At 38.6% G+C, this 61,495-nt stretch overlaps 1 protein-coding gene across 1 annotated transcript; it reads left to right on the plus strand.

Annotated features, from left to right (window-relative positions):
* Positions 1-7,236: 7,236 nt before the first annotated feature.
* Positions 7,237-50,796, plus strand: LOC132183284 (rRNA (cytosine-C(5))-methyltransferase NOP2C; the record flags this gene model as incomplete). The annotated part of the gene is given in 9 exon segments (XM_059596687.1): positions 7,237-7,374; positions 15,970-16,032; positions 25,129-25,250; positions 34,675-34,912; positions 43,043-43,260; positions 48,626-48,726; positions 49,887-49,968; positions 50,326-50,387; positions 50,469-50,796. Coding segments are annotated over 9 exon segments (1,139 nt in total), but the record flags the coding sequence as incomplete, so codon positions are not given.
* Positions 50,797-61,495: the final 10,699 nt, after the last annotated feature.

Consider the following 61,495-nt stretch of genomic DNA (forward strand, 5'->3'; position numbering starts at 1 on the left):
CCTTCTAGCAATTTTCTCCACCATATCATCCCAAACAGCCAACTGCTTGAAGGAAGCCCCTAGCGGAAGACCCAAATACTTCAAGGGAAGCGAGCTAGTGCCACAACCCAAGACGCTGGCCAACTCGTCCGTCTCAACTGAATCTCCGACTGGGACCAAAACAGACTTGGCCCGATTAATCTTTAGCCCGGAAACCGCCTCGAAACCTATACTGAGGGCTTTAATAAATCTAACATGTTCCGGTTCTGCCCCACAAAACACCAACGTATCATCAGCAAAAAGAAGATGGGAGATCGAAACCCGCTCATGCTCCCTGGCACCCACATAGAACCCATTGATGAAGCCCCTACTGATGGAGGCATTAATCATCCTACTAAAAGCCTCCATGACCAAGATGAACAAAAAAGGCGATAGAGGGTCACCTTGTCTAACCCCACGCGAGCTCACAAAGAAACCGGAGGGCGAACCATTGATCAACACCGAGAACCGCACGGACGAGATACAATGCTCAATCCAAGAGCACCATTTGTCGCCGAATCCACACCTTTTTAATAAATAGAGTAGAAACTTCCAGTTCATGTGATCATAAGCCTTCTCCATATCCAACTTGCACAAGAGACCGGGGTCCCCGGATCTAAGACGGCTGTCCAGGCATTCATTGGCAATAAGCACCGAATCCAAAATATGTTTAGCTTTGACAAAAGCGTTTTGCGGATTGGATATGACCCGGTTCATGACTCCCCTCATTCTGTTGGCTAAGACCTTCGCAATGATCTTATAAATCCCTCCCACAAGACTAATAGGACGGAAGTCCTTCAGATCGGAAGCCCCATGTGACTTCGGAATGAGAGCAATGAATGTAGCATTGAGACTTTTTTTCGAATTTACCTCGATCATAGAACTCCCCAAAAACAGCCATGACATCCTTTTTGATCACCCCCCAACAATCCTGAAAGAAAGCCATAGAAAAACCATCCGGGCCTGGAGCCTTGTCCCTATCCATTTTTTTGACCACCTCCCACACCTCCCTTTCCTCAAAAGAAACTTCTAGGCTAAAAGACTCTTCCTCCTCCAACATATCGAATTGAAGATTGTCCAACCTCGGTCTCCAACTAAGGGTCTCTGTGAATAGAGACTCATAAAAGCAAGTAATATGATTACTAATAGCCTCTTGATTAGAGGTAGTAGTACCATGAATGTTCAAAGACTCAATATAGTTCTGTCTACGGTTGGCATTAGCAATCCGATGGAAGAATTTAGTACACTTGTCACCCTCTTTCAACCAACGGATTCTTGATTTTTGCCTCCAACTAATTTCTTCTTGAAGGAGAGAGATTTCTAACTCCCTAGCGAGCACTCTTTTCTTCTCGATCTCTTCCATGGATAACCCTCTTTCTTCCTCCACCCTATCCAAAGCTTTGAGATCTTCCATACGATCCTTAATCCGAACCCCCACATTGCCAAAATCTTGAGCATTCCATCTCCTTAAATCCCACTTTAGAGCTTGCAACTTCTTGGAAAGGATGAAACTCGGAGTACCCTGAAAATGATACGAGTCCCACCAGCTGCACACTTTGTCCACAAAACCCTCCACTTTAAGCCACATATTCTCAAACTTGAAAGGCCTTTTACCTCCCTCATGAGAGCTACAATCCAAAATAATAGGAGCATGATCGGAACAAACCCGAAGCAACCTCTTTTGGCGCAAGTCCGGGTGGCGGGCTTCCCAATCCGGGGTAACAAGAAACCGGTCAAGCCTAGACCAAGAATTATTGTTTGACCAAGTAGAAGTTCCCCCCACTAAGGGAAGGTCCATGAGGCCCTGATCCGAAATGAACTCACCAAAATTCCTCATTGCTGACCGAGAATGAGCTCCCCTAGACCTTTCACTAGAATAGAGAGTGACATTGAAGTCCCCACCAATACACCACGGGACGTCCCAGCAACTCATGATCCCTGCCAATTCCTCCCAAAGAAAACGCCTAGCAATAGCTCTGTTAGGACCATAAACCCCCGCAAACGCCCACTCGAAACCATCCTCAATATTCTTGAAAGAACAAGCCGCCACATAACTTCCCAACGCTATATCTACCTTCTCCACAGCTCTCTTGTCCCACATGAGCAATATACCCCCCGAAGCCCCAATGGAAGGAACAAAACACCACTCCACATACGGGCATCCCCATAAGCTCCTCACTAAATTATACGAAATGAAATCCATCTTAGTCTCTTGGAAACAAACAACATCAGCCTTCCAACTTCTAAGCAAATTTCTAACCCTCAACCTTTTATCCCTCTCATTCAAACCTCTCACATTCCATGAAAGAATTTTCAGCTTCATGATTTAACTCGACTGACCCTCCCCTTATTTCTTTCCCTTGATGAATGCTCCAGAAAATTAACAGAGGACTGCAAATTAATAAGCTCCCTCTTACCTTTTTTGACAATAGGAGTGCACACTGCCCTCTCCACTTCTTTACTATGGGATTAAAATTAACATGTAAAATTGCCAAAAAAACCATACCATTCTCACACCCATGAGGCTCTCACGATCTCCATCTCTCAAAGTGACTCTCTCAGTCCAAACTGCAACAATCTCTCTTCTCTGCGCAATGTATCTCTCCCCCTCTCTTGTCTTCGACCTCTCTTTTCTTGGTTATTTCGTTCTCTTTTTGCTTCTTGGATTTTTTTTCTTCTCTCATTTTTTTTTTTTTTTTTTTGTTCGTTCTCTCACAATTTTTTTTTTGTTCTCTACTCTCTTAGTTTTTTTTTAGTTCTCTCAGTTTTTTTTTTCTTCGTTCTCTCAGTTTTTTTTTCTTTTTAATTTTTTAATTTTTTTAATTTTTTATTCTGTTTTTTTGATTTCTTTTGATTCTCTGCAACGTTTCTTTGATTCTGTTTCTCCGTCTCTCTTTTATTTATTTAGATTTTTTGTACGGTTTTTTTTTCTTGATTGAGTTTGATTGACATTGGAATTCAAGATTGAGTTTGATTCTGTTTGCTCCAACTATATTTTTTTTGTTCGAGAAAAACTAAATGGGTATTGTTAGATTTTATCTTTTAGTAAAGCTTGGACCTAGATTTGATATGATGATTGTGATTTTTTTATATAAATAATTTTGTAGCATAATTGCAAAAAAAAAAAAAAAAAAAAGGCCACATACATGACAGAGTTAAAAAAAAAAAAATTTTATAGTATAGTTGTTTATGTTTCAAAAAAAAAAAAGGTCCATAATAATATAAATTGTATTTGTATTATAAGGGTATTTTAGGAAATAAGATCACAATACAATTCCATTCACCAACATATTGCATTGTACCAAACAAAGGAATAGGATTAGCTAGTCTATTCTAGCATTACAACCAAACAAAGGAATAGGAATAGCTAATCTATTCCACACTCTTCTATTCCCAGTGGTAGCTAATCCTTTTCCAATGGACTAGATAATCCGCGAACCAAACGAGGCCTTAGACTACAAACAGTAGCTTGGGACAGGTCTTTGTGGTTAGGAGGATAATGAAAGGTAGATCCTGTTAGGGTTTAAGGGTGAGAAATCAATGCCAGATTTCAAGTTGCTGGAAGTTCAAGAGAAAAAGGAAAGAAGAAGATAACCCAGGTATTGTACCTTGTTTTTCCTAAGCATGGCCCTTGGGGTTTCATTGTCCAATAAATTCCACTATTTTGTGACTTTTGTGGATGATATTTCCCATATGACATGATTATTTTTAATGAAAAATCGTTCCGAGTTATTTTTTATTTTCCAAATTTTCCGCAATATTATTAAGACTCAATTTGCTCAAAAAATCCGTATCTTGCGTTCTGATAATGCTAAAGAATATACATCTCGTTCTTTTGCCTCTTATTTGTTTGATAAAGACATTATCTATCAAACCTCATGTGCTCACACTCCACAACAAAATGGTGTGGCTGAACGCAAGAATCGTCATTTATTGGATGTTGCATGTTGTCTCTTGTTTCATATGCATGTTCCCCAACAATTTTGGAGTGATACTGTTCTCACTGCTTGTTATTTCGTTAATAGGATGCCCTCCTTGGTCTTAGAAGGTGCCTCTTCTCATTCTCTTTTATATCCTTTTTCATCCCGGTTCTCCTTGCCACTGAAGGTTTTTGGGTGTCTGCTATGTTCATAATTTGGGTCCTGGGTTTGATAAGCTTGACCCTTGTGCTACTAAATGCGTCTTTCTTGGGTTTTTCACAACCCAGAAGGGATATTGTTGCTATAGTCCGGTTTTTCGACGCTACTTCACTAGCGCCGATGTCACATTTGTTGAGTCTCTCCCCTATTTTCCTACTTCTACCTCTTTAGATGACTCTTCCATTGAGCCTGATGGTGAGTCTCTTCCGCTGCCTATTCCTCTTCTCTTTGAGCCTAACTCTCTTGCTCTTCCAGTCTTGTTGCCTCATAGGGTGCCTGCTCCATTCTAGGTTTATTAGTGCTGACCTCGACCATCAACTCTTGCATCACCATCATCATCCTTATCGTCCCCAGATCCGGTGCCTCCACCATCATCCGACCACTTGCCTATTGCCCTACGGAAAGGTAAACGTTCTTGCACTACCCAACATCCTATCAGTTAGTTCGTCTCCACTAGTTCTGTCATTACGTCTGAGACAAAAAATGGAGACAACTCCTAGAAAATTGGAAGAAGTTGGCATACAGTTAGGGCTTGTTTTAACAAAGAAAACTTTACTTTTTTTGAAAACAATTAAGCTGGACAGATTCTGCTAGGTTTTAGACTCAACAATTATTGATCTTTTTGTCCTTTATAAGTCATTTTCAGCCCTCTAACATACCCCCCTATTAATTAAGCAAACAACTACGACTCTGCTCACCAAATTTAGTTGTGTAATTTTCCTATCTTCTATTTCAAGGTTGGAATTTTTTTGCCAAAGGTATTCATTATGAGGTGGGGGTGGGTTCAAAAGTTCGTTTTTGGCATGATATCTGGTGTGGGGACTCCTCTTTGAAGCATGCTTTCCCGTCTTTGTACAGCATAGCCAGACATAAAGAAGCGTGGGTGAAGGATAACTTTATTTGGAGGAATGGGGTTGTCGAATGGAATGTCATTTTTGTGAGGTCGGTTCAGGATTGGGAGATGGATTTGATTTCCTCCTTTTTTGACCGGTTGTATTCGTACAAGATATCCTTAGGTTCTATGGATTGTATTCGATGGTCTTCGTCTAAGAAAGGCAATTTTGAGGTTAAGTCCCTCTTCAAGGCCTTGTCCAAATGTGATCATGAATTGTTTCCTTGGAAGAGCATTTGGCGGACAAAGGTGCCATTGCGAGTGGCTTTTTTCGGGTGGACCGCGGCCTTAGGCAAAATTTTGACTCACGACACCCTGCGGAAGAGGAACATAGTGGTAGTGGAATGGTGTTGTATGTGCAAGAAGAATGGAGAGTCGGTTGATCATCTTCTTCTCCATTGCGAGATTGCAAGTGTTCTTTGGCATACTATTTTTGATCGGTTTGGGCTGTTTTGGGTCATGCCTTGCAAGGTGAGGGGCTTGTTCGATTGTTGGTGGTCGGGAGGAAGTTCTCGAAGCGCGGTAGTGTGGAAGATGATCCCTTTGTGTCTTATGTGGTGTATTTGGAATGAAAGGAATGCTAGATGCTTTGAAAACTCCACTAGGACTATAGAGGATTTGACTCATTTTTTCTTCTTTACTTTGTATTCCTGGACGGCCGCTTGGCTAGCTCCTATAGGAATTAGCTTCTCTGATTTTCTTGTTCATTTTTCTCCCTCTTAGGCGCTCTCTTGTATACTTCCCGTGTATATGGGTTGCGCCCCTCTGCGCTCTTTTATATCATATTTACTTATAAAAAAAAAAAAAACTACGACACAACAAATTAAAAAATATAGAACAGCAACAACATCATAAAATAACCCTAGGGGGTCTAGGGTGCTACAAATGGCTCTTTGCGTTGCATTTTTTTTATTTATTTTTTTGATAAGTAGTAAGTATATTATCAAGCGCGCAGAGGGGCGCAACCTATGTATACAAGAAGTATATAGGGAAACCCCTACTGATTAGGAAAAGATTTACAAAGTTCTAAGAAATCAGAAAAAGTGGACTCATGCGAGCTCAACCAAGTCCCGCTCCAATAGAAGCACATAATTTTTTGGTAGGATAATTGTAGGTGGACCTATTTTTTTTTTCCCCCCAAAAGGACTGGAAAAATTAGATGGAATGGCTCTCTGCCTCACTTGCATTTTATGATACACATCATTTATTATAACTGGTCTAAGATATTATGCCATAATATAAAAAATTAAGATATCTAGATTTTGATGGGGAACGTGATTGTTATTTCTGGGCAGAGATTAGATAACATCATTACGAGCAGCAGATTTTTTTATCGCATGTTAACACCCTCTTCCTGTAGGAAAGTGATATTATGCATCACTTGAACTAGAAACATAGGGATAAAAGAATTCCATGAACTGAAAGTCATAGCAAACTAAACGTCTCATAACAATTAAAACTGCAACCATCGTATCACTGTTTTTACAACTCATCCCATTAAAACTTAATAGCTAAGCCTTACTATTAATATAAGAAAGTGTACTAAAACAAAACAAACTAATGTGCTATATGCACTTATTTAATCCTCTTCTAGGTGAAGGCTTGTGGCTCTAGTTTTCCTGGATTGTGACAGCATGTACATGTATTCATATTATAGTTGCATAATTTGCATAGAAGTTATGTGTTTGCTATTTTCTCATTATTTATGTTATGGCGTGTTCACCAACTATGTGTATATAATACTTATATAGTGAGTTGAACACCCAGTTTAGGACTTGTAATTAACCTTTTGTAAAGAGAAGTAACATACTGAATAGAAGAAGTAAAAAAATGTATGTGTTGTTGAAAAAAGAAATTAGTCAACAACTAATTTCTCTTTAATGCAACCAAATGTTTTATTTTTTATTTTGATAGGTCTCCTTAGAGATGCAAATACCTTGCAATGCATATACCATCCACCTTGAGCTTTAAATAACTAAATCAAGTTTGTAGTTTCAAATTTTCATGTTTTCCAGATTGCTATAACCGTTTCAACCCAGAAACAAATAACTTCTACTTTTGCAGTAGATATAATACTTGTGGTTAAAAGATATTTCCCTTCACACGCAGATATATGTTGGTGTTGAACCTAAAATCAATGGTTTATTGGATATTGCGGGTTGATACATGTCACTATTATCAATGTAGATCCATATTATTTTGAACGAAACGGTCTGTACATTGGCCAAGGAAGAGCGATGATGTCAAGAGCTGGGATGTTCCGTGTTTTAGAAGGAATTGCTGTGGATATGAGCAATAGAGTATTTAAACTGCCTTCCTTTCATGGTATATCTTATTTCTTGCACCAAATTGGGTACATATTTTTCTCAAAAAATAATTACTGTGAGCTTGGATAATACTATATATCATTCCTTTTCTTTTTTCCATAGTTGTCATGTCTTCTAAGGTGTTGCACTTGCACATTCTTTAATGGAATATTTTGAAAATTGTACTGAATTATTATTATTATTTTTTTTGCTTTCTCCTTGTTGGATATGATATATTATTGATAGTTCAGACTGATTTATGGTCTGTTTTTTTATTAGCATGCATCTATCTGTAAGCTGAAATAGGCTAATTTATTAGAAAGCTTGATTTTTGTTATTTTGTGGTCAGGATGGTTTCTCAGAATGTTTATATTGAGTTCTGACCATGAGACTTGAGAAATTATAGAAAATATGGTCTTTTGATAAACTGGAGAAGAATGCCTTTTCAATCTCATGATTGCATTTCATTTAAGAGCTTCTTTTGAGGTTTTTGATTAAAGAATACTTGAATTGTAATGACTCAGTACCTGTATCCAGTGGAATTTATGTCTTCTGATTTTGTTGAAGTCAGCCATTTAGTTTATTGAGCTAGACTCGTTAAGTAGCGTCATTTGGTGAAATTATTCTTTAGCTTTTGCCCAGATTCTTTTATTCTTCTATACTTGTATTGGTTGGAAACATGATTTTTTTTTTAAAAAATTATGCAAAGTGATTATTTGCAGCTTGGTTGTGGTGTAGGGTGGCACTAGCTAATTGCATAATGTTGTTTACTCAAGGTAATGGACTAAAGCACAGCAATTTTTGTAATATTGGGGTTTTAGTTGGTGGGAAATTATTAATAGGCTTAATAGATGGCTTTAGATTTTAGTAGGGATGTGGTTTGAATGGCAAGAAGTTGCTGGAATATGAGAAAAGTTTGCTGGATTTCCTAGACAGCAACTAGATGCATGGATTGGGTGTTACAATGAAGGCTTAGAGTAAGTGTTACTATGATAAAATGTGGAGGAACAAGTTAAAAGATATTATAAATTTCACACCTGAAATTCCTAAGCATCAAACCTAGGTCAGGGTTACATCAGGTAATTACTGAAGGGTTTAATTGCTTTTGAAAAATGCATTGTATATCCAAATATTTATTGGTAAACAACTACATCTCTTAATTGGACTAGGACTCCAAATATTCAGGTATAGTTAAATCCATCTTAGTATCTTGTCTTGGAATGTTAGAAGGTTGAATGAGAGAGATAAAAATAGGATCAGGAATTTACTCAGATAATGGAATGTTGTTAACATTGTTTGTTTACAAGAAACTAAATTGGTGCATATGTCAAGGGTTGTTGTGCGTAGTTTGTGAGGTTGTCAATATGTGGAGTGGTGTTACTTGGGGTAAAGAAGGGCTTCTTGAGGGATTTTCCTTATGTGGATTAGGAGGGTGGTGGAAAAAATTGAGGAGTGTGTGAGGGACTTTACTATTTTGTTCCTTTAGAAATGTCGTTGATAATTTTTTTTGGGCTTTTGCGGGTGTTTATGGTCCTATTGTTGACTTGGATAGAAGGTTGCTATGGGATAAATTGTATCCCCCTCTTTGTATCAATCATCATGTTGTATACTTTTTTGTGTACTTAGGGGTGCCTCCTGGTTTTAATAAATTTTGTTGATTACTTATAAAAAAAGGGGTTAATTGGGGGTTCCTGCTATCTAGGTTGAGGAGATGTGATTTTGGGGAGAAATTGTACGAGTAGATTATGCGTTGTATTTCCATGATGTGCTTCTCTGTCTTGATTAATGGAACTCCCTCTTCAACAATTGCTAGTGTTTGGGAAGGCTTCAGGCGGTGTTGGCGCGCAAATATCGGACGGCGACACCCTGACCTCGCTGGCGTGCACGTCTCTGGTCCACGGGGAGACAGGGCTGCAACTGTCGACAGTGGAGAGGTCAAATCCAGTGGGCGAGGACAAATTTTTAGAGACCGGTTTTCATGGCGATGAGATACAGAAGGTCGTGCAGGTTAGTGAGGGGCGGGACTCTTATCAGGACGTAGGGGTCTGGGTTGGTTGTCCACTTCGGAATGCAGGAGTGGTTGAGCTCTGTGATGAGGGCCTGCCTGCTGGAGAGGATGGCAGGGTGGTTGAGCCAGGAGTCGAAGTTCAGACTCTTGGGGACGAGGACAGAGGATGCTTGGGTAGTGAGGATGAAGGGGTTGGGGGTCGAGATGTCGTTGTGTCTTCTCCTTGGAACAAGCATGCTCATGTGGCAGGGGGTGCTTTGGGTTATTCAGATTGGGTGATCCAATGCGCCAATGAGATCTAACCGATTGTGGGGATTTCTTATACGGGCCACAAGCTGCAGCTGTTAGCCCTTTTGACTTTCTTAGAAGAGGAGCGAAGGAATAATATGATGGTTACTACAAGCAGCGGATCCAAGGGCAAGAGGGAGGTTAGGAACTTGGAATGCTCGGTGAATTATGATGCTAGAAGTATGGGTTCAAGACGTGGCAACAGGAAGGGGAAGGGGCAGATAGCAACACTATGAAGTTAAACATTTTATCTTGGAAGGTGAGAGGGTTGAACAAGAGGGACAAGCGTTTGAAGGTGTGTAATTTGCTTAGAGACTAGAAGGTAGACATTGTTTGTCTTCAAGAAACCAAACTTAGAAGTATGTCTCACAATATTGTCCGTAGTCTTTGGGGGCGGAGCCATGTGGATTGGTGCTGCTTGGATTCAAGTGGGGCTTCGGGTGGTATTCTAATTATGTGGGACAATAGGGTGGTGGAGAAGGTCGATGTTTGTGTGGGGGCTCACACCTTGGCAGTGTCTTTCAGGAATATGGGGGATCTCTCGGTTTGGGCTTTTGCCGGGGTGTATGGCCCGAATTTATACAGGAATAGAAGAATCCTTTGGGAGGAGTTGACTGGCATTATGAGTTGGTGGGGCATGCCGTGGTGTATTGGGGGTGATTTTAATGTCACTCGATTCCCTAGCGAAAGATCAGGGGGAGCTCATCTAGATGCGGCTATGATGGAGTTTTCTGATTTTATCCTTGAACAAGGGCTGATGGATCTTCCCCTAGTTGGGGGCTCGTCTACTTGGTCGTTATCCAACGATCCCCTGGTGTGGTCAAGGATTGATCGGTTTCTTGCTTCCCCAGCTTGGGAGGCTTGTTTTCTAGGGGTCAAGCAGAAGAGGCTCACTCGCCTTTGTTCCGATCATTTCCCAATCATCCTTGAGGTAGGGGAAATGCCCAAGGGGAAAAGGCCGTTTAGATTTGAAAATATGTGGCTGAAAGCGGAAGGGTTTGTGGCCCAAGTGCAACAATGGTGGGACTCTTATGTGTTCCACGGTTCACCGAGTTTTGTTCTTGCCTGTAAGCTTAAGGCCTTGAAGATGAATTTGAAGACTTGGAACGAGGTGTTTGGCAACATTGAGAGGAATAAGAGGTTGCTTCTTGAGGTGCTCCAGGTGTTAGATGTGAATGAAGAAAATAGGGCCCTGGTAGAGGAGGAGGTAAGGAGGAAGACAGAGGTGGTTTGTGAGGTAGAGAATTGTTTGCTTATGGAGGAGGTGAGTTGGAGGCAGAAATCCAGGGTGATGTGGTTGAAGGAAGGTGATAAGTGTACTAAATTTTTTCACTCCATAGCCAACTCCAATAGAAGACACAACGCTATTGATACTCTTATGATTGGAGATAACCCCTCTTCAAACCCGACCGAGATTAATGAGCACATAGTCGAGTTCTATAAAAAATCTTTACGGAGCAATGCCGTTGGAGGCCTCTGGTTGATGGTATTTCTTTTGACTCCATTTCGGAGGAGGAGGCTAGTTGGTTGGAAAGAGACTTTGAAGAGGAAGAGGTCAGGAAGGTAGTGTTCAAGATGAATGGCTTTAAGGCGCCGGGGCCTGACGGGTTCTCTATGGCTTTCTTCCAAACTTGTTGGGAGGTTGTGAAGGGAGATATTATGAAGGTGTTTAGAGATTTTCATGCAGGAGGTCTATTCGAAAAGAGCCTCAATGCGTCTTTTATTTAGCTTATTCCAAAGGTTCCCGGCGCCATCAATCTCAAGGACTTCCGACCGATTAGTCTTGTGGGAGGTATCTATAAAATCATAGCCAAGGTATTAGCAAATAGATTGAAGGTTGTCTTGTATAAGATTATTTCTCAGTTGTAAAGTGCTTTTGTTAAGGGTAGGCAAATTCTAGATCCTATTCTGATTTCCAATGAATGCCTCGATAGTCAGTTGAGATCGGGGGAGCCAGGGATCATTTGCAAAATGGATTTGGAAAAAGCTTATGACCATGTGAATTGGGATTTCTTGTTATATATGCTCAGGATGTGTGGTTTTGGGGGGATTTGGTGCTCTTGGATTGAACATTGCATTTCTTCGGTGCGATTCGCAATCCTAGTCAATGGATTTCCTAATGGTTTTTTTAGCAGTTCCAGGGGTTTGAGATAAGGGGACCCCCTATCTCCTCTGTTATTTGTTTTTGTGATGGAAGCCTTGAGCAGGATGATTTCGATGGCAATGAATGGGGGGCTGCTTGATGGCTTCAAGGTCGGTAACACTGTGGTTTCTCACCTTCTGTTTGCTGATGATACTTTGTTGTTTTGCAATGCTATGCCCTCCCAAGTCCGTTATTTGCGGAGTCTATTTCTATTATTCGAAGCTGCTTCCGGTCTGAAGGTCAACTTGGCTAAGTCGGTGTTAATTCCAGTGGGGAATGAGGAACAAGTGGGCATGTTAGCAGGCATTCTAGGGTGTGGGGTTGCAACTCTGCCTATCAAATACCTAGGTATGCCGTTGGGGGCTCCTCATAAGGCGAAGCATATTTGGGATGAAGTGATTGAAAAGATAGAACGTCGGTTGGCCGGATGAAAAAGGTTGTACTTGTCGAAGGGTGGCAGGGTCACGCTTATCAAGAGCACTCTTGCTAACTTGCCTACTTATTATCTATCTCTCTTCCCTATTCCAGTTAGTGTTGCCAAGCGCATAGAGAAGCTACAGCGTAATTTCTTATGGGGTGGGCTAGGCGAAGAGTTCAAATACCATCTGGTGAAGTGGTCAAAGGTGTGCACTCCAATTAGGGAAGCTGGACTGGGGATTAGAAACCTAGTGGTCTTCAATCATTCATTGCTAGGAAAATGGCTGTGGCGTTACGGTTCAGAAAGAGATGCTTGGTGGAGGGTTGTGGTGGATGCGAAGTTTGGAAGCTTATGGGGAGGGTGGTGCTCTTTGGAGTGTGGAGGCTCTTTTGGGGTAGGGTTATGGAAGAATATTAGGAAGGAATGGGATACTTTCCAAGGCTTCACGCGTTTTGAGGTGGGAGAAGGGACTAGGGTTTGATTCTGGCATGATGTGTGGTGTGGAGATACGGCTCTTAAGACAGCTTTCCCTGGTCTTTTCAGTATTGCATGTGCGAAGGATGCTTCTGTTGCGACCCTTTTTGAGGTGAGGGGTGGCTATAATCAGTGGAATTTTAGTTTTTCTAGAGGGGCTCATGATTGGGAGGTGGATGTTTTTGCCTCTTTTTTCCAGCTGCTGCATTCGGCTCGAGTGAGACGAGGGTGTGAAGATAGGTTGTGGTGGATCCCCTCCAAAAGAGGCCAGTTCAAGGTTAGACTTCTTTATGCGTCCTTGGCTGGTTTTGAAAGGAGGCGCTTCCCTTGGAAGAGTGTGTGGCATACACATGCCCCGCCGAGGGCTAGTTTCTTTGTGTGGTCGGCAGCTTTGGGCAAAATTCTGACCCTAGATAATCTAAGGAAGCGGCAGGTGATTGTGATAAATAGGTGTTGGTTGTGTAAGAGGGATGAGGAGATAGTGGACCACCTTCTTCTTCACTGTGAGGTGGCCTATGCTTTGTGGAGCGCTTTTTTTGGGCGGTTTGGGTTGTCTTGGGTGATGCCGAGATGGGTTTCTGATTTGCTCACCTGTTGGTGGATTTCGGGAAGGAGGGGGAGTGCTGCGGTTTGGAAGATGGTGCCTACTTGTTTCTTTTGGTGCCTTTGGAGGGAGAGAAATAACAGATGCTTTGAGGATGTGGAAGGATCTTTGGAAGACTTATTATCTTATTGTTTTCATACTTTGTATCTTTGGACTGTAGCGTATGTCTTCCTGGTGTCAATTAGCTATGATGATTTCCTTATTCGCTTTTCTCTATCTGGTTAGGTGATCCTATTGTATACTCCCGGTGTACTTTTGGGAGCCTTTACGCTTTCAATAAAATTGGCTATTACTTATCAAAAAAAAAAAAAAAAAAAAATAGTTCTTGTGGCTTGAAATAGGGGGATCCTTTATCCTTTCTTCTTTTTGTTGTTGTTATGGAGGTTTTGAATAGAATGTTGTTTGTTACTGTTAATAAGGGGCCTTATAAGGTTTTTCGGTGGGGTCTAAGAATAATGACGAGCTTTTTCAGTCTCATCTCCTATTTGTGGATGAAACTTTGATCTTTTGTGAGGCAAATTCTGATTACCTTCGCCTTTTGCGTTGTCTTTTCTTATGCTTTGAAGTTGTCTCAGGTTTGAAATTTAACTTGGATAATCAGAGCTAGTCCCTGTAGTCTATGTGGAAGTTGTTGAAGGCTTGGCTCATATCCTTGTTTTTAGGATTTTTTTTCTCTGCTTTTGAATTGCCTAGGTCTTTCGTTGGGGGCTTCTTTCAAGGTTAAATCAATTTGAGGCATTGAGAAGCTGGAATGTTGCTTAGTTGTTTGGAAGCAAGTGGTTATGGAGGTTTGCTACGAAAAGGGTTGTTTTGTGGAGGAACTTGGTGGACATCAAATATGATAGTATAAGGGATGGTTGGTGTTCCAAGGAGGTTGGGGGACCATGTGGAGTGGGTGCTTGGAAATTTATCCAGAGGGGGTGGGCTGGTTTTGTGCATTATGTGTGGTATGAGGTAGGTAATGGTTCTAAAGTGTTGTTTTGGCATGATGTGTGGTTTGGAGAACCACCTTTGAAGGTCCTCTTTCCTGAGTTGTTTGCTATTGCATGTGGGAAGGATGCATGGGTGGAGGAGAATATGCAGTTTAATAATGGTACCATCCATTTGAATATCTTGTTTACTATATCGGTGCATGATTGGGAGGTGGACGTGGTCGCTCGATTTTTTGAGCTTTGTACTCCCAAACAGTAAGGTATGTAAATGATGAGAAAATATGTTGGATCCCATCGAAAATGAAGTTGTATTATTAGGTATTGTCTACTCCTGTATGGTCCACATTTCCTGGAAGTATTTGGAAAGTTAGGATTCCCCCGCGAGTGGCCTTCTTTGTGTGGACGGTGACTCTTAAGAAAAATATTAACTTTGGATAACTTATGTAAGAGGAATATTATTGTGCTTGAATGGTGTTGTCTGTGTAAGAATAGTGGAGAATCCATTGAGCACTTATTACTTCATTGTGAGGTTACAACAGAGATGTGGAGTGTGATTCTTTAGTTGTTTGATGTTGCTTGGGTTATGCCTCGCAGTGTGAGTGAGTGTTTGGGAAGTTGGAGGGGATAAGTTGGAAACTGTTCAGCGTTGCATTTATGGAGGATTGCCCCCTTATGTTTGATGTGGTGTCTTTGTTGCGAGCGGAATGCCCGAAGCTTTGACAATCGTGACTTGTTTGTTCAATTTGAAGAAGTTGGTGCTACATACTTTGCATAGATGGAGAGTGACATGGACTATTTCGTCCGTTTCTACTTTATCTGAGTTTTTAGATTTATGTTCTTCTTTCTCTATGGGTTAGGGGTTCTCTTGTATACTTCCTCTGTACTTGGGTTGGGCCTTTCTGCGCTTTGAATGAATACACACATTATTTATATAAAAAAAAGCATTCTAGGAAATAAAATTAAAGAAGATAACACTAAGAAATTTTATAGGTCAATCATCTTCTTCTCCATTGTGAGATCGCTCGCTCTTTATGGTATGCTATTTTTAGCCGGTTTGGATTGTCATGGGTTATGCCTAGTAAGGTGGCGGACTTGTTTGCTTGTTGGTGGTCAGGTGGGCGTTCTCGGAGCGCTGTTGTGTGGAAGATGGTTCCCCTATGCCTAGTGTGGTGTTTATGGTTAGAAAGGAATGCGAGATGCTTTGAGGATTCGGAGAAATCTTTGGAGGAACTCACGGCTTTCTTCTTCTACACGCTTTTCACTTGAACAGCAGCTTGGCTTGCCCTTTTAGTGATTAGCTATCTTGATTTTCTTGTTCTTTTCTCTTCTCCAAGTTAGGCGTTTTCTCTTGTATACTTCCTGTGTACTTGGGTTGCGCCCCTCTGCCCTTTTGATATAAACATTACTTATCAAAAAAAAAAGAAATTTTCTAGGACTTGCACACTAGAGTCCCTTACACATCCACCTAGCGTTAAGGTTGCTTCACAAGATCATTTATGAGCTTGTTCAATCCTAATTTTAGGGAAACATGATTTTGGTTTTGTTATTTATTACCACCTTAAAATATTGAGCATCTCCCTGTGGGTCATGAAGTATTATATCTTTTTTTATTTATAGCTGAATGCCTATGTGACTAGTAGGTTGCTTTTTTTCAGGATTTAATTTCTATTTTCCTGGTTTTGTTATGTTCATAGTTTTGGATATGCTGTATATAAATAGTTCTCATGTCATTTGGTTTGATTCCCAGATGTGCTTGAGGGTGAAATTTTTCTTCAAAACCTGCCAAGCATTGTCACTGCTCATGCCTTAGGTACCTATTACTGTTTCAGATTTTTCATTGAGTTATTTGCCATTTTCTGATCCTTGGCGTAGGACTGTTTGGTCTTCATTTAATTTATTCATATCATAAATATATGAGGTCTGTCAGCACATAACGTGTCTTTTAGTGGCTTAAGTACTATGATAACTAGCCTATAACCCGCTCTATGAGCAGGCTTTTTATTTTTTATTTTTATAAGTAATGTTATATATATCAAAAAAAGCACAAAGTGCCTCTAAGTACACAAGGAAGTATACATAGGTAATCCAACCAAAACGCACACACAAAACACCCAAAAAAACCGAAAAATCCAAAACGAAAACCTGCAAAAGCCCAATAACAGGCCTTACTGCACCTCAGGGGGGAAGGAAAATGCATTTTTAGACCCAAAAAACCCCTGCCGGCTCTGGCACTTAGCCGGAGAAGACCTCCGGCTTCTAGCCTCAAAATTTATGGAGCATTCCAAATTTTTGAGCTTCCTCTTTTCCTTAACCTTTGGAGCAGAAACATCAATTATAGGCTCCCTATCCTTTTCAATGACAGAAAAAAGATCCAAAAGATCTTTCTCGTCACCTCCCCCGGACAACCCCATCACTGAAGCAAAGTTCACCGCATCATCAATCACCACCTTGGAATAGCCCTCCACCCCCTCCACTGGAGTTTCTGCCACAACCTCGGCAGGCTTTTTATTATAATTTATTCGAGAAGTCGTTAAAAGATTATCAGTAATCAATTTCCTTCCCTCAATTAACTAATTGTTACCAAAAATAAAAAATGTTTATAAACATCACTTTGAACAACATTTTTTTACTCAACAGCATAAACCTACATATCAAATAAAGTTAGAAATTCATAAAATTTAATCCTTATAAATTGGGATGTGTTAAATATTTGTTCCCATAGACGTAGTTTAAAATGAAAGGACCTACAAAGGAAAAAAATTATCAAAATGAAAACTTAGATTAATCAATAATAAAACATGAACAAAGTCACAAAATCCCAACCAATCACAATCCATCATATATCAACAATACTACCACTTCCCTCCACTGCAAAATACTTTCTTTTTTCTCTAGAATATTAACATGGTAAACCTTTCTTTCAGCAGTTAAACTTTCTTATAATCAACAAATTATTCAAGAAATATTTCTATTACACGGGCAAAAATAAAGAAGTGTACTAAAAAAATATGAGAATGTTACCTGATTCCAGTTAGCTTACTCATTTTATAAACAAAAGAATGTTGGTATTATTATTTTTATTATTTTTTTTTAAAATTTTTTAAAAAGAGAAAGAAATCATGGCAGGAATATTGAAGCACCCAAAAACAAAGACATGAACAAAAAAATATGGCATGAACTCTTAGAAAATAACCAAAATGCTTTACCTCCAAAAGCAAAATACTTTCTTTTTTTCTCTAGAATATTAATATGGTAAACCTTTCTTTCAGCAGTTAAACTTTCACCTAATCAACAAATTTTTCAAGAAATATTTCTATTACACTGACAAAATAAAAGTGTACTAAAAAAATATGAGAATGTTAATACTTGATTCCAGTTAGCTTACTCATTTTGTAAACAAAAGAATGTTTGTAGTATTATTTTTCTATATATTTTCCCGATTCCAACGAAAGCAAACAAAAAATATTGAGTGTATGGGTACCACATTTTTTGCTATAGGCAAAAACAAAAACCACTTTATGTTCATGTGAGAGAAGAAGAAAGCCATTCAAAGGTTCGAGCAAGCATTAACTGAAGCTATAGCAGTTTGCGTAGCCATGTGTCATAACGCAATAGTGAGTGGCTGTCTGAGTGGACGACCACGCGTCTGCTTGAAGCTCTAGTCAAAACGCAACAATTAAAATGCACAGTTTTACTCAAAACAGAAAAATCAAAACATTTAAAATGTTACTTGAAATTCTTGGTGGAAACGCAACAATTAAAATGGACGGTTTTAATAGAACGCTGGTTCAGACCTTAAAAATTATGCGTTCACGCCACTCTAAGGAAGGATTCAGCTTTATATATATATATATATATATATATAATTCCTCCATATATGATTCAGAAACTAGACGCTGAAGAAACATTTTGATAACTGGCTCAGTGAGAATTTAGGTCTAAGATAAATCTGATCTGACGTAGCAAAAAGGCTCCACCTTGTTAACCGATCGACACAAATAGAGGCGATAAGAATAATTTCCAGCAATAACACTAGAGATCATAGTAAAGAAAGATCAAGATTGAAGTGGCAACAATAAAGAATACATTTCTAGGTTCAAAAGATTCAATAAAACTATCAGATCTGGATTTTCATAAATTAGATGGGTGAAGGCTGCATACAATGACTCTTTAGAGACTATTGCAACCCTAAGCCTCATTGAACATTTCACCAACTAATCTTAGCCATCGAAGCTCAGCCCTTCATATGCATTTTTGATAAGTAATAATGCATTAAAAGAGTGCAGAGGGGCATAACCCAAGTACACAGGGAGTATACAAGAGAGCGACTAAGCTGGGGAGAAAGAAGAAGAGAACATAAAGAGAAAATCAGGAAAATTAATCACTAAAGGAGCAAGCCAGCCTGCAGTCCAAGTGTAAAGCGTGTACAAAAAGAAATGAACAGGGTCCTCAAGGTTCCTCGACAAATCGTCGGACCGTCTCGCATTCCTTTCTTTCCAAAGGCACCATAAAAGACAAAGGGAAGCCATCTTCCACACCACGACATTACTAGTTCTTCCGCCCGACCACCAACTGGCAAACATATCCTTGACACTTCTAGGCATAACCCAACACATGTTGAAGCGAGAGAAGATAACATCCCACAACTTGCGCGCAACCCCACAATGAAGAAAGAGATGATCCACAGACTCCCCATCCGATTCACACATACAACATCGATTAATCACAACAATACCTCTCTTCCGAACATTATCCAATGCGAGAGATTTCCCAAGGGCTGCCAACCAAGCAAAAAAGGCCACTCTCGAAGGAGCCTTGGTGCGCCAAATACTTTTCCAAGGGAAGTGTTTGGACTCTTTAAAGACAAGCATCCTATAAAAAGAGTGAACCTCAAACTTCCCTTTTCTTGAAGGGATCCACCACATCCGGTCCTCCCCTTCCCCACAAATCGATAACGAATACAAGAGCGAGAAGAGAGAGGCTAAGACCATCTCCTCCCAATCATGAATTCTACGGGTAAATGTAACATTCCAGTGAACCATACCATTTAAACACTCCTGGATATCCGCAATGGAAGCATCCTTATTGCTAGCAATATTGAAAAGACCGGAAAAAGCATCCTTGAGGGACATCTCGCCACACCAAATATCCTCCCAAAACTTGACTTTCACCCGCAATCCAGGATCAAATCTAAAGTGGCACTGAAACGACCTCCACCCCTTGCAAATGTGTTTCCATAACCCCACCTCATGCGTTCCACGAGTAACTTTAGAACGCCAACCACCCCCATACACCCCATACTTTGCCACCAATATACTTCTCCACCAAGCTTCTTCCTCATTTGCAAATCTCCATAACCATTTCCCCAAAAGAGCTTGATTAAAAAGACGCAAACTCCGAATCCCTAGGCCACCCTCAGCAATCGGAGAACAAACCTTGTGCCAACTGGCCAAGTGGAACTTAGGCTCGTCGTTGATCCCCCCCTATAAAAAATCCCGTTGAATTTTCTCAATGTGATTCGCCACAGAAGCAGGTATGGGAAAAAGAGACAGAAAATAGGTGGGAAGATTGGATAAGGTGCTCTTGATGAGAGTGAGCCTCGCCCCCTTGGATAGATACGAACGCTTCCAAGGGGCCAACCTTCTGGCAATCTTCTCCAACATATCATCCCAAATAGCCAAATGCTTGGACGAGGCCCCTAGCAAAAGACCTAGATATTTCAAGGGCAAAGAACTAGTGTCACAACCCAGAATACCAGCCAACTCCCCCGTCTCCACCGAACCTCCGATTGGGACCAAAATAGATCTGGCCCGGTTTACTTTTAACCCTGAGACTGCCTCGAAGCCGATAAGAAGGGCTTTAATAAATCTAACTTGGTTAGGAGTAGCTCCACAAAAAATCAGCGTATCATCAACAAAAAGAAGGTGAGAAACAATTACCCGCTCAGGCTCTCTGGCACCCACATAGAAGCCGTTGATGAAACCCCTACTAATGGAAGCATTAATCATCCTGTTGAATGCCTTCATGACCATAATGAACAAAAAAGGCGAAAGGGGATCACCTTGTCTCACCCCACGCGAACTCTCAAAGAAACCGGAGGAAGAGCCCTTAATCAACACCGAGAACCGCACCGACGAGATGCAATGCTCAATCCAAGAGCACAATTTCTCACCAAAACCGCACCTTCTTAACAAGTAGATTAAAAACTTCCAGTTCATGTGATCATAAGTCTTATCAATATCTAGCTTACACAAGAGGTTGGGATCCCCAGATCTGATACGACTGTCCAGGCATTTATTGGCGATAAGCACCGAATCCAAAATATGTCTACCTTTGACGAAAGCATTCTGTGGGTTGGAAATGACCCGATTCATGACTCTCCTCATTCTGTTGGCTAAAACCTTCGCAATAATCTTATAGATCCCCCCACAAGGCTGATAGGGTGAAAATCCTTCAGATCGGAAGCCCAATGCGACTTCGGAATAAGAGCAATAAACGTAGCATTGAGGCTTTTTTCGAATTTACCTCGGTCATGGAACTCCGCAAAAACAGCCATGATGTCCAGTTTGATCACATCCCAGCAATCCTAGAAGAAAGCCATAGAGAAACCATCCTGGCCTGGAGCCTTGTCCTTATCCATTTTTTTGACCACCTCCCACACCTCCCTTTCCTTGAAGGGAACTTCTAGACTAGAAGACTCATCCACCTCCAACATATCGAAATGAAGATTATCCAACCTCGGTCTCCAACTAAGAGTCTCTGTGAAGAGCGACTCATAAAAGCGAGTGATATGATTACTAATAGCCTCTTGATCAGAAGTAGTAGTGCCTTGAATGTTCAAAGACTCAATATAATTTTGTCTTCAGTTGGCATTAGCGATATGATGGAAGAATTTCGTACACTTGTCGCCCTCTTTCAACCAACGAATCCTAGATTTTTGCCTCCAACTGATTTCTTCTTGAAGGAGGGAAGATTCTAGCTCTCTTGCGAGCACCCTTTTCCTCTCAATCTCTTCTGTAGATAAACCTCTCTCTTCCTCCACCCTATCTAGAGCTTTAAGATCTTCCATACGAGCCTTAATAGAAACCCCTACATTGCCAAAATCTTGAGCATTTCATCTTTTAATATCCCACTTTAGAGCTTGCATCTTTTTAGAAAGAATGAAGCTTGGAGTATCCTGAAAATGATACGAGTCCCACCAGTTGCGCACTTTATCCACAAAACCCTGCACTTTGAGCCACATATTCTCAAATTTGAAAGGCCTTTTGCCTCCCGAGTAAGAATTGCAGTCCAAAATAATAGGAGCATGATCAGAACAAACCCGAAGCATCCTCTTTTGACGCAAGTCTGGATAACGGGCTTCCCAATCCGGAGAGACAAGAAAGTGGTCAAGCCTGGACCAAGAAATATTATTTGACCAGGTAGAGATCCCCCCAACTAAGGGAAGGTCCATGAGACCCTGCTCCGAGATGAACTCACCAAAATCCCTCATTGCAGACCGTGAGTGAGCTCCCCTCGACCTTTCGCTTGGATAGAGGGTGACATTGAAATCCACACCGATACACCATGGCATGTCCCAGCAACTCCTGACCCCTGCCAGCTCCTCCCAAAGAATACGCCTAGGGTTTACTCTGTTAGGACCATACACCCCCTCAAACACCCACGCAAAACCATCCTCAACATTCTTGAAAGAGCAAGCCGCCACATAACTCCCCAACACTACATCTACCTTCTCGACAGCCCTCTTATCCCACATGAGCAAAATGCCCCCCGAAGCCCCAATGGAAGGAACATAGCACCACTCCACATACGGGCAGCCCCATAAACTCCTCACTAAGTTATACGAAATAAAATCCATCTTTGTCTCTTGGAAACAAACTACATCCGCCTTCCAACTTCTAAGCAAATTTCTAACCCTTAACCTCTTATCCCTCTCGTTCAAACCTCTCACATTCCACGAAAGAATCTTGAGCTTCATGATTTAACTCGACTAGCCCTTCCCTTGTTCCTGTCCCTCGAAGAATACTCCCAAAAATTGATAGAAGACTGCAAATTATAAAGCTCCCTCTTACCTTTTTTAGCTGCAGGGGTACACTTTCTTTTCCAATTCATTGCCTTTGTTGTCAGCCATAAGTAACCCAATGGTCTCCTCAAGCTTTCCTTCTTCACTGTCACAAGATAGTCCAACTTTCTTGCTTGCCTTAGTGATAAAGACCCTCTCCTGCTCCTCCAACGGCTCCTCATGTAGAGAGTTTGGAACAAAAGACTCTTGGGAAATAGAACCCTCTACTGCGATAGAAACTCCTCCCAAATTTTCGACCGGTGTCGCGCATAACCCCGGTTCCTTACCCAGAATACCCAGCACAGAACCACCCAGAGATTGATCAACGGGGTTGCTCCCCAATAATTCTTCCCTCCCAGGCTCCTCATAGACACCAGCAGCAGACCCAGAGAAAACCGGTGACGCCCACTTGCCAGGCTTCTTACCCAAAATCCCTGTGGCAGAGACGCTCGAACCCCCCTTCGGAAAACACTGATCAGCAAGACTAAGAGGTACATTTCGCGACTTACCCAGAAAACCCGGAGCTTGATCGCATGACTCCATCGTCGAAATATCCTTGATATTGGAGTCCATCGTCGAAACGTCTCCTAGAGCACCAACCCTCGCCAGAATCTTCCTCGCCGACCCCTTATTGGACGATGCTACCTTTGACGGCACCTCTGCCTGAGATGTGGAGTCTATCGGAAGGGTAGAAATGCCGTGGGCCTCATTGGCACAGGGCATCGACCTAGTAGCGGGGCTTACAGAAATACCGGCCGAAGACACCCACTTGTCAGGCTCCTTCTCCAAAATCCCCATAGCAGACACGCTCGAAACACTCCTTGGCGAGCTCTGATCAGCAAGGTTGATCACCGGCAGATGAGAATCATCAGGAACGAGAGGAGTAACCTGCTCCTTCACCAGGAGCCCCACGCCAGAATCACGTAGACCCATCGTCCACTTTGCTTGAACAGTGGAGCCCACTGTCGATACTTCACCCTGACTACCAACCTTCGCCGGAATCTTCCTCTCCGACCCCTTACCAGACTCTGCTACCTTTGTCGGCGCCTCTGCCGTGAACTCAGGAACGATCAACAATGGAGGGACAACATGGCCGTCCCTGGCAGAGGGCAGCGACCTAGGAGCGAAAGGCTCAGAGAAACCTACGGCACCCATCGGAATATTGGGACCGCCCGCCAAAAGCTCCAGCTCGCCCAGAGGCTTCAACCCTGTACCCGAGCCCTCCCCTTTCTCCAAAGTCCTCGTCGCAGCCTCCATAATAGTATAGTCTTGCAAAGCCAGGGCCTTACTAGCAGGGCTCGGCCCAATACCAAGGTCGTGGGCCGTGCCATCTTTTTCCTTAAATAGGTCTGGACAGGTTGAGAAAGCTTCTTCTAGTCCATCTTGGACCACCCAACCTAAATCTTCTTGGGCTGGGCCACATCAAGCTTGGATTTATCCCCTCTGACCGATCCACCATCACAAAACCCACCAGGCTTAGCTGAACAGCTCCAACACTCAATGTTTTTAATTGCTAAGTCTAACGTATTCAAACCCACGTCGACCTCACCTTTCAGTCTGCACAACAACTCCCTAGCATTAATGAGCTCGTCTTTTACATGAAAGAAAGACTTCTCATCGTGGTAACCATCCCCCTCTTGTCCCTTCACGTGATCAGCAACAATTTTTGAAGCTGACAGCCTTGCCGTAGAAAACCAACTGCTCACCGGAGCTTGGCCTATGCTCGCCGGATCCATGTTGACCTCTCCCGACGGTTCCCCTTCCTTTGGGTTGCACTTTCCCGCCACAGCAAAAAAATGGGTCTTCATTGGACCCTCCATACAACCACCGACAGACCTCGCCTGAGCTTTAAACTTTTGCGAACCCACCCCTTGCTTGCTGGAAATTTGGACTTGCTTGTCCATTTCTGTAGAAGCCTCTTTCAGCCACCTTGGCACCCTGGCTATCGGCTTTGTATAAGAATTAAAGCATTCCTCTACCGGTTGCACCGACACACCCAAAGCCTCCACATAACTCCTCCTTCCCACCCCCCCTTAGCCTTCTTTTCCTCCTTGGCCTCTCTGATTTCACAAAGGGATGACTTTGCCAGGCGCACCTCCAATGTAAAACGATTCCATCCTTGGCCATAGCGACCTTCTGGGATAATAATTGAGCCACATCTTTGCCTTTCATCAAATTCTTCTACTGTCAAGAAATGCCAATGTCTATTGGAGCATATCTGCTCAATAATCCGTGGATACCCTGCTCTGGATTGATCCCAAAAAACTTCAGATGTTTCTACTGCCACCAAATCCTCCACTATGCGCACCAACCACACAACTCGTCCTTCTGCAAGAAGATAGCTTTTTGTTTCTTGTTACTTCTTTCAAAGATCCTCACCCCTGAAGCCCCTCCCTTAATCAGCAATTCAAAATACTTGGACTCCACAGACCACCTTCTCGAAACAGCCATGACACTAACAAACAACTAAAGACTAAACACCAAAATAGTTCTCATGCGCCGCCCAAGGGGTTATTTCTCAGGCGGGGATGGAAGGGAGATCATTTTTGTTTCGTTGCCGTGAAGGTAGTACATGAAAATCTTAGGTATACAATTGTTCACATGGTACATGAACAGTTAATTATTTGGATAGAAGGTTGACAAAAGGATCGATTTGAAACACGGGTAAAACCTAAGGACCTAATTGTCAAAATTGAAAAACTCGCTCAGCCCTTCATATACATAAAACTAACTAATCTAAATTGTCAACTAGTGTCCCTTGCATGATTTAGCTATTGTTTAATTCTTACATTTGGGATTTAATGGACTTTTTGTCTGCATGAAAATTTTCTTTTTATGTCTTAGATCCCCAAAAGGGTGAGCGAATACTAGACATGTGTGCGGCACCAGGAGGGAAAACAACTGCAATTGCAATCCTAATGAAGGATGAAGGAGAGGTTGTTGCAGCTGATAGATCTCACAATAAGGTACAACTTCTGAACTAGAAATGTGAAAGTAAAATGTCATACATTCCTTCCTTTTCATATGATTCTTGGATCATATATTCACCAAGCATACCAAATTAAGTTGATGTAAATATGTTAACTTGGCAACTGAACCTCTGTATGCGACCCCAAAGTGTTGTGATTAGGTTTTATGCTTTGGAGTTGAGTTTAGTTGGTATATATGGGCAATTGTATGTGCTAAACATAACAACCACACTTTCCGCAACTAATCAAAGGAACAGCACCTGTTCTATTTGCTTGTGCAACCTCTAGAAAATGGATTTTCCTACTGAGGTGCTGAGTTGTTTTTTCCCATATTTTGATATTCAAGGTTGGTTTCACTATGTGTAGGCGTAGCATCTCATGCTAGTTGTTAGGTAAAGCTGTGGTTAAATTAAGAGTCCCTCATCAGAGTCTTACTTTTTGTTAACTTTAAATTTCATATAATTTTTTTTTTCCCATTTCCCTATATTATACTATTATATGGCTGGAAATGCTTTTTCTTGAGAAATATGTTTGATTAGAGCTATTTTATGCATTTGTTTGTTGTTTGGTAGATAGGATCTTTTCATTTGTACGAAGACTTATTGTAAATCCTGTGTGTTTGCCTTGTGCACTTAGATTATCGTAGAATAATTCATTTGATAATGAATCTTTTTTTGAGTTCATTATTCATATTTTCTTGTTCCATATAGGGGATTGAAACTTAACAATTTATTTTGGAGAAAAGTTGTATTTTACCCCCCCGTGATATGGCTCAAGTTAGGTTTGCCTACCTTTGGTTTAAAAAATGACGTTTTACCTACTTGAGCTCACTTTGTTAATGTTTGTCAAACATCTCCATTCAAAACTTGCATGCACATGTTGGTCCCAGTCGGAGATTCAGTTGAGACGGATGAGCTGGCCGGCGTCTTGGGTTGTGGCACTAGCTCGCTTCCCTTGAAGTATTTGGGTCTTCCGTTAGGGGCTTCTTTCAAGCAGTTGGCTGTTTGGGATGATATGGTGGAGAAAATTGCTAGAAGGTTGGCCTCGTGGAAGCGTTCTTATTTGTCCAAGGGGGCGAGGCTCACTCTCATCAAGAGCACCTTATCCAACTTGCCCACCTATCTTCTGTCCCTGTTTCCCATCCCTATATCCGTGGCGAACCGTATTGAGAAGATTCAACGGGATTTTTTATGGGGAGGTTTCAAGGATGAACCCAAATTCCATTTGGTCAGTTGGCACGAGGTTTGCTCTCCGATTTCTGAGGGAGGTCTAGGGATTCGGAGCTTGCGCCTTTTCAACCAAGCCCTCTTGGGGAAATGGTTATGGAGATTTGCAAATGAAGAAGAAGCTTGGTGGAGAAGTATCTTGGTGGCTAAGTATGGGGTGGTTGGCGTTCAAATGTTCCTCGTGGAACGCATGGGGTGGGGCTATGGAAATTCATTTGTGGTGTTTGGAGGTCGTTTCGGTGCCACTTCAGATTAGTTCCCGGTTTGGGGGGGAAGGTCAAATTTTGGGAGGATTGTTGGTGTGGCGAGACGCCCCTCAAAGATGCTTTTCCGGGCCTTTTTATCATAGCCCGCAACAAGGATGCCTCCATTGCGGATATTCGGGAGTGTGTAAATGGGATGGTGCACTGGAACGTTACTTTTACCCGTAGTATCCATGATTGGGAGGAGTTGGCCTTAGCCTCTTTCTTCTCACTCTTGTATTCGTCTCCGATCCGGGGGGAAGGGGTTGACCGTATGTGGTGGATTCCTTCAAGGAAAGGGAAGTTTGAGGTCCGCACTTTCTACAAGAGGCTTGCCCTTAAGGAGCCTAATCAGTTCCCTTGGAGAAGGATTTGGCGTACTAAGGCTCCTTTGCGAGTGGCGTTTTTTGCTTGGTCGGCCGCTCTTGGGAAATCTCTCACTCTGGATAATGTTCGGAAGAGAGGTATTGTTGTGGTTAATCGTTGTTGCATGTGTGAGGTGGATGGGGAGTCTGTGGATCATCTCTTCCTTCATTGTGGGGTCGCGCGCAAGTTGTGGGAGGTCATCTTCTCTCGCTTTAACTTGAGTTGGGTTATGCTTAGAAGCGTCATGGAGATGTTTGCCAGTTGGTGGGCGGGAGGTAGATCTAGTAGTGCGGTGGTTTGGAAGATGGCTCCCTTGTGTCTTCTATGGTGTCTTTGGAAGGAAAGGAATGCGAGATGCTTCGAGGATTTGTCGAGGAACCTAGAGGATCTTATTCATTTCTTTTTGTACACTTTATTCACATGGACAGCAGGATGGCTTGCTCCTTTAGTGATTGATTTTCCTGATTTTCTCTTTTTGTTCTCTTCTTCTTTCTCCCCTACTTAGTCGCTCCTTTGTATACTTCCTGTGTACTAGGGTTGCGCCCCTCTGCGCTCTTAATGCATTATTACTTATCAAAAAAAAACTTGCATGCACATGTCACAAGCTTCAAGAGAAAGTAACACTTTGCTGATTTAGAAAAAGTGACATTTTACTCTCGTGTTTTAGAAAAGTGACACTTTACCTACCTGTTTTTTTTTGTGATTGTTGGTTGCACAGTTACTGCAATTTAACGAACACTATGAGGATCTCACATGGGTAATTATTCACCTTTTAAATTGCATTGTAGCAAACCAAACTAACATTGTACCACTGCTAGTTATTTATAAGGCCCGTTTTTGTATTTGGTTTTGAGTTTTGGCTTAAACCAGTTTGTTTTACTTCTAACTTTTTGGTGACACTAAAAGTATTTCTCCCTCTTCTTTCTTTTAATTGATCTCCTTACAGTTATTTCATAAACAATCCACCATTCATCCTCTTCTTCACCTTGAACGGCAACACCTTTAGTAATAATAAAAAATAGTTTAGTGAAAAACCTACTTTTAATTCACCACTCAATAAACCAAAACGTAACTTTTATTAAGTTTTTATTTTCTTCTTCTTCTTGTTCTACTGTGTTGATCTCCTTATATATATTCCATTTATACGGTCCAATTTTTATCTATCCATTTTTTCAATTACCTTGAAAGCCAGCTTCTTTAGCCATAACAGAAACAGTTTTAAATTGGTGATTGAAAAAATATATCTTACTTTTCTGCTTATTAAGAAATTTTAACAATTGTTTTTTCTTTAATAAGTAATCACTGAATTTTTGAGAAATCTCATAGCATCTTGGCCATAATGTCTAGCTAATCCCAGCCGTGTTACATGAACACATGTTCTTCTATTTCTTACCCTTAATTCATTGTGGTCTGTCTTGATTTCTAATGATACACCCAACATTTGTTAGTAATAACCACAGGGTTTATATATAAAAGCGCAAACTCTTTTAGGTAAAAATTTGTTGACCAAAATACTTTAATGCTTCTAAAAGAGAATTATATAATTAGGGGAACTATTGGAAATAACAAGAAGATAAGGGTCATTCTGTAACTTAATTTAAAAGAAGAAAATCAATAATTTACTAATAATTTATGATCGGTATCACATTAAATAGACCATTAACAATTTATGTTATGTACCACAACATTAGTGTTCCTACTACGCTAGCTTATTATTTTTATTAGTGTCAAGTAATATAATTACATAAATGCCCACCAATCTAATGACAAAAGTATTAGAATAAATGTCATACATCATGCTCCTTCTCAAGTTAAGGGCCTATTTAGGATTGCGTTAGAGAACTTGAAAAATACTTTTGGTACCTAAAAAGCCGTGCCAAACAAAAGTTGGCCTGTTTGGTAAAAAATTATAAAAATATATATTTTTTTCTTTTTTACTCTAAAAATGGCCAAAACGTACTTGGCAAAAACTTAAAAAATGAAGCTTTTGCCAAAAAACGCTTTTTGACTTAAAAGCTCTTTTTTCTCAAACGCAATTCTAAACTAGCTCTAAAGCAAAGATATTCTAATGCCTAGCTTGTTTAATGTTGTGTGAAAGACGCTACTTGACACTCCCTTTGTCAAAATATCTACAAGTTGTTTTCTTCTGTCTGCACATAATAAGTACAGATTAAGCTGGCTTGGAAATTCTTCTTAGTAAAATGTTTACCAAACTCAATATGCTTGGTCCAATGATGTTGGATTGGGTTGTGAGCAATACTATGCTGCTTTATTATAACAATACAATCTTATGGAATTAGAATCATACTTTATTATAACAATACAATCTTATAGAATCTTTAGAGTCATACCTAAGTTCTTCATAATGATTCACATACTCTACGTGTTATGGTTCTGAATTCAGCTTTTACACTAGATCTAGCAACCAGTGATTGTTTTTTCTATGCCAGATAATTAGATTATCTTCCACAAAATGTGCAGTATCCTAAAGTAGACCATCGATCCATAATTGATACAACCCAATCTGCATCTATATAAGATTCTATCTTTAAATGGTTATGTTGAGAAGCCAACAGACCTTTACCAGGTGAGGATTTTAGGTAGTGAAGAATTCGGTAGATTGTCTCTATATGTGATTCACATGGTGATTGCATAAATTGGATCACCACATTTACTGCATAGGCAATACCTGTGCGACTATGAGACAAATAAATTAATTTGGAAACCAATCGTTGATATCTACTTTATTCACTGGGACTCTCATTTCTTTCTCCTCACTTATTTTTCTGCTCCATTGGATTATCAACAACTTTACAACCTAGCATCCTTGTTTCCTTGAGAAGATCGAGAAGCAATTTTCGCTGAGAAATAAATATACCATGTCTCAATCTTGCTACCTTAATGCCCAAGAAATATTTCAAACTTTCCAAGTCTTTGTGAAGAATGCTTTGTGAAAGTGTATGATCAGTCAAAATCTGCTTATACCCATATCTTTATGTATCTTGAGAAAACCTCTCAAACCACTTCCTAGGAGATCGTTTAAGTCTATATAATGCGTTTTTTACAGTACATACTTTACCAATGACCAAGAGAAATTTGAGACCAGGAGGGATTTCCTTGTATACTTCTTCCTCTAGGTCTCCGTGAGGAAATTTACATCAAATTGATGAAGTGGCCAAACTAAATTTAGTGCCAACAAAGGTAAGACTAAGAGAATTCATCTTCGCCATTGGAGCAAATGTCTCCTCATAGTCTATCCCATATCTTTGTATAAAGCCTCATGCAACCAATCTAGCCTTATGTCTTTCTATTGAACCATCAGCTTTATGCTTAACAGCAAACACCCATTCCATCCTAGCGCTTTTCCCCTTTAGGCAATCCAACAAGATCCCATGTATTATTTTTGTGAAGGGGCTTTCATCTCCTCCCATGTTGCTTCCCTCTACTTTGAATCCTTAAGTGCTTCCTGTAAATTTTGAGGAGAAGACACAAAAGACAATTTGGAAATAAGGTACGATATGACGATGAAAGGTTTTGGTAGGAAATAAAGTTAGATATAGGGTTTTGAGTAGCAATAGGAAGATCTGTGTTATTAACAACAGATATTTAGGAGTCTAGACTAGTAGGCATACCTGAGTTGGGAGTTTTCATTTGGCAGGGAGAAAAGGGAAAGTCTTACTCTTCTAGTGTTTGTCGTTCTCCCCTTTATCAAAAGTTTGGGTGAGAGTTAAATAGGGATGTACCTATTTCAAAGGGATGTTAATATTTATACCCCTTTTGAGTTTATGAATACCCTAAGAGTACATTTAAGAGCTTGAGGAGCCAAGTTACCTTGAGCTGGACCATGAAGAACAAAAACAAACACAGCAAAAAATTCAAGGACCAACGAATAAGGAGAAAGATAAAGGAGGTGACAAAACATCAATAGGTGTCTTGAAATTCAAGACATGAGATACCATATTATTAATAAGATATGCAACAGTAAGCAAAGCATCACCTCAGTATGGTGTAGGACCATTCATGGAAATCATTAATGCTTGTGTAACCTTTAGGAGGTGCTGGTTCTTTCAATGAATGACTCTTATCTACTGTGCGGTTTCAATAAGTGGTTTGATGAAAGACGCCATGTTCACCAAAAAGATACTCTCCTTGATTGTCAAAACAAACAATTTTAATGGAGGTATTGAATTGGGTATGAACCATTTTGTGAAATGTTTGAAAACAAGAGAAAAGATCACTGTTATCTTTCAACAAGTAAACTTAAGTAGTTTGAGAATAATCATAAAAAAATATAACAAGTTAACGAAATCTAGAGAAAAAGACAACATAGGAACCTCAAATATCGGAATGAACAGTAGCAAATGGTTCAATACTTTTATTGCAGCTAGCAGGAAAAAGATATTAGATGGTGTTAAGCGGGTTGACAAGTGTCACACTGAAACTAAGGAACATTATTTTGGGAAAAATAATGAACGAAAAATGCATTGTAAGAAGAGAAACGAAGGATGCCCAGTCTGCGATGCCATCACTGCCCTAGCATCATGAGCTCGTGTTGGTGTGGTAAGCTTGTTTTAGCCAGCCAGGTGTCTTGATCTGGGAGTTCAAGTAGTTGACCATCCATCAGGCTACTACCATTAATCATCTTCCCTGTGACGGGCCCCAGAAAAAGACTATAATAAGAATAAAAACTTACTCGGCAGTTCAATCAGTAGTAATATGAGCAATATAGAGGAGATTATTGGCAAATTTAGGTAAATGTAAAACAGATGAATGAGACGTAGATAGGGTTATAGGAATTGAACCTTTGACAGACAGAACCATAAGCTATTATAACTTTTTCCCTGCCTGAATAGAGATGATATAAGGAGAAAAGAAATGAGAAACTAGTTATATGGTCAGATGTCCCTAAATCAATTATCAAGGGATCATCAAGTTTAGCTAAATTACCAGTAGCGACTGCATTCATATATGAAGCAAATTATTTTAATGTGCAAAAGGGGTGGGTGCAGTAGTGGTGGCTCTAGTTGAGACATAAGCCGATGGTAGATTTAAGCCTGTCCGATATATTAGTTGTGATTTGGAGAGGTAGATTTATACCATGGGATGTTATCTGACTCTCTACCCTCTTTTAGCGATTTTCTAAGATTTAATTCATTTCTAACCGTTTGAATTAGTCATCTAACCAAATACTCCATTACACAACAATTGGGCTCAATGAAATTTCAAATATCAAAAATAAATTTGGGAACACACATCATACTTCATAAATGGCACAAACAACAGAGGTAGACCCTTTTTTTTGGTTCAAAATACAACCTTTCATTTAGGCCAACTTACCTATCGTTTGGCTCAATTCTGTACAACTAGCTTTTTCTCTGTGTATTAAACTGCATGTCCTTTTATACATACTACTGTTTGGTCTTTTACTATCTAGCACATTGTCTGTTGTTCTAGCATACCAGTCGAGCAGCCGTTTAGCGCCTTACAGGGCCATCATAACTAGCCTGCCAAAACTGTCACGACCAACACTAGAACCTCAAATTTGTTCAAAACTGAAAAAACCCTGAGAAAATGCCGAGCATACCAAATGACACCTTTATGAACTAATTTTGTGCGAAAAGCAAGATCAAATATCAAAAATATGATCAACACCTCCCTCTCTTGAGCTCCAGTTTGTAAGACTTAAGAGGAAGAAAAACATGACCTATTTTATCTTTGACAATCTTCGGAAATCATGGTTGAGAAGCCTGTGAGGTTCTGATAGAAAATCTAGGCCTCTTCTCCTATGCTGATGCCAGCATCCATACGGCTGATGTCAGTGGCCTCACTGCTCAGCACTCATGTGGGTTTTTTCTAATAATTTTCTAAGATTTGAGGGCTCTGATACCAAGGTGAAGAGTATGTAGGAAAAGAAGAGAGAAAAGAGAGGCTATAATAAATAGAGGACCCAGAAATTAGCGTTCCTACTCTACTAGAGTATTATTTATATTGGTGTCAAATACTTACAAAAAAAAATTATTTGGTGTCAAATAAAATAATTACAGAAATGCACCAATCCATTAAGGACAATAATATTAAAATAAAAGTCATCAACAAAGATCAAATTAACTTGCGTGCACTATTACCTTAATTTCAAAAATATTAATAGTTTATGATGGGGACTGCATGATCAAACTGATTTTGTCCTCTCTTACAATGTGAAATGTAAATTAAATGTGTAAAAATTAAATTAAGTCTTTCAATATATATAGCATAAAACAAAAAAGTTATTAGTAGGTATTCCTGAAATGAATTGTTATTTGATTAGATTACTAAATTACCCAAGCAATAGCTACATATTATCTCAGCTTAATTTGCTTACCATGCTCTTCATTTTCTGAAATTTCCGTAGTGCGGATTAGTAAGTTGGCCCTGGACAGTGAGTCTCTGCACATTAGTTTACATTAAGCAAGCAGGTGGGGCTCTTTCATAATATATGGTTTAATTTTGTATGTTTACTTCTAGAATAACTAGCTTCTTAGCCAGCAGCCTCTTCACAGACTAGGATAGTTAGGCCTTAAGGGTATTTCACTTTTAAGCAACCTCACACTTTTGAGTCCTTATAACTCCATCTGGAAGTTGCCTCTTTGCTGATGCTATATATAGGCTATGACTTTTAATCTGAGGAATAATACTGGAAAAATGTATTGGAATCACTTTGTTTCATATGCAGTATGATTCCTCAACTAAGGTGAGATGTCACCTTATGTGAGGTGCAATAAAACTTTACACCAAGGAGTGGAATTAATTTGTTCCAAGTGAGGTGTGGTGCCTCAAATTTCATTTTTCCTTCTGCTTCCTACTTGTTACTTCTACCTACTAACTGATTAATTGCGTGGATCAACCCTAAATCTGTAACACCCCATTACCAATCTCATGGCCTGCGGCCAGCCCTCCTTTGAAGAATAATACCAGCTGCTTGCTTTGATTCTGGTCTTGGTGCTTACCATACCAAACCAAATTCAAAATCTTGGCTTTCCTTATCCTTTGTGCTTTGTAAAAGGTAATACTGGTTCTTCGGCTAAACTTTAATGTGACCAATATGAACAAGCAAAACAACAATAAAATTTTCTTTTTATAAGGAATCTTCCATTGGCTATGTATCCAATGCCATAGAGCCAAATATCAATCTGGTTTCATGACCAGATTAAAGTGCGCTGAAAGGAGCATGTATGTTGTGTTTGCTAGCATTGTGATAAGATAACAAGCCTTTCATCAGGGCACTTGCATTTGATTGTATTCAGGGGTTTTCATGGCTCTGGTAGAATATATGATAGAATAAATATATGGGTCCTTAAAGGAGGATTAGAAGCACAGTTTTCATTATATTATAACTGGGTTGCCTGCTTTCCAAAAAATAAATTGGTTTTCTTTGCGATTCTTGCTGATAGATAAACTTAGCTTGCTCCTTTGTATTAGCAGTGTCAAAATGATATTCAGTCGTTTTAAGGAAGGAAGTTTCACCTTTCTTTTTTTTTTTTTTATCCTTTTCAGTTTCATTGTTTTATGAATTTTAATTTCTTGCTTCTTTTGTTGTCAACTTAAAAGGTGCTGGATATTCAGAAATTGGCTGCTGAAATGGGTTTGAATTGTATAACCACATATAAGCTAGATGCTCTTAAAGCTGTTTGTCAAAGGAATGATTCCAATAGTACAACCGATCTCTGTTGTAGTAAGGAGGATGACGGTGTAACTAATCTAAATTCTGACATGCTGAGTTTACATGTGGAGAGAGAATCATCCATCACTACAAAAGGTATGAATGACAAGAGTCGCAAGGAAAATGGTAGGTAAATTTGCATATACTTTGATATACTGAACTTATTGACTTGCAGAAAAGCATTAAAGGAACATTTAGCACCAGCTTTTGTTAAATATCTGAATCGGTTAGCATTTATTTGCTTGTTTGACTTGTAAACCTTGATATCTTGAGTTCATGTTCTTGAACCTTTTGAAATATAGCAAACAGTACTTTTGAGTTGATTTGTTACAATTAACATGGTCACTATTATTATTTGTTGGATTAGGTTTTCACATATTATTTCAACTACTTTTTGAGGGGAATCTTTCATATTCATTCCTTGAAAAAAGATCAAGAGCATAAAACTCTTACGTCAGAGAGTGTAAAGCTCTGATAAATCATAGCCAAAGCTATGAGGTTACAACATCATAGAGTTAAACATAAAAATATTAGAACCAAATCTTATCTATGACTTCAACATTCGCTAACCCATGTTCAAACTTCAGTTATAGAACAAATTTGCTATAGGCAGACTTAATCTAATACAAAAGGTAGTCCGTATTCTCAATTTTTATTTTTTCGGCCAGAGGAGTAAAACCCTTACACCGAAACTAATCCTCCTCGACTCAAAGGCCAGGATAAAAACCTTTACCCCAAAGATCGCTCATGAAAGTAGATATAAGGAGAAGTCAAACCCTTATTCAAAAAAACAACAAAAACACAATAAAAAAACCAGCAAACAACTACAATAACCGGGGTGTGGGAGGCGAAGTGCACTGGCCGGCGCGTGGTGGACGAGATGGAGCCGTTTTGCACCAATGGGCAGCTAAGGAGCCGGGGAGCACGGTGGGCCAGCGTGTGGCTGAGCGAAACCAGTTGAGGAGACTAGATTTAGATTTGAAAAACTAGATCTAAAACCTAACCAATTCTGGGGAGGCGATGAGCGGCGCAACAAGGTGGAGGGCGAATGGAGGCAGCGCAACATAAGCAAAGAGATTGCCGGAACAACTAGATTTGTTGGAAAAACCAAAAAAATAAATTGAAAAAAAGAAAGAAAAAACAAGAAGGGGAGGGGGAGGAAAGAAGAGGGGAGTCGGGAGGAGGGGAAAGGAGGAGGGAGCACTCTTCCCCACAGGTTTTTTCTCTAGGAGAAAACCTAGGGCCGGCTGATATTATTTCAACTACTAATAAAGCAATGATGTCTGTGTTGTTTTCTTTTTGGTGTGATGAGATGGGTCTTTTTGGATGGCTATTTGTAGAATCTAAATTGGAGTTTGCAATGGAAGGAGTCTGTTTTATTTGTTTTCTAAAGGAGTAGGGGCTTTATGTGTTTCGTTTCATTGGGTAAAGCGACTGCGCATTGGTTGGTGGCAATTGTGGCAGATTTGCTTAATGTAGAGGTGACAAAGGAGTTTTTGAAGTCCTCCATAGTGGGCCCTAAAGCATTTACCACTCAATGGTGTGAGAACCAATTTGGTCGCTATTTGTTGATGGGGAATATGCGGTGGTGGGCGGTGCGGCTCCGTCATTATACCAGAGGGCCGAGAAGGTAAACGTAGGTACTATTGAGTGATTGAACTTCCAAAGACTGTAGCTTCCTTCGGTGTATTAGACAGTAGGGTGGAACAGGCAAGTCCTCCTAGCCACCATCCAGCAGAGGTAACATAGAACCTTATTTAGGGACAGCTTTTCATGGGGAAGTACCAACAAATATGGAGTTGCGTCCTTCGGTGACCAGGACGCTTGAGCTGGGGAAAGAGGTGGTGCAATGGTCGTACAAGGATCCTTGCGACCAATACTGACGAGGCAGGGGCGATGGTATGTACAACCAGCTGTCAGGGTGGAACAGGTGAGGTTAGCGCCAAGAATTGCACAGGTAACAACTATCACATTGGATGCGTGGTAGAAGTGGAGAATGTTCCTTCTTGCTGTTGTTGTGGTATGCGATCCTAGTTGGTGAATATGAAAGAGGAGTTGGACTGGATGGTTGATAGGTTGGATGTGGGCTGCCGGGCTGGGGTCATTTTGTGTTGGGACAAAGGAATAATTCCATCGAGCAGCTGGTGATTAATGGTACAATTTGTTCAGATAAGATTGGCATCAATTAACACATTGTGTAGTTCTATGATAGCTTGTCAGGTTGGATGGCCTCTTGTTTGATTTTATTGTTGGGGGGGATTTGTTGGAGAGACATTTTGAGGATAATGAGGCCTTTGAGGTGGTGAAAGCCCTTAACCGTGACTAGGCTTTGGGTCCTAATACTTTATTATGGTTTCTTCCAAGCTTTTATCAGGCTTCACAGTGGGGCCTAGGAGTGGTGGTGCTATCAACATTTCTCACCCTTTGTTTATGGATGACACCTTGATATTCAATGAGGCAAAGCCAGATCTTCACAAGTTTCGTTGTTTGCTTTTGTGTTTTGAAGCGATTTCAGGTTTGAGGATTAATTTGGCAAAATTAGAGTTAGTTCTGGTTGACAATGTTATCAATGTCGAAGGACAGGCTAGTACTTTCGGCTGCAGGGTATCTTCTTTGTTTAAGGCCAAATCTATTTGGGATGCATTATTGAGAAGGTAAAGTGTTGTTTGGCTGGATGGAAGATGATGTACTTGTCAAAGGTTGGGAGAGTTACATTGATTAAGAGCATTTTGTCTAATATGCATAGTTCATTTCCCTTTTCCCCCTCCCAATTGGTGTGGCCAATCACATAGAGAAGTTGCACCAGGATCTTTTGTAGGGTGGTGTGGGTGAAGAGTTCAAATTTTATTTGGTTTTGTAAGGTGTGCACTTCGATATCTGAAGGAGGGTTGGGGGTTTGGAATTTACTTGTGTTCAATTTGACTCTTTTGGGGAAGTGACTTTGGTGCTTTGTTCAAGAGGCCTTTTGGAGGGTTGGTGTTGTTCAAATGAGGTCTATGGGTCGTATGGGATCAGGGCTTTGGAAAAATATTGGGAAGGTTTGGGAGGAGCTTTCTAGCGATACTAGATTTGAGATGGGTGACAGTTGCAAATTAGATTCTGGCATGATGTATGGTGTGGAGAGTAAGCCCTAAAGATAGCCTTTTCGGACTTGTTTAGTATTACTTGTTTTAAGGAAGCTACAGTGGCAAACTATTTAGAGCTTTCTAGTACCTCACATCAGTTGGGTTCTTTCCAAGAGAGGGTTGTTTGATGTTAGATCATACTACATTGTTCTTGTTCTCCATGATTACTCATTTACCTAGGAGGAGTATTTGGCAGAATTAGGTTCACTTCAGAGTGGCATTCTTTACATAGTTGGCCGCTTCAGAAAAGATCCTCACTATGAACAATTTAAGGAAGCAACGTATCATTGCGGTTGAGTGGTGCTGTATGTGTAAAAAGAATGGGAAGTAAATCACTATTTGTCCCAAAAGTTTAAGCTGATAGGAAAATGTAAATTTAATCACTTAATCATTACTTTTAACATCCTCCTCACATGTGAACTTAAACTCCCTTTTAATAGATGAGGCCCCACACGTGGAATATTTAATGGAAAAATTACAATTTACCCCTCAAAGTTTTGCGCCTTTTTTGATTCTACCTTTAATGTTTTAAAATTGACAATGTAACCCCATGATTTTTTTTTTTTTTTTAAAATTTTTTTTTTGCAATGTGGCAATTCTGTTTACAAATTCCATCTTTTTGGATGGTAGGCAGGACACGTGCCACACACATCGCCTTTAAGCACAAATTTTCCAAAATTACCCTATGATATTTCGAAATTACCCAAAATGTCCCCATGATTTATTTATTTATTTATTTTTATTTTTAAAAAAAGGGGTGGCCAGCAACTACCCCTTGCCCCTGGGGTGGCTGCCGGCCACCCCCATTCTGGCCAGTTAGGGTGACTTGGTGACGTAGCGGAAGACTAAGGTAACCAATCAAATATCAGCGTCTTTGATTCTGCAAAGAGAAGTGTCTTCGTCTTGTACCCAAAAAGATAAAAATAAGCCCGCAGGTTAAAAGAAGGATAAAACTCCGCAGAGTATTTGAGAGAGAATTCTTTGATTTGATAATAATTCAATTGAGATGGCTCTCCTTTGTCTTCTTTGGTGCCTCTGGAAGGAAAGGAATGCGAGATGCTTCGAGGATGTGTCAAGGAATCTTGAGGACCTTATTCACTTCTTTTTGTACACTTTATTCACATGGACTGTAGGCTGGCTTGCTCCTTTAGTGATCAACTTTCCTGATTTTCTCTTTATGTTCTCTTCTTCTTTCTCCGCTACTTAGTCGCTCTCTTGTAAACTACTTGTGTACTTGGGTTGCGCCCCTTTGCGCTCTTTTAATGCATTATTACTTATCAAAAAAAATAATTCAATTGATTCCAAGTTTTACATAATAAGCAAGCATATTTATAGAAGAGAAATACTTGTAGAGAAAGTAAATCTAATCCTAGTAGAGAAAGTAAATCTAATCATAGTAGGAAAGTAAACATAATCCTAGTAGCAATAGTAAACCTAATCCTAATAAGGAAAGGAAAATAAAGTTGTAATAAAATAAAATAAAATCCTAATATAAAATTAACAATTAGCGGGAATCGTGACAATCTTTCCTTTTGTACTTCCATTGTTTAAGAACGGATAAAATTCTGATCAAGCGGCGCTCCTCCAATATTATTATTGATATTTTCCTTATTTTCTTTTTTACCAAAAATATAGGTAAATATCGTCTTACATCAGACACCTCCACTTTAAAAAAACTCGTCCCCGAGTTTTCTTTGGGACATGGCACACGCAACTCGTTCGCAGAAATATAGTTGGAGATATCTACATAGATTTCACCAAGGCATGTTTTCTCATTTTCGTCCTTTTCCATTAAAATTCCCCCAACGATATCTTCATGGACGTCATCTTCAACTTCACCGTTATCTTCCAAAGGATCGCCAATTTTTGTGGTGATTGTGGTGAGTTGCACCTGTGGTGGAGGAGGTTGCATCTGTGGTGGAGTTGCACTTGTGGTGGAAGAGGCGGTAGCTGTTCCTCCATTGACGTAGTCGTTGGAATCAATGATGGTGGCTGCACAAATGTTTTCTCTGACGGCAACTCCACTTCTTCAACGAACTTAACATCTTCACCATAATTAAAATTCTCTTCACAGGCGAAAGGCCAATTTGGAGAGTTATGAAGATGATTATGGACATGACGAAAGTGGCTTACGTCATCCTCACGAAATCGGTCAACATAGGGATACCGAACGGGTTCCCTTCGGATCCCATAGTCATCTGGTGGTAGGAATCGGGCATTGAGTAACCGCTTCATCTTGGGCCAAGATGTAACGGGTCTTTTCCCTTCCCTGGATCGAGAGAGCTTCAACCATTCCCACCAAGCGGATGCTCCACCTTTGAGCTTATAAGCCACCAACTTCACCTTCTTTTCTTCTGGAATACACATGTACTCAAAGAATCTTTCTACCTCCATTATCCAGTCAAGGTAATCTTCAATGTGAAGATAACCATTGAATGAAGGGAGATCGATATTCATCCGGTACTCCTGGGTGTCTCTGTGATTCCAATGGGCACGCATCTGCCTGCATTCAAATGACTCGCACAATTGGAGCACCTCCTGTTGCATCATCTGCGCCGTCTGCTGGAACTCTTGGAATTCGGTTCTCCAAGGAGCCTCTGATTGCTTGATGTATCGCTGGTAGTCGGATCTCGAAACATCTCTCTCACGAATGGCGTCGTTATAAAAGTTGTTGTAGTATAAGTTGGCCATCGAATCCGGATAATGCTGGCTCGGATACCCCATGAATTTGGCTCTCGAAAGAGCCCCTCCCCTACAAGCGGCGTTGTTAGAGAAGTTTGTCACCGTTGCGTTGATTGGCCATGATTAGGATAAAGCCTGCTCTGATACCAACTGACGTAGTGGAAGACTAAGGTAACCAATCAAAAAGCAGCGTCCTTGATTCTGTAAGGAGAAGTGTCTTCGTCTTCTACCCAAAAAGATAAAAACAAGCCCGCAGGCTAAAAGAAGGATAAAACTCCGCAGAGTATTTGAGAGAGAATTCTTTGATTTGATAATAATTCAATTGATTCCAAGTCTTACATAATAAGCAAGCCTATTTATAGAAGAGAAATACTTGTAGAGAAAGTAAATCTAATCCTAGTAGAGAAAGTAAATCTAATCCTAGTAGGAAACTAAACATAATCCTAGTAGCAATAGTAAACCTAATCCTAATAAGGAAAGGAAAATAAAGTTCTAATAAAATAAAATAAAATCCTAATATAAAATTAACAATTAGCGGGAATCGTGACAATCTTTCCTTTTGTACTTCCATTGTTTAAGAACGGATAAAATTCTGATTAAGCGGCGCTCCGCCAATATTATTATTAATATTTTCCTTATTGTCTTTTTTACCGAAAATGTACGTAAATATTGTCCTACATCACTTGGCCAACCCCTTGGCCCAAATGGGGGTGGTCGAATCACCTCAAAACCCATTGGGGGTGGTTTCGATCACCCCCATTTGGGCCAAGGGGGTGGCCGGCCACCCCCATTAGGCCATTGGGGTGGCTCGCGACCCCCCCTTGGCCTAAATGGGGGTGGCTTGCTACCCCCATTTCGGCTAGTTGGGGGTGGCCTTGTCCCAAATGGGGGTGGTCGAGCCACCCCAAATGGCGGCCAACCTTTTTGTTTTATTTTTTTATTTTTAAAAGAAAAGTAAGGACATTTTAGACTTTTCACATGCTAAAAAATCACATGAGATGCATGTGACCTCCAAACCGTCAAAAAAGACGGAATCTATCAATGGAATGGCCACATTGGGAAAAAAAAAACTTTGTGGGAGTATATTGTCAATTTTTAAACATTAGAAGTAGAATAAAAAAAGGCACACAACCTCGGGTGGGGTGGGGGGGGAAGGGTGGTAAACTGTAATTTTTTCATATTTAATTGATATTGGGAGGTAAATGATAGAGTCAAGGTTTGAATCCAGAACTTTTGGCTCTGATACCATAATAGGTTTGGTGTTTGTGCAGTGCTGCTTACCTCAACCGGTACAACAGTGTTGTATATACTTGAGTTACAAAACAATTCTAACTTAAACTCTATAATAGTAATACACGTTAAACCCTAGATGAGCACTAGAGTCCTATTATGAGTGTTCTTCTATTGACACTTGATGTTTATCTTCCTTGTCTAATAAGTGGATCTCTACTGTATGAGTTTGAATTGGTCTAATAAGTGGATCATCTTCTACTTCACTATGAGATTGCTAGTGATATTTGGAATATTGGACTTGTTTGCTAACCCTTCTCTTTTTTCTTTTCTTTTCTACCCAATTTTTCTAGCAAAACATTAACAAAAAACTCAAAAAATCTCACTTTTATGTCACATCAAAATATTTTTTCAGCCAAAACACAAAAAACACCTCTTAAAAAGAGTTATTAAATGCCACCACTATCTTTAGTAGTAAAGGCTGGCTTAGGCTATGCCTAGGCGGGGTGGTATATCTCTTTGCTTGTTGGGGAGCGCTAGGTGGTAGGTTTTAGCTTGATGCTGTTTGGAAGATGATACTGCCCTACCTTATATGGTGTCTTTGGAGCGAATGAAACGATTGGAGCTTTGAAAACCGTGAGAGGCATTAGTGGATGTAAAAGCTTTATTCTTTAAGATTCTTTTTCATTCGGCTGTTGCCTTAGATTTTAATATTTCGAGCGATTATGTTTTTTTAGATCTTTTTTCTGCTTCTAGCTGGGTGTCTCTATTGTATACTTCCTGTTGTGCTTTTTAATGAATTCACAATTACTTCTAAAAAAAAACATGATCACTATGGCCAACTCTACCATGCATTTGTGGTCAGACTGTTGGTTGGATACAAATGACCATCCTTTATTCAATACCATAGCGGGGATAGCCTATGACCAGTTGGTTAGGGCAGATGTTTTCTAGTTTATTCCTTTTGAGTTGTTAAAACTTGACATAATGAATTATTATGGAGGGCCAAAAACATATGTGGAAGCATTGCAATCAAACACATAAGTGGTATATGTTGCTTTGAATTATGATGTTAGAGTTTGGATTCTGCATATTATTAGAATGCATGTCCTGTATTTGTTTTCCTTTTGTGTATTGTTGCCATGGGTATTTCCTCTTTGTTATGAACATGTAATGTTTAGTCAGTTACGAATTCATCTCTAATTAACTCGTATCCTAGATAGCAATTCCACTGAAAAAGCGAATGAGAGAACTTATGTTAGCAAAGCTGACATCAGGAAGAATATGAGAAGAATGCGGAATGGCCCAGGAAGAAGTCAGTCCAGTGGAGGTAGGGTTCAGAATTCGAAAGGTTTTTCTCCCAACAGTTTTGATAGAGTCCTTCTCGATGCTCCATGCTCTGCCCTTGGTTTGAGGCCTCGGCTGTTCGCTGGAGAGGTAGGAGAGTCCACTTCAGTCTTCGCTTCACTTATTTATTTATTTTTTATACCTATTCTGTATTTTGGCTAATTTAGTTTAGGTTTCCCTTTTTTGATGCTGAATAATTATATCCTGTTTCCAAATCACAGGCAGATGGTAGAATTATGATTAGGGGTGTAGTCTGGTTTAAGCAGTTGGTTGGAGAGTACTAATCCTTGGCTCAGCTGGTAATATTGTGGGGTGGGTATGAGATAGGCATTGTGTTCAAATCTACCAATCAAATGAAGAAAATAAAAAGGAAAAAGAGATGGAGAGGTTTTAAGTGTGACAGGAAGGTCTGTGTGAGAAGTCATGTTGACATTAGGCCTATTAAGCATACCCTGACATGGCTTTCAGATAGAAACATTCGGCCCTGATCCTAATTTTCAGCTGTGGAAGATGGTGGCAGAGAAATATCAAAGAGTGTATTGTTCTTTATTACAAAAGGCTGGATTTAGAGTTGGTCCTTCATTGCATTTTATTATTATTATTATTATTATTATTATTTTTTAAAGTAATAACCATTCTTATTAAAAGCGTAAAGCGCCCTAAAGTACATAGGGAGTATACAGAAGGATCACCTAACTAGAAAAGGAAAAGTGAACTACGAAATCGTCATAACTAGTCGAAAACGGGGACAAATGTGCTACAGTCCATTAATACAAAGTACGAAAACAAGAGGATAAAATGTTCTCCAATAACCTCTCTAAATCCTCAAAGCACCTATTGTTCATTTCTTGCCATAAACACCAAAATAGACACGTAGGCACCATCTTCCAGACCACCACACTCCCCCGCCTCCCAGAAGGCCACCAACAAGCTAGCAAATCAACAACCTATCTAGGCATTACCCAGGCCATCCCAAAGCAACTAAAGATGGCATACCACAAAGCAGAAGCAACCTCATAATGAAGAAGGAGATGATCCACCATCTCCTTGCTTCTCTTGTACATGCAACACCTGTTTATCACAATGGCGTGACACTTCCTAAGATTATTCAAGGTCAGAATTTTGCCTAGAGCCGCCGACCAAACAAAAAAAGCAGATCTCGGAGGAGCTTGCGTCCGCCACACACTCTTCCAAGGAAAACTCCTACTCTCATAACAAGCCAAAGAATAAAAGAGGGCCTTACCTTGAATAGACCTCTTTTGGAAGAGATGCACCACAATCTATCTTCACACCCTCGTCTCACTCTGACTGAATGCAGCATCTGTAGAAAGGACACAAAGACTTCCAACTCCCAATCATGTGCCTCTTTAGTGAAATTCACATTCCACTGGTTTGAACCTCCTAACATCTCCATATTAGCCGCAACTGAAGCATTCTTCTCACAAGCAATTCCAAATAAAACTGGAAAGGCTACCTTGAGAGCCGTATCTCCACACCACAAGTCATGCCAAAAGCTAATCCTTGTCCCATCCCCCACAACATGTATAGTAAAGACTTTGAGAGTCTCCCACCCTTTCCAGATATTCTTCCACAGCCCCACCCCAAAAGCTCTTCTAGGCTCAAGAGAGCACCACCCTCCCCATAAGCTCCCATACTTTGAATCTACCGCCACTCTTCGCCAAACATCTCTTTCAATCCCATAGCGCCACAGCCATTTCCCTAAAAGTGCACGGTTGAACACCAATAAATTCCTGATACCCAACCCTCCCTCCTTGATTGGAGTGCAATCCTTCTCCCAAATCACCAAGTGATACTTAAACTCTTTACCTATACCAGCCCGTAAAAATTTGCGTTGTAGCTTCTCGATGTACTTAGCAACACTCACCGGGATAGGAAAGAGAGACAAATAATAAGTGGGCAAATTAGCCAAGGTACTCTTGATAAGGGTGACCCTACCACCCTTCGATAAATACATCATTTTCCAGCTGGCCAACAGGTATTCTAGCTTCTCAATAACGCCATCCCAAATATGCTCGGCCTTATAAGAGGCTCCCAACGGAAGACCGAGATACTTCATTGGCAAAGATGCAACCCCGCATCCTAAAATCCCGGCAAACATACCCACTTGCTCCACATTCCTCACCGGAATTAAAACCGACTTAGCCAAGTTTACCTTCAACCCGAAGACAACTTCGAGCAACAAAAACACACTCCGTAGATAACGCAACTAGCTGGGCACAGCATTGCAAAAGATCAAGGTATCATCGGCAAACAGAAGATGTGAGAAAGAAGCATTACCAACTTTGAATCCTTCTAACAGTCCCCCGTGCTCCGCTGTTGAAATCATCTTGCTCAAAACTTCCATCACAAAGACAAACAGCAAAGGAGAATTGGGGTCCCCATGTCTCAATCTCCTGAAACTACTAAAAAAACCATTAGTGGTACCGTTAACCAGAATCGAAAACCACAACGAAGAAATGCAATGTTCTATCCAAGAGCACCATGTCCCCCCAAAACCACACCTCCTAAGCAACTATAGCAGAAAACCCCAATTCACATGATCATAAGCTTTTTCTAGATCCATCTTGCATGGTCCAAAAAATTGGCCTTGTTCTGCAACCCTTTGGGCGTCAAATCCAGCCCAACAATGAGGCCTTCAACCAGCCCAACTAAGGCCCGATCTAGCTCAGTCCGAAGAAGCCCCAAGTGAGCCTTCACTTAATCCTTCGTCTTCATCCTCAACAACGAGTCTGCCGCCAGAGACTTTACCACCAGCAAAGATGCCTCTGGAGGACTGTTTTTCGTCTTCGGCAAGATCTGCTGAACCTCCAAGTCGTAGCAATCCACTGCTAAGCGCAGCTCAACTCCGCCATGCTGCGCCTCAAAACAGGCCAACACCGGAAACACATTGAGGAGGCATGAGGCATGAAGACAGATGCTTCAACCCATCAACCCTTACTCGCTGCACATCCACGAAGGACTGTCTACAAATAGACCCATAATAAGCCCTCACTTCAACCTCAAAATGCTTCCCCGGCAAAGATGGAAACTCAGAGGCTACGGATCCAACCTTTTCGCCCTGATACGCCAGCATCTGTCTCATCTTACCCACGAAAAGACGCTAGCCCCACCCATTTCGGCCCTCTGGAATCCAAATAATCCCTTTCCGACCACCCTTGGCATAAACTGCCACTTCCAAGAATCTACCTGCCTTGTTACCACCCCCATGAACCATTAGCACTTTCTCATCCTCACGAAAATACTTGACTGTATCTTCAGAAACGCCTCTTCCACCATTGCCACCAACCGGACAGAACTTTGAAGATCCACAATGATGACCCTAATGAAGCCCTTCCTCCTTTCCTCTAACCAAAGATCAGAGGACCCTTCCTTTGCTATAAAGCAGAATGCTTTTGCTTCAACGGAGAAACGACGTTCCATTACTACCACACTCAACGTAAATTTTAACAAATCTGAAAGGTCTAAATAAGAAATGGGAATACTGCTGAAGCAGTACTTGAGCAATGTTTTCATGCAAAGATCTCATGAATTAAATTATGAGGGGACTTCCTAGAAACGTTAACTTCAGTGAAGATTCAATATTTCTCTCTCTAAATGGTCTATATAAGGCAAAATGGAATAATATTCTAAATAAAGCTACTATTATGGCGTCCGAACATCCTTTTCAATTAACACTCAAAACTAATGACCGCAACTCTCTTGCAACAGAAGAGTGAAGCAACAGATGATCCATTGACTCACCACGAGGTTTGCACTTCCTGCACCACTTCAATATAGTAATGCTCCTTTCGATGACTATCCACATAATCTTACTCAGTTCAGCTGTTTATACAAAAAAGCAACTTTTCTTGGAAATACACTTCCATTAAAAGTGCATACCTTTAAATCCTCCCAACGCAGCATAAAGTGAGCACACATCAAGTTTACCTTTATAGTTTGGCCACAATATCTTACTGTCACAGCAATTAATGGAAGATTAGAATATTAAGTTAAAAACAGATTCAACAAATTCTAGATTGGGTAGTTCCCAATCTTGGCCTGTGTCTACATTCATAGGGCATAAAGAAGTTATATAAGCATCCTCATCATCAACTTTGAAAAACAAATTGGAAATCAAGTTTTCTTAGGCTGCCTCCCCAGTAGTACATTTGCCAAAAAATGAATCCTTCTACCATCTCCTATCACAAACTTAATAATGCTAGCAAACAGCTTCCAACAACACTAAGGGCTTGTTATTATAGCTGTAGATGATGCAGAAATTGAGGTATTATTCAACATTTTGATTGCATGTAAGTTATTGTGTTATTTGCCATTTATTTTATGTTAGTTTTGGGTTCTTTGTGTAGTCGAGTTTTATTTATTGTTATTAGGAGAAACTTCACTTACTCTCTTTGAACTTACGCGCCTTTTGCAAACACCCCTCTAATATTCAAAGTCTTTCACTTTGGTGTATCGAACTTTGATTTCCTTCTACTTTTCCCCTTCCATTAGGATTTTCTATTAAATCCTAACGGAGGGGTGTGAAATTACTAAAATATCCTTATTTAAAAAAAAAAAAAAACTCTTGGACCCATGGGTTTACCGGTGGATCTAACCCACCTGTATTGTGACTTACGGGCCATATTATTATTATTATATATTAAAAAAAATTGACGGCTGGTGACTAGTGACCCGCCGTGGGTCACCGATCTCCTCTGCTTCTTCCTGCAGCAAAGCCCAAGCCCCTGCTTTTTATAACGCCATGCAATATTATCGTCCTTTTCTAAAAGTCGTCGAGAAATTGTATGGAAGTTGCCAACAAGACTTGGACCAATTTGTGTGGACTAGCTAGTTTATTGTTTCTGTGCATGAAGTTATGAACCTAGCTAGCAGCCATGACTGAATTCTTTGGAGGAAGCAGAGGCAGGAAGAAGAAGAAGGAGAAGAGGCGGTGGTGGTCTGACGAGTCTTCTTCATTGCCGAAGATGGAGGAAGGGTGACCCACTGGGGGTCAAAAAAAAAGTGCCCCACGGCCAAGTGACCCACCGGCCGGTCACAGAGGTGACCCATGGCGGGTCACAAAGTGACCCCCGGTCGGTCACTTGGCCGTGGGTAACTTCTTTTTATTTTTTATTTTTTTTATTTTTATAATTTATAATGATTATAATAATAATTTTTTTATTTATAAATAAGGGCAAATTTGGAATTTTTTAAAAAAAATTAGGGGTATAAAGGTCTTTTACCGTTTAATTTAACTACAATATTTAACTGTAGGAGGTATTTAGAACGAAACGAAAGTTCGGTATACCAAAGTGAGAGACTTTAAATATTGGAGGGGTGTTTGCAAAAAGTGCGTAAGTTCATGGGGGGTAAGTGAAGTTTTCCCTTATTATTATTATTATTATTTTATTACTATTGATGGAGGAAATTTAATACACTACATTGTTCTTGCCAGGAAACAATTCAATCCTTAAGAAGCCATGCAAAGTATCAGAGAAAAATGTTTGACCAGGCTATTCAATTAGCTCGCCCGGGAGGAGTCATTGTATATTCAACGTCAGTATGCATGTATTTTTTTATGGACAGTTTTTCTCAAAATTGGGCTAGAGGAATTTCTTCCAATCTAGTTATTAAACTGACATGTACAAAATGCATGTGATTCTTACTGACATTTTTCTAAATGTATTATATGAAAATCACATAGATTTTGGACGCATGTTTGTTTAATAGACCGGGTTGGATGAAAACTTTGTCCTATTTTTATTCATTGTGTTAGGGGACCATATGTTGGCACTTTTTTAAAGTGAAAATTTTTTCCTTATGATGATAGTAATCACTGCTGTATCATAAAAAAAAAAAAATTGTGGAGGTTGAAGAGCAAGTTTGAGTCCACATGGGGATTAAAATATTAAATGTTTACATTTCGAATAAATAGCTGAGATGTAAGAGCATTTACAATTGAGGAGCCAAATTTTTATGCAAAATGGCTCCTTAAAACTTACTTTTATCTAGTTCAGCTAATGAATTTTTAAATGTCTCTGCATCCGATTAGTTATATTTTTATTCTATTAAAATATTACTTTTTTACTTTTTATTGGGAAAAGTTATTTGGAAAAAGTGGGAAAAGTTTTAGGAAAATGAGAAAACAAGTGAGAGAAATAATAAAAAAAAAATGACTCCCTTGAAAAGTGTTGCTACATTTAGCATTTTTTTTTTTTTTTGGCTTTTCCAATCAAATATCCATTTTGCATTTTTCTTGGCTAATCCAATGTAGGGTTTTTTACAAATCTGATTAGCCATTTTAGATAAAAGTAACATTTGGCTATTTCATTGTGAATGTTCTAAGAGGCGGGTAGCTAACACTTCTTAATTATTTTCTTGTATCCCTCCATTATCTACGTAGATGTATTGGGGTAATTGTACGCTATATCTTAGTATGGTACGTTAATACACAATGCCGTAGTGTGATGGTTAAAGACTGTACAGTTACTATGTTTAGAGTTGTGGTTAACCTTTCCTGCCCTAAATCCATTCTCAGTCCACTGTTTAGGTACATGACTATTTGCACGGGATTCACATAGTGATTTATTAGTGTCAAATGCATTGCTGTATGAACGACACTTAGTGTATTTTGCTATTATTAGAGCAATTATGTTTATTGTATTTGTAACTCTTATCATGTCCAAAATGTTTACACTGTTGTTTTGAATTGTTAGGTGTACGATTAATCCCGGTGAGAATGAAGCATTGGTACGATATGCTTTGGATAAATATAAATTTCTCTCCTTGGTGCAACAGGTTAGATGCCAAATTCTACTTTCATTTGTAATGACTCAAGTTTGATCTGCTGGTTGTAAAATTGACAAATATATTTATGGGAGAAAGATGACACTGATTTTTCAATCCCTGGCAAAAGGTTTGGAGCCATGAGACTACACCAACATTCTTAGTACCATTGGTTTAAACTTGAAAAATATAGTACTCCCATTGCATTAGAATTTCTAGTTCAAACCATAATATTATTGTTAGGTAGGTGACTGGCATTTTCTAGAATTACAGCTTCTATGTGTGATGTTTGTTTCTTGAACTATGTTCTTTTGAAATGTTGTTGTCTTGCTGTTCATTGTTTTGATTGTGATTTTGTGGTACTCTCAGCATCCAAGCATTGGAGGACCTGGCCTTGTTGGCCATTGTGAATTTTCTGATGGATATATTGAGTAAGTACACTTTTCCGGTCGTATTGCACTGCATCTACATTTTTAACAATCCGTATAACTAGTTGCAATGGTTGACTACAGGGAGTGGCTAAGACCAGGTGAGGAAAAACTCGTGCAGAGGTTTGATCCATCATCTCCACTCGATACGATCGGGTTTTTCATTGCCAAGTTTTTTGTTGGCTCCAAAGATTGCTGACTTTGGAAAACTCTGCAACTTCGTGAGATCATAAACAGTTAAGGGTATGAAGTTTTCTCTCAAGTCAGACCTCATCAAATCGGTATGTCGAGGCTATATATGGTTTATTTTATCGTAACACAACATAATTTTGGCTTGCCAGTTGTTTTCGGGACTTGTACGTGATTAAGTTTTTGGGGATCCTTTGCTTATTACAGTTATTTCCTATGTTTCTTTTAGGACTAAATATTGTCGAGTACAAATGAAAAACTTCAAAAACATCAAGTGCTTGCCGGAAGTATGGATTATAATTTTTTTTTTTTTAACTTGAAACGTGAAAGGGTATCTAAACGACCTTGCCTGAGGTTCATGCATTTCATTTTGTAGGTTTCCTCTCAGCTAACTCTCCTTGAGTCGACCTTGCATCATCCTTGCTCTGTTGAAGTTTTGACTGTGTTGCTTGCTAATCTAAATAGAATAGGATTCTCACCCTTCCAAATGAAATGGATATTATTCATTTTATGGCCAGGATTTAACGAGTGTACATAATGTTAATGTTGACATGCTTTTTTATGAAATTTAAATAATGTGATATCATGTACACCGTTAGATGCACATACTTTAAATCCTGACCATGAAATGGAGAGGATCTTTGTCCAATTTAAATGATTGTGGAGGGCTAGGAATGATAATTACCCACGATTGAGGGAATGTCCCAGCAAATTAATTTTAAGGGTTAAATACCTCAAACCCCCTTAGGGTTTAGCAACTTTATTTTTTTTCCCCTGGGGTTTCACTTTTATCACAAGACCCCCCTGGGGTTTTGATAAAGACCAATTTAGTTCATCCGTTAGTTGACCGTTAAGACTGACACGTGGACCAATCAGATGTTGACACGTGGCACCTATTTAATTTTTTTTTAATTTTTTTTTTTTTTTAAAAAAAAAGGAAAAAACTGGGGGTGGCCGAAACCACCCCCAGAACCCACTGGGGGTGGCTCGGCCACCCCCATGGATCCTTGGGGGTGGTTTCAGCCGAAACCACCCCCAATGGTGGTTGGGGGTGGTTTCGGCCACCCCCTTGGGCTCCAAGGGGGTGGCTCGGCCACCCCCAGTTTTTTCCTTTTTTTTTTCTTTTTTTTTTTTTTAAAAAAAAATAATTAAATAGGTGCCACTTGTCAACATCTGATTTGGTCCACGTGTCAGTCTTAACGGTCAACTAACGGATGGACTAAATTGGTCCTTTATCAAAACCCCAGGGGGTCCTGTGATAAAAGTGAAACCCTAGGGGGGAAAAAATAAAGTTGCTAAACTCTAGGGGGGTTTGAGGTATTTAACCCTAATTTTAAATAACTAAAAGATCTTATTATTATTATTTTTTGTCGGACGAGGGATTTATTGGCTTAGAAGAAAACAATTATACAATGAGTAATGCTTCTCTATGTTCTCCTAAAATTAATGTAACTTTTAAAATTATAATTTGATCAAAATTTAATAGTGATTTATTGTAAATTACAAGAAAAAAAATGGGTCTTACATTTAACATTACTCGTTATAGAATAGTGCATGTCATACACATTACATGGACCTAGCATAAACCAGAAAATGTTCATTTAAGACAATGGAACTCGGTGAACAGTTGTGTAGTTGAATTAATTAAATATGAGCTGTGAACTGTTGATGTTGCATCAACCTCCACTTCGAAGATATTAATTCCACTGAAATCCCCAAGTACTCCTACTCTACTATATCATTTTGTTTCTACACGCCAAAATAAACTTGATTGGATTAAGATTCTCTATGAGTCCTATAGCATTTTACTAGGCAGATTGCTTTGACCATGGATTTGGAATTCAATGGTTGAAATTTTACTATATCAGTGGTTATTAATAGTTATCATTTTATCGACTGCTATCAATAGTTATTACTTACCATATTCATTCATACTTTGGAAGAGGGCTGGCAAAACGGGTTGGCAGGTACCCGTGCTAACCCGTGACTCGTTTAGGGTACTCAGACATGACTCGTTGAGCTAACGGGTCAGCCTCACCAAACCCAACACGACAATTTTCACAGGTCACACAACACAACCCGTGAAACCCGTTAAAAATGGTACACGACCGGTTTAACCGGTTTAGCTTAGAAATTATTATTTTTTTTAATTTTATTTTTTGTTTTAAATGAAAGTGATGTGGCTGGCTGGCATTCACAAATCTGAAATAATAATAGTTTTAGGTTTAATTGTCTATTCAAATAGACATTCATCTCTTGAAATTAAGCTTCTAGCACCAAATCACTTATTAGGCTTAATTTTATAATCAAATAACCAAAAAAAAAAAAAAAAAAAAGCAAAAAAAAAAAAATATTACAAGTACAAATTGGGTTCCCATATCTTTGGGTCATCTGGTACAAGTTCATCAAAACAGGTCCAAACTGTTGAGGTGTTTTTACGCTTGTTTGAGACCTTTTTTTTCGACTTCGTATGAATAGAAGGATCTTCTATTGTTTTTACTTCAACCACATCGTCATCGAATATATCCGAATCTTCGTTAATCACTTACACACATAATCGTTAGTAAGTTAGTTACAGATAACTTCAAGACTTCAAGTATGAATCAAATCAAATTCACTAATGCTACCATAAAACTGGAATTAAGTAAGCATTAATTCTTTCCGTTTGGTTGTTGACAAAGTTCTATTAACCACATTCAATATTATCCTTTCATGTAATTACATAAACCGCATTCTGTAAGAAAGTGAGTGATAGATATTTATGATCACATTCAGTAAACCACATTAGTGATGTATAAATTATCTATACATATTTATGATCACATTCTGTAAACCACATTATGTAAACCACTTTGTTTCATTCAATCTTTCTCTGAGTTTGGCTTCTAAGAAAGTGAGTGAACTGGGTAATCATTTTATCGTTTCTTTGCCAAAACAGAGAAAGGTTAATCAATTTTTTACCAAATCAGATTCAATAAGGCAGATATTCCAGTTCATCAAAACAGGGTAATCATTTTATCGTTTCATTCAATATTATCATTGTTTTTTTTTTTTTTGATGAATAAGTAATTTCATTAAGCTCAAAACTAACCAATCAACAACTCAACACCCCATTACAAGCCTTTATAAAAGGCCACAACCAAAAACAGCAAGAAGCCTACAACCCTCACTGGAGAAAACAACAAAACCCCAAAACAAAACTTAGTAGAATACCAGAACAGAACAAACCAGAAAATACATCTAATTAAGGAGTTCTGTAGGTAATTTCCAACTAGAACAAAGAAGAATATTATCATTTCTTTGCCAAGTTTCATTTTTATGCCCAATTTATACAGGAAGTGAAAAATGATTTCAGAGCATGAGAGAGCAAGAGAGAGATACATATCGGATGCGACATCGGCGCTGAAGAGAAGAGAGAGAGAGCGGCAGAGTGCGACGTCGGCGGCACAGCAGAGAGGGGGAGAGCGGCAGGGTGCGAGGTCGGAAGCAAGCGGAGGGCGGGAGAGAGTGAGTCTGTGAGAGGGAGAGAAACCGAGAAAGAGAGGAAAATCAATGGAGAAGAAGAGGGGCGGTGCAACGTGAAAGAAGAGAAAAAATGATTTAGGTTTAGGAAATTAGGTCCTCTGTCCTTTCCTTAAGTTTTTTTTTTTTTTTTTAATATAATCGTGTCTGGTGGGTCACCCATGGGTGACCCGTGACACGATCCGCCAGACACGAAATAAATGGGTCGCCAAACCTGTTTAAGGTAAACCCAAATCCGCTAATTTCGTGTCGTGTTCGAGTTGGGTTGTGTCAAAATTGCTAGCCCTATTTGGAAGCCATCGAGCCGAGATGATAAAATTTCAACCATTCAATTCTAACCCAACGGTTAAGATTTGAAGAAATATACTTAGTAAAATATTCTAAGAATCCTAGAGAACCCTTATCCAACATCCAGTTCTATTCGTATATTACCATTTCAATTATGTCTCATTTTGTTCCTATGTATCAAACGTGAAGCCATTTTCAAGAATCCGGCTTGATCAAAATTTAATAGCTTGGATTTTTAAACTCATATATTCTAGTTAACTATGCTCTTAAACACAACTATATATATGCTCTTATTTACAAAAAAGAAAACAATCACTATATTATCTTGGTATGGGAGTTGAACACAGATGAGATGATAAAAAGATGAACAAACCAAGGTTTTATTCTCTCTTTATTGTGCAATAGATCACACAAGAACACCAAAGCATCTGCGAAGAAATTCACTTACGAAAGATGAAAAAAAAAAAAAAAAAAAAGTGAAGAGAAACCAACCTAAAACCTAACGCCCAGTTGGCAAAATTTTCCTAATTTTTTTTTTTTTTTTTCTTATTTGGCGCCTCGAACAAAGAAGAAAAGAAGCTCACCTTCGAAATTTATATGTACGGAAGCTTTATTGATTATTGAAAAGAAGATTCAATAAGCCGGGCTCTTGCGTAGTGATGTGAACCAACTAGTAACAAAATATGTGAACCAACTAGTTACTTCGAGAGAGCTGTTATCTCCAATGACTACTTTGAGGGAGTCTTGACCTTCAAAACACAGTCAACTGTATTCTAAAATAATAACCATCTTATACTTTGTTATTGATAGTTCTCCTTTAAATAGAGAAACAATATACTATTGATTACATCATAGACCAATTAGGTCTTGACTTGGACAACTCTAATAAGGAAATAATCTAACTATTTATTAGACTATAAAATCTAGAGAGATATATTCCTTATTAGACTCTAACACGACATTTTGGACAATATAAAATAATATAAAATAATTATAATCATATCATGTAGTAAAACAATTAAAGCCACATTTGCCAAATCTCCGCCTTGGCTTTAATTTCATTAAACTTGACAATGTGAATATTCTTAAGATGTCTCTGCCAAAGCTCCTAAGGGAAATCACAATCAACAAGTACCATTGAAGTTCAAGTTAAATCATTTATTGAACTTGAGCATAGAACATGGTTCATTCATAACATCACACATATCTACGAGTTCTATTGGGTATAAAGCCTTTTTAGCTAACTCAGTCTCATGTACACCCATTTGCATTTTGAACAATTCTACCAACTCCCAAGTTTTACTTTTCTATAGTGACTCCACTCTTTTGGCATAACATTTTGAACACACGATGAATCTCCACTATCAGCTACTATAACAAAAGAAAGCATATCCTCAAATCCATACTTTTTTGGTGCTTTTGGATCAAATTTTTATTTTTATTTATTTATTTATTTATTTTGTATATTTTGCTAAAGAATAAGACCCTTCTTAGTGTTGTGAGTCTCTAGATAAGTTTCATAATTACCCTTATACATGGGTGAACTTTGATTATCAAACTCCACCTCCACGACTGGTTTCCCGGTTTGGCTTCACTTTTTCTTAACACATAGGCTTCATCAAATACCACATCTCCTACTAATAATTTTCTTCTTTAAAATTTGACCCCATAGCTTAGCGCACTTTACACCATTCTTGATGCTAAGAAGTATATATTTTCTTGATTTTGGATCTAATTTCAATTATTCTCCACTTTGCATGTGAACATATACAAGACAATCAAATATTTTCAAAATGAATAGTCAACTATTTTACCTATACATTCCACTGGAACCTAGAAATCAATCGTTGCAGAAGAAGATTAGTTTGTGGTGAAGCATGCATAATTAATTGCCACAGCCCAAAAACGTTTTGACAATCTAGAATTCAACCCTATGCATCTTGGTTTTTCCAGCAATGTTCCATTTATCATTCCAGCAACTTCCTTATATTGTAGAGTCCATTTAAGTATGAAGTGATGAGTAATGCCTCATGTTTTACAAAATTTCAAAAATTCATTGCGGGATATAAAATACTTCACTCCTTTTTTTTTTTGGCCAGTCTGATTTTCTTCCTATGCTTTTCACTACTTGAAGATGGTGAAAACCTCTAACTTGTGCTTCAAAAAATAAACCAGACCTTTCTTGAAATATTATAAATAAAACTGATAAAATAATATGCACCTCCAATTGAAGATATTGTCAATAGTCCTCAAGTATCTGAATAAACATAATCGAGAACACTTTTGCTTGTATGAGATACCACCTTAAAGCCAACTCTTCATTGTTTTCATACACACAATACTTGCATGATTAATGATTTCATGCCTTTTGGAAAATTTCGCTTGTAAAACTTAAACATACCACACTCGCCTAAATGGCCAAGCCGCATATGCCACAAAACTGTACAATCAATATATGACTCTACCGAAGTAAATGCTATAATTTCAACCGTGTTCCTGAGTAACTTATAAAAATTAACAAATTTTTTTTTTTTCCTGTCATTAGCACCAAAGCATGTTTAGTTATTATCATAACTTCAACTTTGGCTAAATAACCATAGCCCAAAGAATCCAATCTGCCTAAAGAAATCATATTTTTGTTAAGTTTTGAAACATATCTAACACTGGTAAGAGTCCTCACAAGTCACAACCCCATCAAACATTCTGGCGTTAAAGTATTTATTCCAATAGTCTTACACATAGCATCATTACCCACCAGAACAATATCAACATTATAGGATTTAAATGTCTAAAACCACTACCTATTCAAACACGTGATATGAGCAAGCAGAATCCTCAAGAATCTATAAGAGAATATGTACCTAAAGAAACTGAGAGAAGATTTGCTAACAGCATCCCCTATCTAGACAGGCGTGTTTGACTTCCCTTCAATAGGTCACACTATAGCTCACCTTATGTCTTCCTTCTTTCAACCCAATTGTCACCTTCCCTTCATTCCCCCACAAATAGCCACACACTAGCTAGCCTTCGTTTATCCATACAGTCATCGTATCAATCCTTTACTTCTTGATAGGGATAGTGACATAAAAATTAATTTTTGACATTTTCATTAATAAGAGTGTTTTATTTTATGAAACTTGATGAATATAGCTCTTAGGTTACATTGTATATGATCTAGGTGTATTAATGAGATTAATACACAAAATATTTAATTACAAGTTCTTTGTAATTAATAAATATTAGTTCATAGTTGATGAAATTTAGCATTTCATTTGATAAGACTATATCGTATCAATTAAGATGACATGTCTTGATCATAGAAGTGGAGACTTTTGCTTGATATGTTGGTGTGTTTGGAATACACTGAATTGGACTACCGTGAGTTATTATTCTATAAACCTATCAACTGAATAACTAAACTCATGACTGCTAATAACATTAACTCTTAATCTGAAAAGGAATGTGAACTCATACGTGAAGTGCAGGTTATTGATGTATCTAGAAGTGAGATCTTGTATGGTCAAATCCTCAATACATTGGGTAATCATTTAGCATTATGGAAACACTAACCCTCAAGATGGAATCTATAATCTCTTTTGAGACGTGAAATATCCTATTGAGATAGATTTAATGAGAATTGATTATTCTAAGTTTTATGTTTGGACACTTTAGTAAGAATTTACTAAAATAAAATTACTCTATAGAATTTCATTCTAAGAGTATAAGAATAATTAAGAGATTCAAACAATTAAGAGGTAGAAGAAATAAAGTGACAAAATTAATTTGACTTTATTTCTCTACAAATATTTCATGGAGGGGTCAACTGTAATTTTTGATAGTAAGGGAGCTCTTTTATAATTAAATAAATTCTTGAGTGAAAGTATATTTTTATAGTGGAATAAACTATAATTAACGGTAACTTTGGGCTGTTTGGAATTCATATGTGAAATAATCACATCAATAGCAGTGCAAAAATCCCAAGGGTCGAACTCCATGATAAACATAGCACCAATTTTTTTAAAATAGAAAATATTATGTGTATTCTAGAAAGAAATCGCATACCTTAATTATTAGGACTTCAAGAACGGTTTGGGTCTGTGTTTGGTGGCTAAAGTTTGGTCTCAAGACCTCTTGGATCTTTTCCTCAATTTTGAGTTGTGGCCAAAGAGTGTTGGCTCTCATACACAAGAGCCCTTTAAATAGACATGTGATTCCTAGTTAGGGTTGGACATGGAAACTTAAGTCTTACATTAGCACTTAATCGCACACCTGCTAGTAGTTCTACTCCTTGTGCAATTAAGCCAAGCCCAATAGGTAATATCAACTTAAAGATGGACCTAAAGGAAAAATAACACTAGTTCCAATGGGCCTAGGAAACTTCTCAAAAAACAAATCTTAGAAATTACTGGATGACTTTAATAAAAACTCTAGAGGTTGTCAAACTTGACAATTAGGAGACACTCGCATGTAATCCGCGCTATGCACGAGATTCTTCATTATAATTTAATTTCAAAACTTAAACGTATCTCATCTTACTTTTTATTATAAGTTAAAATATATGTGTAAAAATACATACTAAAGGTTATGCACCAGTAAATTACTGTACTAAACATGTATTTTTTTTTTTTTTTTAAATATACCAAACATTTACTTAATGAAAAGCATAAAATAAAAAATAAAAATAGCAAAAAGGACACTTGAATTCTGATGATCAAAATATTAATAGAAAGTTAGTAGGAAACTCTGATATTGTTGATATGATATTTATTATATTGTAATACAAATAAAATCCATAAAATTCTAATCATTTCAGAAAAAATACAAAGTAAAATAAACAAAATCTTCTCTCTTCTTTTTAATACAAAATAAAACACACATTTCACTCAATATTTAATGCAATCAAATAAATTTTTTTCAACACTTCCAAAAAATGCTAGAAAATTTGAGTAAATCACAAAATGAAGAAAAAAAAATCTAATAAAATATTCAAATGAATTAAAACATAAAATCTTATTGGTGTGATACCTATTATATTTCAATACAATGAAACTTTCTAGGGAAACAAACATAAAAATAATTAATTTACACTCGTGAAGAATTTATACATAGATACACAAAGATAAATCCAAAAATGATATGATAAGTGTTCTACAAAAATGAAGAAGAAGCATTTTGGAAGGAAAATTCTTTTTGGTTACCTCTACAAAAGTGAAGAAGAAGTATCTATGTATCTATTTATACATATATACCCTAGCATATAACTCACGTTATGCGCAAGGTTCTTTATTATCTTTGATTTTAAAATTTAAACGTATCTTCATATTTTTTTTTTTTATTAATTACAGGCTAAAATAATCATGTTAAAAAATCAATTATCACTCTTTCAATAAAAAGACATGCTAAAGGTTATATTTAAATACAAATAAAATTCACATAATTCTCAATATTTGAGAGAGAAAAAATTTATGAATACAAAATAAAACAAAATCTTTCAATCAAGATTTAATGCAATCAAATAAATCATCTATCTTATTTCAATACAAATAAAACCTATATAATTATGAATATTAAAAATAAAAGGCAAAATAATATTGCTTTCAAAAGTAGAGAAAAAAAAAAAAAAACCTTAAAAATATGCTTGAAAATCCGAGTAAATTACACACAAAAAAAAAAAAACACAAATCTATAAACATTCAAATGAATTAAAACATAAGACCTTTAATTTTAGTTTAATTTATCATTATTGGTCTGAAAAAAAAAAAATAATAATAATAATAATTACCTTCAATTTGAATTTTTAGGCCAATAGATTATGTTTTTGTTAATGTTGGAGAGTGGAGAAAGAGAAAGATAGAGATGGAGAGAAAAAAGAGGGGAATATTAATGTTGGAGAGTGAAGGGAGAGAGATGTCTTTTTCTTTGAAATTAAGAGAGAGAGAGAGAGATGTTGAATGAGAGTGAAAGACTTGGAGAGAAAAGAGAGAGAGAGACGTGGAGAGACAGGAAAAAAAAGGAGAGAGAGAGATATATGAACCGGTTCAAGAGAGAGAGATGTGGAATGAGTGTGAATGACTTAGAGAGAGAAAGAGAGAGAGAGAGAGAGAGAGAGAGAGAGATGTTGAGAGAGAGGAAAAAAAGAGAGATAGAGAGAGATAACAAAAATATGAACCGTTTAATTTTTAACTGTTAACTTTTTAAAATAATGAGTTAAAAAATCGGTTTAGTCTTTAAAAAAAATTGGTCTTTCAATCAAGATTTAATGCAATCAAATAAATCATCTATCTTATTTCAATACAAATAAAACCTATATAATTCCAAATATTAAAAAAAATAATAAGCAAAATAATATTGCTTTCAAAAGTAGAGAAAAAATGCTTGAAAATCCGAGTAAATTAGACAAAAAAAAAATCCATAAACATTCAAATGAATTAAAAGATAAGACCCTTAATTTTAGTTTAATTTATATAAATTAGAATATGTTAAAACTTTGTTGGTTTGGAAAAAAAAAAAAAAGGTTAAGAAGAATAATTACCTCCAATTTGAATTTTAGGCCAATAGATTATGTTTTTGTTAATGTTGGAGAGTGGAAAAAGAGAAAGATAGAGATGGAGAGAAAAAAGATGAGAGATATTAATGTTGGAGAGTGGAGGGAGAGAGATGTCTTTTTCTTTGAAATTAAGAGAGAGAGAGAGAGACGTGGAGAGAGAGGAAAAAAAAGGAGAGAGAGAGAGAGAGATATGAACAGGTGAGAGAGATGTGGAATGAGAGTGAATGACTTGTAGAGAGAAAAGAGAGAGAGAGGAAAAAAAAGAGAGATAGAGAGAGAAAAAATATGAACCGTTCAATTTTTAAAATAATGAGTTAAAAAATCGGTTTACTCTTTAAAAAAATTGGTCTTTCAATCAAGATTTAATGTAATCAAATAAATCATCTATCTTATTTCAATACAAATAATATTTCTTCATTAAGACAATTAAATATATTAAAAATAAAATTCCTACATTTTAATTGTCTCACAATATTGATATATAAAGAAAGAGAGAGAATTTTGGAACCTTTTGTTTTCTTCATTAAAATAATTAAATGCATTACAAATAAAACTCCTGGGTTTT

Source organism: Corylus avellana, chromosome ca5, assembly GCF_901000735.1.
Source record: "Corylus avellana chromosome ca5, CavTom2PMs-1.0".
Classification (NCBI taxonomy): domain Eukaryota; kingdom Viridiplantae; phylum Streptophyta; class Magnoliopsida; order Fagales; family Betulaceae; genus Corylus; species Corylus avellana.